The sequence below is a fragment of the Oncorhynchus masou genome, chromosome 3 (genome assembly GCF_036934945.1).
Source record: "Oncorhynchus masou masou isolate Uvic2021 chromosome 3, UVic_Omas_1.1, whole genome shotgun sequence".
NCBI classification, from domain to species: domain Eukaryota; kingdom Metazoa; phylum Chordata; class Actinopteri; order Salmoniformes; family Salmonidae; genus Oncorhynchus; species Oncorhynchus masou.
This window is the reverse complement of record NC_088214.1, coordinates 16141611-16213699: the sequence shown is the minus strand read 5'-3', so window position 1 is coordinate 16213699 and position 72089 is coordinate 16141611. Positions and strand designations below refer to the sequence as shown.

The 72089-nt window shown below is 43.9% G+C and overlaps 2 protein-coding genes across 6 annotated transcripts; both read right to left on the bottom strand.

The window, feature by feature from the left end:
• Window positions 1-14722: 14722 nt before the first annotated feature.
• Window positions 14723-52675, bottom strand: LOC135511087 (protein SGT1 homolog). Of its 2 annotated transcripts, XM_064932609.1 has the most exons (9): window positions 52630-52675; window positions 50842-50932; window positions 50000-50069; window positions 49443-49513; window positions 47535-47551; window positions 38138-38217; window positions 16605-16768; window positions 16256-16350; window positions 14723-14950 (listed from the first exon to the last, which is right to left on the bottom strand). In XM_064932609.1, the coding sequence occupies exons 4-9, from the start codon at window positions 49473-49475 to the stop codon at window positions 14944-14946; spliced, it is 396 nt and encodes a 131-aa protein (XP_064788681.1). In that variant the 5' UTR covers window positions 49476-49513; window positions 50000-50069; window positions 50842-50932; window positions 52630-52675; the 3' UTR covers window positions 14723-14943. The 2 variants fall into 2 exon arrangements, with proteins under 2 accessions (XP_064788681.1, XP_064788687.1); XM_064932615.1 differs by having other exon boundaries at window positions 14723-16350; window positions 16632-16768.
• A 307-nt stretch (window positions 52676-52982) lies between these two features.
• Window positions 52983-67590, bottom strand: LOC135511067 (ETS-related transcription factor Elf-1-like). Of its 4 annotated transcripts, none has more exons than XM_064932570.1 (8): window positions 67494-67590; window positions 60453-61091; window positions 59792-59912; window positions 57442-57552; window positions 56778-56933; window positions 56512-56580; window positions 55524-55716; window positions 52983-55420 (listed from the first exon to the last, which is right to left on the bottom strand). In XM_064932570.1, the coding sequence occupies exons 2-8, from the start codon at window positions 60522-60524 to the stop codon at window positions 54754-54756; spliced, it is 1389 nt and encodes a 462-aa protein (XP_064788642.1). In that variant the 5' UTR covers window positions 60525-61091; window positions 67494-67590; the 3' UTR covers window positions 52983-54753. The 4 variants fall into 4 exon arrangements, with proteins under 4 accessions (XP_064788642.1, XP_064788650.1, XP_064788659.1 ...); XM_064932578.1 differs by lacking the exon at window positions 67494-67590 and adding an exon at window positions 64741-65624; XM_064932587.1 differs by lacking the exon at window positions 67494-67590 and adding an exon at window positions 61388-61487.
• Between the last annotated feature and the right edge of the window lie 4499 nt (window positions 67591-72089).

Below are 72089 nucleotides of genomic sequence, written 5' to 3'. Positions count from 1 at the left end.
AAGGCAGGGAGTCCGGCGCCTGTAGTGGATCTCGGAAGTGGTCTGGGAGGGAGTGCAGGCGCGGGGTCTGGACAACAGGCTCAAGGACCTGAATTGGTTGAGCCTTCATAAGTGTTTGCCGGTACGTTCCATCTTGTACCGGTATAGTTTGGTGCAATCCCCCACCTGTCCAAGATCCTCTTGTGGCAGGGAGGAGACTGTGCGCCATGTCTTTTGGGACTGTGCCTTTGCCGGAGTAGTATGGGCTAGGGCACGGGTGTTGTTAGGTTTGGTAAAGGGGGATTTTGTATTGACGTGGGCCAGGTTAGAGAGGGGTATAGGGAGAGCGAGAGGGACGGATAGGGACAGGTTTCTGCTCTGGCTTCTCATGAGTCTCTTTAAACGGGGGCTGTGGGAAGCAAGGCAGAACATGGTGAAGACAGGGAGAGATTGGGGGGTGGAAGGGATAGTGAGGAGAGTGGAAGGAGATTTGAGGGGGAGGATGAAGAGGGAGGAGAGGAAGTGGAGGCAGCATGCTGCTCGGGAGAGGTGGAAGGGGGGTTTAGGGCTGGGTGTCATTTAGATTTGTAAGAGGATAGGTTAGGGAAGGGGAGATAGGGAAAGGTATTTGGTAGGGTGATGGGGAGGGAAGATGCTCCCCTGAGGTTTTGTTTGGGGTTTATGTTTAGTTTAATTAGTTTAATTAAAAATACCATTATTTGAGTATGTATGTAAATTATGAGTTGTAAAGAATGAATGGTATTGAAGATAAGAAATTATTTTTTATAAAAAAAATAGGCTGTAAATAGGTTTCACGTTCCGTTTTGTTGTTTTGTATTTATTAGTTATTTCATGTATAGTTCCGTTTTTTCTTCATTAAAAAACATGAGTAACCAACACGCTGCATTTCGGTCCGACTCTCATTCAACAAACGAAGAACGCCGTTACAGTCTATTAATGTAAAAAAAATACTGTGAGTCCATTCTCAAAACACTAGCTTAGTAGGGATTGTTTCATTATGAAGTGTACTATCTTTAGCTACTGTACCAGTCCAAAGTCTGGACACACCTTCTCATTCAAAAGTTTTTCTTTATTTTTGTAACGCTCGAAGAGTGATGGGTGTGGAGTCAGGCGCAGAGAGCAGAAGATTCGAGGGGAAAACGCTTTAATGTCCAAAAACAGGAACGCGTACAATGGGTGACACCGAACACAGGCGTAAAACACAACCCAAGTATCACTGGTATAACCCGGACAGCGAAAACCCAACAATAATCAATACCCCTCTTACATATACAGCAACAAGCCCGCACAAACACAAGCGGGCTAATCGAACTTAAATAACCCCAACCCAAAAATCCCAACAAGGAACAGGTGAAGACAATTAGACAAAAAAGGGAAAAAGGGATCAGTGGCAGCTAGTAGACCGGCGACGACGACCGCCGAGCGCCACCCCAACGGGAAGGGAAAAAGGGATTGGTGGCAGCTAGTAGACCGGCGACGACGACCACCGAGCGCCACCCCAACGGGAAGGGAAAAAGGGATCGGTGGCAGCTAGTAGACCGGCGACGACGACCGCCGAGCGCCACCCCAACGGGAAGGGAAAAAGGGATCGGTGGCAGCTAGTAGACCGGCGACGACGACCGCCGAGCGCCACCCCAACGGGAAGGGAAAAATGGATCGGTGGCAGCTAGTAGACCGGCGACGACGACCGCCGAGCGCCACGCCAACGGGAAGGGAAAAAGGGATCGGTGGCAGCTAGTAGACCGGCGACGACGACCGCCGAGCGCCACCCCAACGGGAAGGGAAAAAGGGATCGGTGGCAGCTAGTAGACCGGCGACGACGACCGCCGAGCGCCACCCCAACGGGAAGGGAAAAAGGGATCGGTGGCAGCTCGTAGACCAGCGACGACGACCGCCGAGCGCCACCCCAACGGGAAGGGAAAAAGGGATCGGTGGCAGCTAGTAGACCGGCGACGACGACCGCCGAGCGCCACCCCAAACGGGAAGGGAAAAAGGGATCGGTGGCAGCTAGTAGACCGGCGACGACGACCGCCGAGCGCCACCCCAACGGGAAGGGAAAAAGGGATGGGTGGCAGCTAGTAGACCGGCGACGACGAGCGCCACCCCAACGGGAAGGCGCTCGAACACTTTCGGTGATATTAGAGACAATTTTAAACTATTTTCTACATTATAGAATAAAAAAACCCATCTCAATTGGGTTGTGGTCAGGTGATTATGGAGGCCAGGTCATCTGATGAAGCACTCGATCACTCTCTTTGGTAAAATAGCCCTTACACAGCCTGGAGGTGTTGAGTCATTGTCCTGTTGAAAAACATATGATAGTCCCACTAACCCCAAACCAGATTGGATGGCATATTGCTGCAGAATGCTGTGGTAGCCATGCTGATTAAGTGTGTCTTGAATTCTAACTAAATCACTGACAGTGTCACCAGCAATGCACCATCACACCTCCTCTTCCTCCTCCTCCAGGGAACCACACATGCGGAGATTGTCCGTTCACCTACTCTGCATCTCGCAAAGACAGTGGTTGGAACCAAAAATCTAATTTGGACTCATCAGACAGATTTCCACTGGTCTAATGGACATTGCTCGTGTTTCTTGGCCCAATCATGTCTCTTCTTCTTACTGGTGTCCTTTAGTAGTGGTTTCTTTGCAGCAATTCAACCACGAAGGCCTGATACCCATAGTCTCCTCTGAACAGTTAATGTTGAGATGTGTCTTTTACTTGAACTTTGTGAAGCATTTATTTGGGCTGCAATTTCTGAGGCTGGTAATTCTAATGAACTTATCCTCTGCAGCAGAGGTAACTCTGGGTCTTCCTCTCCTGTGGCGGTCCTCATGAGAGCCAATATCATTATAGCATTTTATGTTTTTCTGCAACTACACTTGAAGACACTTTAAAAGCTCTTGAAATTTTCCTGATTGACTGACCTTCATGTCTTAAAGTAATGATGGACTGTCATTTGTCTTTGTTTATTTGAGCTGTTCTTGCCATAATATGGACTTGGTCTTTTACCAAATAGGGCTATCTTCTGTATACCACCCCTACCTTGTCACATCACAACTGATTGGCTCAAACACATTAAGAACGAAAGAAATTCAACAAATTAACTTTTAACAAGGCACACCTGTTAATTGAAATGCATTCCAGATGGCTAACTCATGAAGCTGGTTGAGAGAATGCCAAGAGTGTACAAAGTTGTCGTCAAGGCAAATGTTGGCTACTTTGAAGAACCTCAAATATATATATTTTTTGATTTGTCCATATGTGTTCCATATGTTATTTCAAAGTTTTGATGTCTTCACTATTATTCTACAATGTAGAAAATAGTAAAAGTTAAAGAAAAACCCTGAAATGAGTAGGTGTGTCCAAACTGTAGACTGGTACTGTATAATACCATCTATAGTGTCTTTAGCTGCGATTTAGGTGCTATTTATAATCTTTTTATAAAAATGACACATCAAATAGCCTAACAATGAGGAAAAAAGTAGTTGCCTTGAGGATAAATTCAGCTACTATTTATTGTCTCACTAATAGCCTACACAAATGGACTGCAATATTTAAGGAAAATGAAATGAGGCCTAAAACAAATGAAATCCAACTTGAGACTCCCTTGGTCTTCTGAAGTACTGTTTTCCCCACGGCCTGTAGGCCCAGGTTGCAGGCCCGACTGTTTTCTATACTGGGTATTGCCAACCTAGACAGTCTTTCCTGAGACATTGTGAATTATATGTCTATTGCGCTGCACACAATTTAAATTTATTTTTGAATGATGCATGCCAAGATATACCAGAGATAAGGGACTGTTGATATTCCTCAATCTCAATCGTCAATTCACCAGTAAGAACGAAAATCAAACCACTTTTTTTGTTCAAGGCCTCAAGAACTGTTGTCTGCAAAATATGACAACTTGTTTGTATCTGCTGATTTATTGTCTGTCCAATATCCAGACGACCTGTCCCCAGAGCTTCCTATTCAGTTAATCTTGTTCCGTGACGTGTTGAGGCCGGCAATTAAGGAGAATGAGAAACGCAATTAAAGATATTGCAAAACTGCTTTAATATTAGCACTCCTCCCTTCTGCCCAGTTTCCCTGAGGTTGCTACATCAATCAAGCTGTTTTACCATCCCTGTAACTGTGGTTTCTGCAAAGAGCTCGTTCTCTAAACTAAAACTCATAAAGAACTACATAAGAAGCATTAGGCTCTCCGTCTGATATGAACTTTAGAACACCTGATTAAGCTCCATTCATTGCACTGTCACCATCGTAGCCTTGACCACGACATTTGTTCATGGATATCCCCCTTATACTTTCAATCAGTTTAAATGTTTCTTTTTCAAGGCCTGAGGAACTTTTTTCAGTCACATTCCTGAAGCCCAAGAAACAAACACTTATGTTCCTGGTACATATGGAAATCAAAAAAGGTATATGAATAAATGTATTTTTAGAAGGTTACTGTTAAAATGATTTATTACATGAAAAAAGTAAATAGACATTGATGACAGGCACATGGGCCCGCAGATCTCATGGGCCCCTCAGCCTTGTTGGGGCTGTGGGTGTGTCCTGTACGCCAGTGCCTCTGTCTCTCTCTCTTTCCGTCTCTCTCTTCATCCTTCTCTTTCTCTCACTCTAACACTTGCGTGCTACTTCACTCATCCCCTTCCTCTGTGTGTCTCTGTCTGTCTAAAGGTGAAGGTATCAGGTCAGAGAAATTCTGGGTTACCTATCTGACCACGACACACACCTATCAACTGTCAGACATGGTTAACATTGGCTGAGGGTTGGGGTGCGGGGTAGGTATAGGGACTGAGGTAATTTAAGCGATTACAGGACAGATCTAAGATGAACTGAGTGGTTGACTCTGGCTGGGTTAGCTGTGTGTGGATGTGTCTGCCGTGGCATGTGTGTGTGTGGTTAGTTGGCCTGGATGTGTTTAGCCTGAGGGCTTGTAAAGGGAAAGGAAGAGATTGGAGTAGATTGGCATCCAGACCCAAACATGAGCTCTCTCTGGCCTGGGGGGGCTCCTCTGCCACAAACTATATCCAAACCAGACCTGTGATCTGGCCTCACCTGACACAAGGGACTCCCCACCCCCTATGCCCCAAGTCATGTGTTATAGCCCTGACTGTCATGTTGTCCATTTCTCTCAGAGTGAAGCCAGTGTAGGAGTATTTGATGGTGAACATATATTCATGTTCCTCTACTGTATACTGGTGTTGTTTTTTCCCTTAATGTAGCAACTGAATGAACAGCCAGAGAAGGTCATGAGCCAGTAACCCTGCAGTCAGGAGAAGCAAAGTTCCAGCTCACATACAAGGAGGCTGATATACAAGGAGGCTTTAAAGTCCTGTTAGCAGCTGTCAGATTATCAGAGAGCTAGTGGCAGAATGGGGAGGTGGACTGTGAGCTGTGGAGCCTCACACACTAGTGCTGAAAGATTGGTGCTTTTTGAGGTCTGTTCAGTTTTGGTTTGATTATTTTAAAAATAATCAGTTTTCAATTGATTTCGATGATTTTTTTAAAACCACTTAATGTACTAGTCATTATTTGGGTTAAATGCTGTAACACAGAATAAAACCATTAGTGAATGTCCCATGTGTCACGGCAGATTTCCTCCTCTGAAGAGGTGAAACAAGGATCGGACCAATACGCAGCGTGGTAGGTGTACATGGTTTTTAATAAGAAAAACTAAACATGAACACAGATACAAAATAATAAAGTGAACTGGCAACAAAACAGTCCCGTGTGGAACAAACACTGATACAGGAAACTATCACCCACAAAATACCCAAAGAACATGGCTGCCTAAATATGGTTCCCAATCAGAGACAACGATAGACACTTGCATCTGATAGGGAACCAATCCAGGCAACCATAGACTTATATAAAACACCTAGAATGAACACAACCCCATAAAAACCCCTAGACAGTACAAACACCCTAGATGAGACAAACCATACATCACCCATGTCACACCCTGGCCTAACCAAACTAATAAAGAAAACAAAGATAACTAAGGCCAGGGTGTGACACACGGCTGTCGTGGGAAGAAGGTGAGGACCAAGGTGCAGCATAGTAAGCGTACATTTTCTTTTGATTAAAAATGACGCCAACAAAAAAACAAAACAAACCAAACCGTGACGCTATGTGCCCTGAACAAAGTCAAAGTTAACTTCCCACAAAACAGGTGGGGGAAAAGGGTACCTAAGTATGGTTCTCAATCAGAGACAACGATAGACGCTGTCCCTGATTGAGAACCATACCAGGCCAAGACATAGAAATACAAAACATAGAAAAAAGGACATAGAATGCCCACCCTAGTCACACCCTGGCCTAACCAAAATTGAGAATAAAAAGCCTCTCTATGGCCAGGGTGTGACACCATGATGGTAGTGACTGCACATTAATGCTTATCTCTTATTAGCCATAATTTATTCACATTACTTTAATAAAATAGTTCTGTTGTTGTGTATTTTACTTTTGTTTTATTTGATTACTTTATTATTTAATTCCACGTCATCTTCTCATCTCTCTGTCTGACAAAATCACTATTTAGGTAGATCTTCAAAGTAAATAAGGCATACCTTTATGACTGCTGAATATAACTATCGATCACTTAGATCATGTATTTTCAGGTAGAAATACCTCGCAAAGCAACTGCTCTCTATCCCTCTCCGATCCTGCAGTCTCTTTTACATAGCAGGTGGAAAAGAAACATAGACCGGACAAGTAGGCGCACAATGGATTATGGTCATTGTAGTTAATTACCATGTTTTCTGCACTAAAATATGTAGAATATTGTCCTGTTGGAAACTACAACACCCTACTACTTCGCACAGTTCGGGCTTGAACGTATTTATCTCTAGAGAAACGGCTGCAATGTGCGTAATGAGATCATGGAAAAAAACTGAATTCAAATAATTTAACCTAAGTCATTAGTTGTTTAAAAAGTGGAAAATATACATATCGGTGAATCGCTCAGCACTATACACACATGTGTACGCACACACACTAGCACATGGCTCTCAGAGAGAAGGATTGCTTTTACTTGTGAGACATGTTTTCACACTCTCACTCTCTGGCCAAACTGGAACGAGGTGGGTTGGATCAACACACTGATCTTAACAACATCTGAACAAGCCTGTCAAGCTGTCACAGTGCTGCAAGTTGTGTTTGTGTGTGTTTCTCTCTGTGTGTGTGTGTAAGCTGTCCCTGTGCCGAAATGAGGCCGTCTGATTATTTAAATCAGTTAGCGCTGCATATGCACCGTGTACACATCATTAAACATCATGCAGAGCTGTTCTCTCACACACACACACACAGTACCTTACTCTCTGCCTTGTAAACAGCCATTTATTTATTCTGCTGTGTGCCAAACTGTGTGTGTGTGTGTTCGGCTCAGATAGGGAGATGTGGTTATAATAGTAGCTGCAGGCTGGTCATCTGCTGTAATTTAGAGTGATGGGAAATATGGGTCAGATAAACTCTTATCAGTCTCGCAGGGGTGACACACACACACACACTGGGTCAGATAAACTCTTATCAATCTCGCAGGGGTGACACACACACACACACACACACTGGGTCAGATAAACTCTTATCGGTCCTGCAGTGGAGGACCCTTGCTGTTGTTTGTCCCCCAAGCTAATAATTTAAAATGAAAAAGTAATCTGTTGGGTTAGATGATAACATTCCCCTATCTATTACCTGTTTAGTAACTAGCAACACATGTTTATTACTTTAATAATACAATGTTATTACCATGTTATTAGTGTTAGCTGTGTGTCTGTCTGTGCGTGTGTGTTTTTGATCTAAAAATCAGATGATATACTTTTTAATATGTAGGTCATGTTTTTCTGTCAGCTTGTAGACAGAATGTGAATGAAATCATTAATCCTGTTATGGTCAACCCTGTTACTTTATTTGCCACATATTTTTTACATCATGAAATTGGAAAATGTGCTGTTTATTAAGTTGAAGATGTGCTCTTTATGACAGAATGTTAAAATGAGGTGAAATCAAAAATAAATTGAACAAAAGTTACCTTTCTCAAAAGGCACCGAATTGGTGGAACAACTGTGTTTTCTACTCAGTTCTACCTCAGGGCTTTAAAAAAAAAGGAAAATATTTTGTACGTTTATTTAACCAGGCAAGTCAGTTAAGAACAAATTCTTATTTTCAATGACGGCCTGGGAACAGTGGGTTAACTGCCTGTTCAGGAGCAGAACGACAGATTTTGTACCTTGTCAGCTCAGGGGTTTGAACTCTCAACCTTCTGGTTACTAGTCCAACGCTCTAACCACTAGGCTACACTGCTTAATAAAGTACCTAATGCAGACCATCCAATACATCTAACGAACACTAGGTCAGAAACTATATATTTACAAAAAGCATGAGGGATTTCCCTGTTTTAATATGTACTTTGTTATTGGTTTCATTTAGAAAACATACAAAAGATTTAAACAGAAAAGGGGGAACGAGAAAGAGCAAACCATATCAAAACAGACAAGGGGTCAAGAGTCAGAAAATTGCCATTAAACAGGAAAATAATTACTGTCCGTCAAACATAGTGTAAGCCCAGGGGCTTTCCTTAAGAGCCCATGTCTGTCTGTCAACTTTGTATAGTCGAGAGCTACTTACAGTGGGGCAAAAAAGTATTTAGTCAGCCACCAATTGTGCAAGTTCTCCCACTTAAAAAGATGATCATAGGCACACTTCAACTATGACAGACAAAATGAGAAAAATAAATCCAGAAAGTATTTAGTAGTATTTTTTATGAATATATTTGCAAATTATTGTGGAAAATAAGTATTTGGTCATTAACAAAACTTTATCTCAATACTTTGTTATATACCCTTTGTTGGCAATGACAGAGGTCAAACGTTTTCTGTAAGCCTTCACAAGGTTTTCACACACTGTTGCTGGTATTTTGGCCCATTCCTCCATGCAGATCTCCTCTAGAGCAGTGATGTTTTGGGGCTGTTGCTGGGCAACACGGACTTTCAACTCCCTCCAAAGATTTTCTATGGGGTTGAGATCTGGAGACTGGCTAGGCCACTCCAGGACCTTGAAATGCTTCTTACGAAGCCACTCCTTCGTTGCCCGGGCAGTGTGTTTGGGATCATTGTCATGCTGAAAGACCCAGCCACGTTTCATCTTCAATGCCCTTGCTGATGTTAGGCTTTGTTACTTTGGTCCCAGCTCTCGCAGGTCATTCACTAGGTCCCCCCGTGTGGTTCTGGGATTTTTGCTCACTTGTGATCATTTTGACCCCACAGGGTGAGATCATGCATGGAGCCCCAGATCGAGGGAGATTATCAGTGGTCTTGTATGTCTTCCATTTCCTAATAATTGCTCCCACAGTTGATTTCTTCAAACCAAGCTGCTTACCTATTGCAGATTCACTCTTCCCAGCCTGGTGCAGGTCTACAATTTTGTTTCTAGTGTCCTTTGACAGCTCTTTGGTCTTGGACATAGTGGAGTTTGGAGTGTGACTGTTTGAGGTTGTGGACAGGTGTCTTTTATATTGATAACAAGTTCAAACAGGTGCCATTAATTTAGGTAACGAGTGGAGGACAGAGGAGCCTCTCAAAGAAGAAGTTACAGGTCTGTGAGAGCCAGAAATTTTGCTTGTTTGTAGGTGACTAAATACTTATTTTCCACCATAATTTGCAAATAAATTCATTAAAAATCCTGCAATGTGATTTTCTGGAATGTTTTTTTTCTCATTTTGTCTGTCATAGTTGAAGTGTAGGAGGAGGAAGTGGACCCGGAAGCAGAATTTAACCCCGAGAACCCCTATCACGCGAGTCCCCCCTACCAATCAGTCAGTATGCTGTGTTACTCGAGATTCCCACAGCAGAGCACTAATATTTGGCCTTCATGACAGTGTTTGCTGTGTCACCACTGGCCTATTCGAACAGCCAGACCACATCCTCTCTCAGATATATAATGTTATGTTCACAGTTGAGTGTCTGGCAAATGGTTTCTGTCCTGGTCCCGTCTCTCTCCCAGCATGCACAGCTGTGTGAGCAGGAGCAGATGTTGGGGTCACAATGTCAGTGTGTGATTATGTGAGTGCGCCTGTCACTCAGAGCGTGTGTGTGTGTTTGCCTGTCACGCCGAGTCTTGTCTGCGCCTCATGAACCCCTTTAGAATACCAAACTAAAGTCCCATTGAGCCTTTCAGGAGTGTAAATTGCTCCCCTCCTGCCACTCTGTCCATGTGTAGACCCCCAGACTTCCCCTAATCCTCACCGCTCCTCCTTCTTCTCCTTCCCCTGAGAGAAACAGACATCCCACAGACACGGAACCATACTCTGTTTGCATTTGAGATAAATCATTGAATGAGAAATATAATTCTACACAGAAACACATTATACATTAATACAGACATAAATGGGTTTAGAGAGGAGTTGAAAAATGTGGCTATTATCAGTATTTCACTCTCTCTCACTCCCTTTGTCTCCCTCTATCTGCCTTTCCTCCCCTTCTGTCCCTCAACATAAAGTGTGGCCTGGATGGTGATGAGGGCACAATGACCTTTGACCCCTGTGCTGTAAGGAGTGCCGGAGGAGCCAAACCCCATGCCAGAGGATCTGTGAGCCCCTGGACGGGTTCCAACCCTGGCCCTACCACTACCACGGGTGCAGGGTAGCCTGCAGAGTCATCATGCCCTGCTGTTGGTGGGTGGGACGCATCCTGGGCATCCTCTAAACACCCCTCAACCAGCCCTGGACTGGTAGAGTCCAGAGAGAAGGAGAGGCGGGTAGAGAGAGAAGAGGGTAGGTGGATTTGGGCAAGGGAGAGGAAAAAAAATAATCTTTCAAGGATATTCAGTTTTTTATCATAAGATATGCTATAACACAGATTACAATACCATATGACATACTTTAGAAAAGAGTACTCTTTCATACCACATACCCGTGATAACAAAATCATCCTGTCTGATCTCGTCACCTTAAACGAAACATAAAAAAGTAACATCAGTACAGCTTTTACATCAATTATATATAATATGATCTGTGATAGTTATGATTTTGGAAACTTGTATGAAAAGAGCTAACACCTTTCCTTTTAGCTTTCTGATGTAAATAAATGTAAGAATTATTCTGTAGGCTGAAATATGAGTTGGAGGACTAGACTGTATGTAGACTGTGCATGCCTTTAGGTATTCATCATGCTCGTGAGAAATGTTTCTGTCCTAACTATTTCCTAACCATTTCTCCAGAAGTAGGGCCTACTAACAACATGTGATGTTTGCTTTGTAGTTCTCCTCAAAAGTAACTATATTTCCTATCAGCATGAAATAACTATTTCAAAGTGCAATTTGAATGAATAAACCTTTTTTTAAGTAAACATATATAATTCATTTTTGCCATTCTTATTGCATAGCAACACATTACTTCAGTAATGTACTGTGCTCAATACATAAGCGGCCCTTCAAACTGTATGTTGCAAATTAGTCTGTACTGTATGTGTCAAGAGCAGAGATGAATGCTGCCGTACACACAGCATGCATGTAGCCAAACACACTGGAGTGAATATGGAAAATACACTAGTTGATCCATAAGGTGAAAAACTTTGAGAGCAGCAGTGAGTTTCAGAGATCTCGAAAGCTTTAATGTCAGAGTTCCAGTTCTAGAAGTGTTTAATGAGACTAAAGACTGCAGCCGTCATGCTGAGATCTTACCCACGATGCAAAGTGCTTAACTCCTTTTGATGTTAGTAGAGCAGCTTCAGGCAGGGGGCTGTGTGGGTGCGTGAGATGCAGTTGGAACTGCCGATCTGCGGCCAACAAGGCAGAGTTCATCTCAGCCTATGCCTCCCTCCAGTCCCTCGACTTCCTGGCACTGACGGAAACATGGATCACCACAGATAACACTGCTACTCCTACTGCTCTCTCTTCGTCCACCCACGTGTTCTCGCACACCCCGAGAGCTTCTGGTCAGCGGGGTGGTGGCACCGGGATCCTCATCTCTCCCAAGTGGTCATTCTCTCTCTCTCCCCTTACCCATCTATCTATCGCCTCCTTTGAATTCCATGCTGTCACAGTTACCAGCCCTTTCAAGCTTAACATTCTTATCATTTATCGCCCTCCAGGTTCCTCGGAGAGTTCATCAATGAGCTTGATGCCTTGATAAGCTCCTTTCCTGAGGACGGCTCACCTCTCACAGTCCTGGGCGACTTTAACCTCCCCACGTCTACCTTTGACTCATTCCTCTCTGCCTCCTTCTTTCCATTCCTCTCCTCTTTTGACCTCACCCTCTCACCTTCCCCCTACTCACAAGGCAGGCAATACGCTCGACCTCATCTTTACTAGATGCTGTTCTTCCACTAACCTCACTGCAACTCCCCTCCAAGTCTCCGACCACTACCTTGTATCCTTTTCCCTCTCGCTCTCATCCAACACTTCCCACACTGCCCCTACTCGGATGGTATCGCGCCGTCCCAACCTTCGCTCTCTCTCCCCGCTACTCTTTCCTCTTCCATCCTTTCATCTCTTCCCTCTGCTCATACCTTCTCCAACCTTTCTCCTGACTCTGCCTCCTCAACCCTCCTCTCTTCCCTTTCTGCATCCTTTGACTCTCTATGTCCCCTATCCTCCAGGCCGGCTCGGTCCTCCCCTCCCGCTCCGTGGCTCGATGACTCATTGCGAGCTCACAGAACAGAGCTCCGGGCAGCCGAGCGGAAATGGAGGAAAACCCGCCTCCCTGCGGACCTGGCATCCTTTCACTCCCTCCTCTCTACATTTTCCTCCTCTGTCTCTGCTGCTAAAGCCACTTTCTACCACTCTAAATTCCAAGCATCTGCCTCTAACCCTAGGAAGCTCTTTGCCACCTTCTCCTCCCTTCTGAATCCTCCTCCCCCCCCCCTCCTCCCTCTCTGCAGATGACTTCGTCAACCATTTTGAAAAGAAGGTCGACGACATCCGATCCTCGTTTGCTAAGTCAAACGACACCGCTGGTTCTGCTCACACTGCCCCACCCTGTGCTCTGACCTCTTTCTCCCCTCTCTCTCCAGATGAAATCTCGCTTCTTGTGACGGCCGGCCGCCCAACAACCTGCCCGCTCGACCCTATCCCCTCCTCTCTCCTCCAGACCATTTCCGGGGACCTTCTCCCTTACCTCACCTCGCTCATCAACTCATCCCTGACCGCTGGCTACGTCCCTTCCGTCTTCAAGAGAGCGAGAGTTGCACCCCTTCTGAAGAAACCTACACTCGATCCCTCCGATGTCAACAACTACAGACCAGTATCCCTTCTTTCTTTTCTCTCCAAAACTCTTGAACGTGCCGTCCTTGGCCAGCTCTCCCTCTATCTCTCTCAGAATGACCTTCTTGATCCAAATCAGTCAGGTTTCAAGACTAGTCATTCAACTGAGACTGCTCTTCTCTGCATCACGGAGGCGCTCCGCACTGCTAAAGCTAACTCTCTCTCCTCTGCTCTCATCCTTCTAGACCTATCGGCTGCCTTCGATACTGTGAACCATCAGATCCTCCTCTCCACCCTCTCCGAGTTGGGCATCTCCGGCGCGGCCCACGCTTGGATTGCGTCCTACCTGACAGGTCGCTCCTACCAGGTGGCGTGGCGAGAATCTGTCTCCTCGCCACGCGCTCTCACCACTGGTGTCCCCCAGGGCTCTGTTCTAGGCCCTCTCCTATTCTCGCTATACACCAAGTCACTTGGCTCTGTCATAACCTCACATGGTCTCTCCTATCATTGCTATGCAGACGACACACAATTAATCTTCTCCTTTCCCCCTTCTGATGACCAGGTGGCGAATCGCATCTCTGCATGTCTGGCAGACATATCAGTGTGGATGACGGATCACCACCTCAAGCTGAACCTCGGCAAGACGGAGCTGCTCTTCCTCCCGGGGAAGGACTGCCCGTTCCATGATCTCGCCATCACGGTTGACAACTCCATTGTGTCCTCCTCCCAGAGCGCTAAGAACCTTGGCGTGATCCTGGACAACACCCTGTCGTTCTCAACCAACATCATGGCGGTGGCCCGTTCCTGTAGGTTCATGCTCTACAACATCCGCAGAGTACGACCCTGCCTCACCCAGGAAGCGGCGCAGGTCCTAATCCAGGCACTTGTCATCTCCCGTCTGGATTACTGCAACTCGCTGTTGGCTGGGCTCCCTGCCTGTGCCATTAAACCCCTACAACTCATCCAGAACGCCGCAGCCCGTCTGGTGTTCAACCTTCCCAAGTTCTCTCACGTCACCCCGCTCCTCCGCTCTCTCCACTGGCTTCCAGTTGAAGCTCGCATCCGCTACAAGACCATGGTGCTTGCCTACGGAGCTGTGAGGGGAACGGCACCGCAGTACCTCCAGGCTCTGATCAGGCCCTACACCCAAGCAAGGGCACTGCGTTCATCCTCCTCTGGCCTGCTCGCCTCCCTACCATTGAGGAAGTACAGTTCCCGCTCAGCCCAGTCAAAACTGTTCGCTGCTCTGGCCCCCCAATGGTGGAACAAACTCCCTCACGACGCCAGGACAGCGGAGTCAATCACCACCTTCCGGAGACACCTGAAACCCCACCTCTTCAAGGAATACCTAGGATAGGATAAGTAATCCTTCTCACCCCCCCCTTAATGACTTAGATGCACTATTGTAAAGTGGCTGTTCCACTGGATGTCAGAAGGTGAATTCACCAATTTGTAAGTCGCTCTGGATAAGAGCGTCTGCTAAATGACTTAAATGTAAATGTAATGCAGTTAAGAGTTTTAACCGAAGCCATTTGATCGCCACGGCACCTGAAACAATGTGCAATGAATTTAACACTTAACTCAGTGAGGAAGGGAAGGGGTGTGTGTATTTTTCACTTAACTCAGTGTGAGGGCTGATGATGCAGTTAGATCCATATTAATGCTCCTGCACTTAACGCAACGCCCACTCAAAGCAGAGAGCAGCAGAATGTAGTGTGTGAGGATGAGGTCTACTCCCTGTAATATAGTAAAGTAGATTAGTACAGGATTGGGTGTGTTTGGTATTGGTAATTGACGATGCTAGCTTTCTTTTGGGCCACCTTCAGTAGCCAAATGTTGCAGATACAATGCCACGAATAGTGCAGGTTTGATTCCTTTGATGTACATAACACATGTTTATCAGAACGTTTAAAAATTGTTGTCCTTCTGAACACGCCCGAGGTCACTTAAACGACATTACACACAGTGAAACAAACAATTGTGATCAATAAACAAAATAATTTACTTACATTTAAGTTTGAATCACATTGAGGAAAAGGAAATTAAAATTTGACTTCCATTGCATGACTGTATTGCTGCTGATGTGGAAAAAGATTCTAGAATTCTTATAAAAGTACAAAAAAACTAAAACAATTTCACATATTTTGTATTCTGTCCAAGTGGTGAATGGGACAACATAAACGTCCCTCACCTCCCACCCACCCCGGATAAAGAAAGGCTCTAAACACAAGAACAGCCACAAGAGGTGAAAGGGGTTTCCTAACCTGTCAGTCCAGGAATCAGGTTCAACCCTACACTCACTACCTTCAACCAAATTGGCCATTCAGATGATTCCCAGTTTTTATATTATATATAGGATAGACAGATGTATCGATGAACCTCTTTATAGTGTTTGTGAGGTTAAACGCTAGAGTTACTAGTGGTTCCTGGACTGTGGCGAAAAGCACCAAAGCTCTAAAACCAATATTGACAGACGGACTGGAAGGAAGGGTGGGTTTGGGGGAATAAAGTGGACATGTCCATTGGAGGCAAGGAGGAGAAAGCAATATCACTGAAGCTGGAGACTCATCTCCCTCACTAACTTTAAGCACCAGCTGTCAGAGCAGCTCACAGATCACTGCACCTGTACATAGCCCACCCTACTACCTCATCCCCCATACTGTTTTTTATTTGATTTATTTTGCGCCTTTGCACCCCAGTATCTCTACTTGCACACCTATCATTCCAGTGTTCAATTGCTGTATTGTAATTATTTCACCACTATGACCTATTTATTGCCTTACCTCATTTGCACACACTGTATATAGACCGTTTCTCTATTGTGTTATTGACTGTATATTTATTTATTCCATGTGTAACTGTGTTATTTGTGTCGCACTGCTTTGCTTTATCTTGGCCAGGTCGCAGTTGTAAATGAGAACTTGTTCTCAACTAGCCTACCTGGTTAAATAAAGGTGAAATTAAAAAAATAATATATTAACAGTCATGGCCTGGGGGAGGGGGGGGGCGATATGGGCAGTGAGCGAGAGTGTTCTTCAGTACTTCTTAAGCTCCATGTCATCAGGAGGGCTCATCTCTATCGTTCTCTTCCCGACGTCTGTCCAGTTGGTGCTCAGAACTGTACCACCCGACTCTACCTACAGGGGGAGGAGAAGAGAGTCAGTGATACTGTGTACTGCTAAAACAAAAACACCTTTCTCCATTCCTCTCGTGGTGTGTGTTCCTCTCGTGGTGTGTGTTCCTCTCGTGGTGTGTGTTCCTCTCGTGGTGTGTGTTCCTCTCGTGGTGTGTGTACCTCTCGTGGTGTGTGTACCTCTCGTGGTGTGTGTTCCTCTCGTGGTGTGTGTTCCTTTCGTGGTGTGTGTTCCTCTCGTGGTGTGTGTATACCCACAAAGGATTTGTTCATGGCCCATTTGACCTTGTCAGTGCCGTCACAGTAGATTTGTTGAAAGAGTTTGTTGAGCGCTGCGTGTCCCTCCAGCTTCTCCTCCTCACTGATGTCCCCCACCACCTTGTCCCACTTACGGCTGGAGGCAGATGATGACGGGTACTGGTCTACACAGGAATACACACACATTAAAAAGGTTTCAGTACCAGAAACCAGTTCTGAATTTGTTATATGTTAGTGTAAGAGAGAGAGCGCAAAGGTGGAGAGAGCACGCGTGTGTGTGACGGAGAGGAACTGACTGGGGATGAAGTGTTTGACATTGGGCTCCTGTCCTTTCCCTCCAGCTTCTCCCACCTGATGCCCTCTGTCTTCTGCATCTTGACCTCTACCTAAGAGAGCGGGGAGGAGGACAGAAAGAGAGCACGAGCGAGGACAGAAAGAGAGCACGAGCGAGGACAGAAAGAGAGCACGAGCGAGGAGAGAAAGAGAGCGTGAGGACAGAAAGAGCACGAGCGAGGAGAGAAAGAGAGCGTGAGGAGAGAAAGAGAGCACGAGCGAGGACAGAAAGAGAGCGTGAGGAGAGAAAGAGAGCGCAAGCGAGGAGAGAAAGAGAGCGTGGAGAGAAAGAGAGCGCAAGCGAGGAGAGAAAGAGAGCGTGAGGAGAGAAAGAGAGCGCGAGGAGAGAAAGAGAGCGCAAGCGAGGAGAGAAAGAGAGCGAAAGAAAAAAGAGAAAGTGAGAGGACAAAGAGAAGGAACGCCAGTAAAAGAGCGGGGAGCGGAGGAAGAGAAGAGTAGTTGGTAGTCTAAATAGGGCTCAACACAGAAGTTCAGAAGATGGGAGCTCAGACAGAGCCCACCAGTCTCTTAGTGGTGTGAACAGCTCACCACAGACACACAGGGATATGCGGGGGCACAGCCCACACCCAGATCATCCAGACAGAGCGCTAACGAGACGTCTGTCAGATTGAGGGGCCGGAGTGTGTGTGATCAACACAGCTCAATATACTGGTGTGTGTGGGTGAGAACTATCATTCTGTGGATCACAGCGGCAGGAGCACACATTTTGGGACAGATCATTACATCGGAGAAGAAAGGAGACAAGAAGATGAGAGGAGAGCCACCACCATCCACACCCACTGAGCTGCAGCGACAGGCCCCATACCAGTGGGACATGCAATCTGCTGAGTTCTCCAGTACCCCCATCATCTTAGGTTTGTTTGTGTGTAAGTAACTGTGTGTGTGTTCAGAGACGGCCTGATAGAGTAGGGGATGCGTTGGCATGTCGACGCAATTAAAGGACATTTCTGCTCGGCAGGGAGATGAGATTGTTCATTCATGAAGGTGTCAGGAGTAGATGCCAGAGCATCAGAGGACACACATTCAGACAAGAGCACCGATTGCAGCTGACAGAGGAGCTCAACACTAACCCAATACGACTCTACTAGGACAGAATGGTACACTATATACACACACAGGTATGTGGACAAATTAGTGCATTCGGCTATTTCAGCTCCATCTTTTGCTGACAGGTGTATAAAATTGAGCACACAGCCATGCAATCTCGATAGAGAAACATTGGCAGTAGAATGGCTCGTACTGAAGAGCTGGGTGACTTTCAAGGTGGCACCGTCATGATGCCCCCTTTGCATCAAGTCAGTTTGTCAACTTTCTGCTCTGCTAGAGCTTCCATGATCAACTGTAAGTGCTGTTATCGTGAAGTGGAAACATCTAGATGCAACAATGGTTCAGCCGCGAAGTGGTAGGCCACAGAAGCTTACAGAACGGGACCGCCAAGTGCTGAAGCTCGTAGCACATAAACGTGGTCTGTCCACTCACTACCGAGTTCCAAACTGCCTCTGGAAGCAACGTCAACACAATAACTGTTTGTTGGGAGCTTCATGAAATGGGTTTCCATTGCTGAGCAGCTGCACACAAGCCTAAGTTCACCATCCGCAATGCCAAACATTGGCTGGAGTGGTGTAATGCTCACCACCATTGGACTTCAGAATACTGATGAGCCACGCTTCACCATCTGGCAGTACGACGGACAAATCTGGGTTTGGCTTACGCTACCAGTCTCAATGCATAGTGCCAACTGTAAAGTTTGGTGGGGGGAAGAATAATGGTTTTTCATGATTCGGGCTAGTGAAGGGAAATCTTAAAAGCTACAGCATACGACATTATAGACAATTCTGTCCTTCCAAATTTGTGGCAACAATTTAGGGAAGGCCCTTTCCTGTTTCAGCATTACAATGCCACTGTGCACAAAGCGAGGTCCATACAGAAATGGTTTGTCGCGATCGGTGTGGAAGCTGCACAGAGCCCTGACCTTAACCCCTTCAAACACCTTTTGGATGAATTGGAACGCTGAATGCGAGCCAGGCCTAATCGCACAACATCAGTGCCCGAACTCACTAATGCTCGTGGCTGAATGGAAGCAAGTCCCCGAAGTAATGTTCCAACATCTAGTGGAATGCCGTCCCAGAAGAGTGGAGGCTGTTATAGCAGCAAAAAAAAAGGGGGGGGGGCACTCCATATTAATGCCCATGATTTGGAATGTCCACATACACCACATGACCAAAAGTATCTCAAATATTGGGAGACTATGGACAGCAGTTGAACATGGGTCAGTCAATTGCAACCTCCATGGCCACCATGGATATTATTTGACCCTGCTGGTCATCTATGAACATTTGAAAACATCTTGAAAAACGATCTGTCTTTATGGCCACACATGTACTCTAAAAATATCCACCCAGCACAGCCAGAAGAGGACTGGCCACCCCTAGGAACCTAGTTCCTCTCCAAGTTTCTTCCTAGGTTCCTGCCTTAATGGGGAGTTTTTCCTGGCCACTGTGCTTCTGCATTGCTGGCTCTTTGGGGTTTTAGGCTGGGTCTCTCCTATATAAAATATATTGATTAATTGATTGATTGATTGATGGAACCCTCCACTTTGACTTTCAATGTTCTTCATAGTACAGTACATTTGGAAATGATTCAGATCCCTTGACCTTTTCCACATGGTTACGTTACGGGCCTTATTCTAAAATGTATTAAATAGTTTTTGCTTTTCTCAATCTACACACAATACCCCATAATAACGAAGCAAAAAACAGATATTTTTTTGCTAAAAAAATAAAAACCTGAAATATGACATTTACATAAGTACTCAGACCCTTTATTCAGTACTTTCTCGAAGAACCTTTGGCAGCAATTACAGCCTGGATTCTTCTTTGGTATGACTCTACAAGTTTGGCAGACCTGTGTTTGCGGAGGCTCTCCCATTCAGCTCTGCAGATCCTTGCAAGCTCTGTCAGGTTGGATTGTGAGCATTGCTGCACAGCTATTTTCAGGTCTCTCCAGAGATGTTTGATTGGGTTCTGGCTGGGCCACTCAAGGACATTCAGAGACTTGTCCCAAAGCGACTCCTGCATTGTCTTGGCTGTGTGCTTAGGGTTGTTGTCCTGTTGGAAGGTGAACCTTTGCCCCAGTCTGAGGTCCTGAGAGCTGTGAAGCAGGTTTTCATCAAGGATCTCTCTGTACTTTGCTCTGGTTATCTTTCCCTCAATCCTGACTAGTCTTCCAGTCCTTCTTGCTGCAAAACATCCACACAGCATGCTGCCACCACCATGCTTCACCGTAGGTATGGTGCCAGGTTTCCTCCAGATGTGATGCTTGGCATTCAGGCCAAAGAGTTCAAGCTTAGTTTCATCAGACCAGAAAATCCTGTTTTTCATGGTCTGAGAGTCTTTATGTGCCTTTTGGCAAACTCCAAGTGGGTGGTCATGTGCCTTTTACTAAAGAGTGGCTTCCATCTGGCCACTCTACCATAAAGGCCGGATTGGTGGAGTGCTGCAGAGTTGGTTGTCCTTCTGGAAGGTTCTCCCATCTACACAGAGGAACTCTGGAGCTCTATCAGACTGACCATCAGGTTCTTGGTCACCTCCCTGACCGAGTCCCTTATCCCCAGGCGGCCAGCTCTAGGAAAAATCCAAACTTCTTCCATTTAATAATGGAGGCCACTGTGTTCTTGGGGACCTTCAATGCTGTTTTTGCTGACATGCACCATATACTCTGGGACCTTAAACAGATGTGTACCTTTCCAAATCATGTCTAATCAATTCAATTTACCACAGGTGGGTTCCAATCAAGTTGTAGAAACGTCAAGGATGATCAATGCAAACAGGATGCACCTGGGCCCAATTTCGAGTTTCATAACAAAGGGTCTGAATAATTATGTAAAGTTTTTTTTTTTTTTTTTTTTTTTTACATTTGCAAAAATACTTAAACACCTATTTTCGCTTTGTCATTATGGCGTATTGTGTGGCAATTTGGGAGCAATTTCCAAACATCTGAAGGTTCCACGTTCATCTGTAAAAACAATAGTACGCAAGTATAAGCACCATGGAACTACGCAGCCGTCATACCACTCAGGAAGGAGACACATTCTGTCTCCGAGAGATGAACATACTTTCGTGCGAAAAGTGCAAATAAATCCCAGAACAACAGCAAAGGACCCAGAAGATGCTGGAGGAAACAATTACAAAAGTATCTATATCCATAGTAAAATGAGTCCTATATCGACATAACCTGAAAGGCCGCTCAGCAAGGAAGAAGCCACTGTCCAAAACCGCCATAAAAAAGACCGACTACGGTTTGCAACTGCACATAGGGACAAAGATCATACTTTTTGGAGAAATGTCCTCTGGTCTGATGAAACAAAAATAGAACTGTTTGGCCATAGTGACCATCGTTATAGTTGGAGGAAACAGGGCTTGCAAGCCGATGAACACCATCCCAACCGTGAAGCACGGGGGTGGCAGCATCATCTTGTGGGGGTGCTTTGCTGCAGGAGGGACTGGTGCACTTCACAAAATAGATGGCATCATGAAGACAGAAAAATACGTGTATATATATTGAAGCAACATCTCAAGACATCAGTCAGGAAGTTAAAGCTTGTTCGCAAAAGGGTCTTCCAAATGGACAATGACTCCAAGCATACTTCCAAAGTTGTGGCAAAATGGCTTAAGGACAACAAAGTCAAGGTATTAGAGTGGCCATCACAAAGCCCGGACCTCAAGCCAATAGAACATTTGTGGGCAGAACTGAAAATTATTGTGCGAGGAAGGAGACTAACAAACCTGACTCAGTTACACCAGCTCTATCAGGAGGAATGGGCCAAAATTCACCCAACTTATTGTGGGAAGCGTGTGGAAGGCTACCCGAAATGTTTGACCCAAGTTAAACAATTTAAAGGCGATGCTACCAAATTTTAATTGAGCGTATGCAAACTTCTGACCCACTGGGAATGTGATGAAAGAAATAAAAGCTGAAATAAATCACTACTATTATTCTGACATTTCACATTATTAAAATAAAGTGGTGATCCTAACTGACCTAAGACAGGGAATTTTTATTAGGATTAAATATCAGGAATTGTGGAAAACATTTAAATGCATTTGGCTAAGGTGTACGTAAACTTCCGACATTAATTGTAGGTATTACAGACTGGGTCAGGGAGAGGTTGAACATGTCAGTTAAGACATTTGCCAGCTGGTCATCGCATGTTCTGAGTACACATCCTGGTAATCCATCTGGCAATGTGGCCTTGTGAACATTAACCTGTTTAATTAAAAGGTCTTACTCACATAGGCTACGGAGAGCGTGATCACACAATCCCTAACAGCTGGTGCTCTCATACATAGTTTAGTGTTGCTAGCCTCGAAGCTTGCATAGAAGGTACGTAGGTTGTCTGGTAGGCCTCTGTAATCCATTATAGTTTTGCAAGCCATGCCACATCCGACAAGCACGAGAGGGACAGTTCAACCAAATTACATATTGGTTTCCTTACCCTGTATGCAGTCTTATGGACAAGGTATGACAACAATCCATGCTTTGATTTTGTTTTCCACTGTTTCAAATGCCAACATTTTAGCATTTGTAGCACAAATCCAATGAGAGTTAATGGTACCTACAGTGGGGCAAAAAAGTATTTAGTCAGCCACCAATTGTGCAAGGTCTCCCACTTAAAAATATGAGAGGCCTGTACACTTCAACTATGACAGACAAAATGAGAAAAATAATCCAGAAAATCACATTGTAGGATTTTAATGAATTTATTTGCAAATTATGTTGGAAAATAAGTATTTGGTCAATAACAAAAGTTTCTCAATACTTTGTTATATTTTTTGGCAATGACAGAAGTCAAACGTTTTCTGTAAGTCTTCACAAGGTTTTCACACACTGTTGCTGGTATTTTGGCCCATTCCTCCATGCAGATCTCCTCTAGAGCAGTGATGTTTTGGGGCTGTTGCTGGGAAACACGGACTTTCAACTCCCTCCAAATATTTTCTATGGGGTTGAGATCTGGAGACTGGCTAGGCCACTCCAGGACCTTGAAATGCTTCTTACGAAGCCACTCTTTCGTTGCCCGGGCGGTGTGTTTGGGATCATTGTCATGCTGAAAGACCCAGCCACGTTTCATCTTCAATGCCTTTGCTGATGAAAGGAGGTTTTCACTCAAAATCTCACGATACATGGCCCCATTCATTCTTTCCTTTACACGGATCAGTCGTCCTGGTCCCTTTGCAGAAAAACAGCCCCAAAGCATGATGTTTCCACCCCTATGTTTCACAGTAGGTATGGTGTTCTTTGGATGCAACTCAGCATTCTTTATCCTCCAAAACACAAAGAGTTGAGTTTTTACCAAAAAGTTATATTTTGGTTTCATCTGACCAAATGCCATTCTCACAATCTTTTTCTGGATCATCCAAATGCTCTCTAGCAAACTTCAGATGGGCCTGGACATGTACTGGCTTAAGCAGGGGGACACATCTGGCACTGCAGGATTTGAGTCCCTGGCGGCGTAGTGTGTTACTGATGGTAGGCTTTGTTACTTTGGTCCCAGCTCTCTGCAGGTCATTCACGAGGTCCCCTTGTGTGGTTCTGCGATTTTTGCTCACCGTTCTTGTGATCATTTTGACACCACGGGGTGAGATCTTGCGTGGAGCCCCAGATCTAGGGAGATTATCAGTGGTCTTGTATGTCTTCTTCCATTTCCTAATAATTGCTCCCACGGTTGATTTCTTCAAACCAAGCTGCTTACCTATTGCAGATTCAGTCTTCCCAGCCTGGTGCAGGTCTACCATTTTGTTTCTGGTGTCCTTTGACAGCTCTTTGGTCTTGGCCATAGTGGAGTTTGGAGTGTGACTGTTTGAGGTTGTGGACAGGTGTCTTTTATACTGATAAGTTCAAACAGGTGCCATTAATACAAGTAACGAGTGGAGGACAGAGGAACCTCTTAAAGAAGAAGTTACAGGTCTGTGAGAGCCAGAAATCTTGCTTGTTTGTAGGTGACCAAATACTTATTTTCCACCATAATTTGCAAATAAATTCATTAAAAATCCTACAATGTGATTTTCTGGATTTTTTTTCTCATTTTGTCTGTCATAGTTGAAGTGTACCTATGATGACAATTACAGGCCTCTCATCTTAAGTGGGAGAACTTGCACAATTGGTGGCTGACTAAATACTTTTTTGCAACACTGTAAATTAGCATTTTCATGCTTCATGTCTGAATCACAAGGTATAAAAAAATGTATTGAATAACTCAATGATGGTTTGCATATGAAGCGTAGAAATGCTAATATAGGTACTGTTGTCTTGTGCCACACATTGGATTTATGCCACAAATGCTAAAAAGATAGCATTTGAAACAGTGGCAAGGTAAACAATACCAAAATCATGGGTTGCTGTCATACCTTGTCCAATTTTGTAATTTGGTTGAACTATCCCTTTAACATTGATGGGGTGGGGGGGGGGGGGTAAAAAAAAGTTGTGTATATTAATTGCACTTTTTTAATTTGATTTATATTATTTATAGCCAAGTCGTCATCTCTATAGAGCTGCTGCCTATGCTGTCTGACAAATGCACTATTTAATCGTTTTTCAAAGTAAATAAGGCATACATTTATGTAGTGATGGGTGAAAAACAAAATCGATAGTTACATACCGTATGGCTTTAAAAACAAATTCTCAATATTATTTTTGCGCTAGTTGGCTGTACCTACACCAAAGCGGAAGTATTTTTCCTCCATTTTTCCTTTTTTAATAATAAAAAGGAATAAAATGTGTTTTCAGCACTTTTACTGCCATGACTGATCAAAACGTGTTTTCTCATGGCTCTCTCATCCCTCTACAGCCGACATATGGTAAGCAATATGTTTGGAACGTCGAATCACAATATTTTTAGAATCGTGAGAATCATAATGCATATCGTATCGGCAATAAGAATCGTGATAATGATCGTGAGGTCCCTGCCAATTCCCAGCCCTACTTTTATGACTGCTGAATATCAACTATCAATCACTTAGAGCAGGGGTGTCAAAGTCAAATGGACGGAGGGCCAAATAAAAAATTTAGCTACAAGCCGAGGGCCGGACTGTTCGAATGTTCATTGAAAAATTTTTAAATGACGCATATAGTCTAGTGAACCTAATTGAACCTACTGAAAACCTAACAAATATATTCCAATATGATCAGATAAATAAAGCAATATTTTCTTATGGCTCTGTCAGTAATCTTTAATTTTCAACAGACACAAAAGACAAATTTCCTTTATATAAAAATCCCCATAACATGAACATTAAATGAAAGAAACCGGTATTCAAGGCACCATCAGTAGCCTATATTTTCTATTTTAGCAAAAGTGGGCTAAATTTACTTCAAAGAAAAAAACAATAATAGCAATTTTCTATCATCCACTCAACTGAAATATTTTTAAAATATAATTGGATTGAAATACAATAAAATAAAGTGCAAAAATCTATTAATCAAAAACAACACTTTGTTCCTCATCGAAACATCTTTGAAGCACCTTTCCCTGGCTTAGCCATCGCACCTCTGTGTGATAAGGCAAATCACCATGCTCCGTTTCTAACTCCGTCAGAAATGCCTTGAACTGGCGGTGATTCAAACCTTTGGCTCTGATAAAGTTAACTGTGCGCGTGATGATGCTCATTACATGCTCCATTTTCAAGGCTTTACCGCACAACGCTTCCTGGTGTATGATACAATGATAAGCTGTCAGCTCACCTGTCGCGTTTTCCTCTTGCAATATCTTCGCCACCAGTCCGCTCCTGTGTCCACACATCGCAGGTGCTCCGTCGGTTGTCAAACCCACGAGTTTTTCCCAAGGCAGCTCCATCTCATTTACACATCTTGACACCTCTTCATACAAATCATGCCCCGTAGTTGTGCCATGCATAGGACGTAAAGCCAAAAACTCCTCTGTCACGCTTAGGCTGGAGTCCACTCCGCGGATGAAAATTGACAACTGGGCAATGTCAGAAATGTCGGTGCTCTCATCCACAGCCAAGGAATATGCAATGAAATCTTTTCCCTTTTTCACAAGCTGCTCTTTTAGATTGATGGACAACTGGTCTACTCTCTCGGCAATGGTGTTTCTGCTCAGACTCACATTTAAAAAGAGTTGCCTTTTTTCTGGGCAAACTTCGTCACAAACTTTAATCATGCAGTTTTTGATGAAATCCCCCTCCGTAAATGGCCGGGCTGATTTAGCGATCTCTTCTGCCAAAATAAAACTGGCCTTGACAGCAGCCTGGCCTTGTGATTTGGCTTTTTTGAACAGAGCCTGTCGAGATTTGAAGTTTTAATTCCTCTGCCTTTTGTAGCCTTTGTTCCATGTCCATATTCTTGTTTTTGTCCGCGTGTTTCGTTTCATAATGTCGTCTCAGATTATACTTTTCAGTACCGCCACACTTTCTCCACACAGAAGACACACAGGTTTTCCAGCTACCTCCGTGAACATATACTCCGATCACCTTGTTTGAAACCCCGGTTCTCAGTGTCCACCTTCCGTTTTGCCATTTTTGATGGGTATCTGAAAGTTAATTTTACTGTGATGCTGACGACTGCTGTGCCAATAAATATTGAAATGAAGCAGCCTACTGCTCGGTGCGTCACCGTTGCATTGTGGGAAATGTAGTATTGGTGCGTGTAAAAGATCTGCGGGCTGCCGGCTTGCTGCGGTCTGCGGGCCGGTTCTAATAATAAATCAAGATCATCCCAGGGGCCGTAAAAAACCTTCTCGCGGGCCGGATGTGGCCCGCGGGCCTTGACTCTGACATATGTGACTTAGAGGATGTCTCTTTGGGTAGAGATGCCTCGAAGCAACTGCTCTCTATCCCTCTCGATTGTGTATTTCTCTCTTCTCTCCCTCCGTGTCTGCCCCACACTAACCTAATGTAGCAGGTGTAATGGATTATGGTCATTGTCGATAGCTTAGGGCAGAAAAAGTGGTAACTCTGTATAATATTGGCTTGTTGGAAACTACAACTCCTACTACATAGCACAGTTTGGGCTTGATTTGTCATGTTTGACATTTCAAATGGTACAGCAAAGATGGTCAGAGGGGTTCACACATTTTTCAAAATGATTTTCTCATTAAAGTCTTTAAAAATTGACATTCGACAGTGGGTGGACTCGCAGCCATCTTTGTGGAAGTGATTAGAAGTTAAAATGTAAATTACATTTAAATGTCAATGGTGTACCAGCTAAAGTGCAGTGGTCCGAAAGAGATGGTCTGAAGAGAAATAGTTTTCATTGAATGGACCTATGATGGAAATGACACCCACCCTGTATTCATGAGCATGTTGTGTCTTAACCAAGGGCAGCACAACACAAAAACCTCAGATCATATAAAGTAGGGACTTAGCTACAACACAGGCTAATATGAAGATGTTTTTTTTTTAAATGTTCTTCAATAAAATGACTTCGACAACCCTGTTTGTAAGCTTTTAAATGACACCTAACTCAACCGTTAATATTTTCTATTGAAGACCTGGATTGTCTCATGGTATGGTGGGGTATGCAAAATGGACCAACTTTGAGCACCTCCACATCCTAAAGGTTTTTTTGCCTGATGACTCCAACAATTCTTCTGCTATTCTGTTTGCTACATACTTCAGTCTGAGACTGCCATTATTGAAGTAGTTTGTGGTGACATCAAAATGAGGGGTGTTGTACAAAACAAAGTATTCAGTGATTGGATCATTTCTAACCAATCAGAGTATCAAAGGCAATGACACATTGTCAAAATGGCGCTTTATCCACATGTGTTTGTTCGGGCTCTGGCCCAACCCATTGGTTTCTGGGATGAATCACAATGGTTAGAATGTGTTTGCGTTCTAGAAATAGTTGGGGAGGTGCTCAGATCCAGACTCATTGCAGAGAATAAAGTAACATCCGTGGCATAGTGTTTGGCCGGAGCAAGGAGTTTGGGTAGCCAGCAAAAAGGTTTTAGCATTCAGGTTAAAAAAGCCCCTTTCTGACCACTTCTTCCATGGCCAGATATGTATGGAACCATGTATGGTCATTATTTGGTTCTCGCAAAATAAGAGGGGCACACCGCCACCTTGTCGACTTGGCTGCCACACTATTTAAAGATTTCAGGGCAAATTAAACAGATATTCAGATATGATAAAGTTACTATCTTTGATTGACAATGACATTGTCGAATCATAGAAACTTTGTAATGGCAGTCAAACAAACGTCAACTGACCAAAGTTGCTAAGCTTGCTTGATAACCTTCAAATGAATTACAGAATATCTCCTATATTTATACAGATATCAGATCAACTCATGAATACCGGGGAGATGACGAGTGGAAATAGTTCAAGGTATCTTAACGGGGACCAACTGTTTTAAAAATAGCCATACCTACTCTCGTACCGTTTGTTGCTCACACCTACTGAAGCTCTGATATGGGCATCAAGTACGAGACAGCACAGAGAAGGGGGAAACGTTAGAGCGGTAATTTAGGGGTTGGGTTAAATGCGGAAGACACATTTCAGTTGGAAGTATTCAGTTGTACAACTGACTAGGTTTCCCCCTTCCCCTTTTACACAAGCGAGCGACGTGCTTTGATTACACAACCTATAGATTACAGAATAAAGTTAGGAATTTTTAGGTGAGACACGAGTCAGAATTTGGGGTTTCAGTGGGATTGGAACTGGAAATGAAAATGGACATGTGAAGATAGGGAACATTTCCCTCATGCCTCTCTGAATTGTTAACAGCATACATGTCTGACAGAGATGATGCCCATATATTGAATTGTGCATAGGCCTATGAAATTTGTGACTGTCTGAAGAGTCACAATAACAGCTCAAAAAGGCACACGTTATTTTATAAGCTATACCAGTGATTCCCAACCAGGGCTACTACTTGGCCTATCCACAGGGGTTCTTGAGAAGATTCATGAGACCATATATCTATAGGTAAAATGCACGAGGGGGGTACTTCTGGGGTATCCAGGCAGAGCAAAATTCAGTTGGTGGAACAGTAACCAATAAAGGTTGGTAACCACTGGCTATTTATTTATTTATTTATTTTACCTTTATTTAACCAGGTAGGCAAGTTGAGAACAAGTTCTCATTTACAATTGTGACCTGGCCAAGATAAAGCAAAGCAGTTCGACACATACAACGACACAGAGTTACACATGGAGTAAAACAAACATACAGTCAATAATACAGTAGAAACAAGTCTATATACAATGTGAGCATATGAGGTGAGATAAGGGAGGTAAAGGCAAAAAAGGCCATGGTGGCAAAGTAAATACAATATAGCAAGTAAAACACTGGAATGGTAGATTTGCAATGGAAGAATGTGCAAAGTAGAAATAAAAATAATGGGGTGCAAAGGAGCAAAATAAATAAATAAATTAAATACAGTAGGGAAAGAGGTAGATGTTTGGGCTAAAATATAGGTGGGCTATGTACAGGTGCAGTAATCTGTGAACTGCTCTGACAGTTGGTGCTTAAAGCAGGTGAGGGAGGTAAGTGTTTCCAGTTTCAGAGATTTTTGTAGTTATACTATACTGTAGGGGCTTTCCTTTAGGGTTTGTTAACTGCATTCGGGTCGCATGGCAGCCCCTACTTTAGATTACAGCAGAGAAGAATTTAAAAAGCAACTTATCAAATAAAAACACAGTCTGGTTAGGGGGCTGACAGGCATGGAAATTACAGGGAGGGAGGTTGTATGTGATCTATTCACAAAGACGAGATGAGTTTGGAGTGTGTGTGTTTACCCTTCCATTCTGATCAAACACTCTGGTGTGTAACTGGCTGTGCTGTCGTGACAACCCCGGCGTTAGAATGTCTGTCATAGCCGATGAGGGAGGAGGTCAGAACTGACAGATGTGAGACACTCATAACGCACACATTTACAGGACGACTTCGGGAAGATTCTGTGAAGACAGCTCAATAGTGTTAAGTGTAATTTCTGAGCATGTGTGTGTCTATCTTCCATTCTAAGCCCTAGTTCAAACAGCGCCCTATCACAGCACAGAACTACGGCACTTTCTTTTTGAAAGAGTGGTTAGAGTTCACAGAGTGTGTCTCGGGCCCCGACCTCTGACTTCCTAGGTTTTGGCCTTTCTAGGGAGTTTTTCCTAGCCACTGTGCTTCTACACCTGCATTGCTTGCTGTTTGGGGTTTTAGGCTGGGTTTCTGTAGAGCATTTTGAGATATCAGCTGATGTACGAAGGGCTAAATAAATACATTTGATTTGGATAGATTGCCGTCTGAAACAATATAGTACCCTTCGCCTGTCATTTGACGATAGTTCGGCAGCCTCTGATGCTCTTTCGGAGTGGTGCTGTTGAAGCCTTCATTTTATTTTACATTTTTTTACCCCCTTTTCGTGGTATCCAATTGGTAGACAGTCTTGTCTCATCACTGCAACTCCCATATGGACTCGGGAGAGGCGAAGGTTGGGAGCCGTGCGTCCTCCGAAACACAACCCAACCAAGCTGCACAGCTTCTTGACACAATGCCCACTTAACCCGGAAGCCAAACACACGGTCGGAGGAAACACCGTACACCTGGCGATCGTGTCAGTGTGCACTGCGCCCGGCCTGCCACAGGAGTCGCTAGTTTGTGATGGGACAAGGAAATCCCTACCGACCAAACCCTCCCCTAACCCAGACGACGCTGGGCCAATTGCGCACTGCCCCATGGGTCTCCCGGTCGGGGCCAGCTGAGACAGAGCCTGGACTCGAACCCAGAATCTCTAGTGGAACAGCTAGGAATGCGATGCAGTGCCCTAGACCACTGTGCCGCTTGCCTTCTTTCATGCAGCGATCCATAGCAGTTCTTCCACTGTCGGAAGAAATGGTAATGCATGTTAATTTCATGCAAAAAAAGGTTGCCTCTCGACCACAACGGAAGCACAATCATGGCTCCAGATGGCAGGTGGAGGACATCTCTGAGAGGTTGCTGTTACGCCCGAATTCGACCCAAAACCAACCAAGGAAGTCTGCTGCAGTGTTGAGAGTGACTGTATGAAACCAATTGGTACATCAATCATGCCAGCCCGTTCTTCATTTCTATTCAGTTCGACTCGTTATTAATTCAGTGTCTGAACTGTGCGTCGGGGAAAGTAAACAAACATTTGGAGTGAAAGGAACCCAATGCACCCTGATAAACAGTGAGCACTGCAGCTAGTCGGACTTCTGCACAGCCATGGGACTGAAGAGAAGTTAGTTGGAGGCAGGTTAGGGATAAAAGGGAGGCCTGTTTTTCTGTACTTCTTCCATCTCATACCAGAATACTGATCTACTAAAATTAAGTCAGACAAGCATCAAATAATCTCAGCACACACTCTCTAGCTCTCTTTTTCACACAACGTACACAATTCACCTGTTCAGAAATCTGCCCGTCTCTAAGTGTGCCTAGCGGAAAGGAATACACCCATCAACTGATGTGTGTCTCCCTGTGTTGTGTGTGTGTGTCCCTGTGTGCGCGTCTCTCCCTGTGTGCGCGTGTCTCCCTGTGTGCGCGTGTCTCCCTGTGTGCGCGTGTCTCCCTGTGTGCGCGTGTCTCCCTGTGTGCGCGTGTCTCCCTGTGTGCGCGTGTCTCCCTGTGTGCGTGTGTGTCCTTGTGTGTCTGTGTCCCCGTGTGTGTCCCTGTGTGTCTGTGTCCCCGTGTGTGTCCCTGTGTGTGTGTCTGTGTGTCTGTGTCCCCGTGTGTGTCCCTGTGTGCATGTGTGTCCCTGTGTCCATGTCTCTCCCTGCGTCCCTCACCCTGTGGGTGTGTGTGTGAGTGTCCCTGTGTGTGTGTGTCCCTGTGTGCGTGTGTCCCTGTGTGCGTGTCTGTGTGTGTGTCCCTGTGTGCGTCTCTCCCTGTGTCCATGTCTCTCCCTGCGTCCCTGTGTGTGTGTCCCCGTGTGTGTCCCCGTGTGTGTGTGTCTCCGTCTACCTGTGTGTGTCTGTCTCCCTGTGTGTGTGTGTGTCCATATGTATGTCTCTCCGTCTACCTGTGCGCGTGTCCGTGTGTGTCTCAGTCTCCCTGTGTGTGTGTGTGTGTGTGTGTGATCCTGTGTGATGTGTGTGTGTGTGTGTGTCCCTGTGTGTGTCCCTGTGTGTGTGTGTGTGTTTGTGTGTGTCCCTGTATGTGTGTGTTCCTGTGTGCGCGTGTCTCCCTGTGTGTCTCCGTGTCCATGTGTGTCTGTGTCTCTCTGTGTGTGTGTGTGTCCATTTGTGTGTGTCCCTGTGTGTGTGTGTGTGTCCGTCTCCCTGTGTGTGTGTCTCTGTGTGTGTGTATGTGTGTCTCTCCCTGTGTGTGTGTGTCTCCGTCTACCTGTGTGTGTGTGTGTGTCTGTCTCTCCGTCTACCTGTGTGTGTGTGTCCGTTTGTGTGTATGTGTGTGTCCCTGTGTGTGTGTGTGTCTCCCTGTGTGTGTGTGTGTGTTCCTGTGTGTGTGTATGTCCCTGTGTGTGTGTTCCTGTGTGTGTGTGTGTTCCTGTGTGTTTGTGTGTGTCCCTGTATGTGTGTCCCTGTGTGCGCTTGTCTCCCTGTGTCTCCGTGTCCGTGTGTGTGTCTCCGTCTACCTGTGTGCGTGTGTCTGTGTCTCCCTGTGTGTGTGTCCATGTGTGTGTGTGTGTCCCTGTGTGTGTGTGTGTCCGTCTCCCTGTGTGTGTGTGGATGTGTGTGTGTGTCTCCGTCTACCTGTGTGTGTGTGTGTGTGTGTGTGTGTGTCTCTCCGTCTGTGTGTGTGTGTGTGTGTGTGTCCCTGTGTGTGTGTGTGTTCCTGTGTGTGTGTGTGTTCCTGTGTGTTTGTGTGTGTCCCTGTATGTGTGTCCCTGTGTGCGCTTGTCTCCCTGTGCGTGTCTCCGTCTCCCTGTGTGTGTGTCCCTGTGTGTGCGTGTCTCCCTCTGTGTGTGGGTGTGTGTGCGTCTGCCTGTGTGTGTGTCTCCGTCTACCTGGATGTGTGTGTGTCTCCGTCTACCTGTGTGTGTGTGTGTCCGTGTGTCTCCATCTCCCTCTGCGTGTGTGTGTGTGTGTGTGTCACTGTGTGTGTCCCTGTGTGTGTGTGTCCCTGTGTGTGTGTGTCTCCCTGTGTGTCTCCCTGTGTTGTGTGAGTCTCCCTGTGTGTGTGTGTGTGTGTGTGTGTCTCCGGGTGTGTGTGTCTCCCTGTGTGTCTCCCTGTGTTGTGTGTGTGTCACCCGGTGTTGTGTGTGTGTGTCTCCCTGTGTGTGTGTCTCCCTGTGTGCGTGTGTGTCCCTGTGTGCGTGTGTCTCCCTGTGTGCGTGTGTCTCCCTGTGTGCGTGTGTGTCCCAGTGTGCGTGTGTGTCCCAGTGTGTCTCTCCCTGTGTGTGCGGTCTCCCTGTGTGTGTGTCCCTGTGCGTGTGTGTGTCCCTGTGCGTGTGTGTGTCCCTGTGTGTGTGTCCCTGTGTGTGTCTGTGTGTCCCTGTGTGTGTGTGTGTGTGTGTGTGTGTGTGTACCTGTGTGTCCCTGTGTGTGTCTGTATGTGTGTCTCCGTCTCCCTGTGTGTCTCCGTCTCCCTGTGTGTGTGGGTGTGTGTGTCTCTCCCTGTGTGTGTGTGTCTATCCCTGTGTGTGTATCTCCCTGTGTGTGTGTCTCTCCGTCTACCTGTGCACCTCTGTGTCTGCTGTCGAAATGGTGCCATCTCATCCCGTCAGTAGAGGATGCCTGGATTTTTTTTTTTAAATTCCTTCCTAACCATCTTAAATAAACATGCCCCATTCAGGGGCCTCCTGGGTGGCGCAGTGGCTAAGGGCGCTGTACTGCAGCGCCAGCTGTGCCATCAGAGACTCTGGGTTCGCGCCCAGACTCTGTCGTAACCGGCCGCGACCGGGAGGTCCGTGGGGCGCCGCACAATTGGCCTAGCGTCGTCCGGGTTAGGGAGGGCTTGGTCGGTAGGGATGTCCTTGTCTCATCGCGCACCAGCAACTCCTGTGGCGGGATGGGCGCAGTGCGCGCTAACAATGTTGCCAGGTACCCGGTGTTTCCTCCTGCACATTGGTGCTGCTGGTTTGGATGTGCTCTGTGTTAAGAAGCAGTGCGGCTGGTTGGGTTGTGTATCGTAGGACGCATGACTTTCAACATTCGTCTCTCCCGAGCCCGTATGGGAGTTGTAGCGATGAGACAAGATAGTAGCTACTACAACAATTGGATACCATGAAATTGGGGAGAAAAAGGGGTAAAAATTCAACAACAAAAAAATTTAGAACCAGGAACAGATATCTCCCTTGGTTCTCCCCAGACCTGACTGCCCTTAACCAACACAAAAACATCCTATGGCGTTCTGCATTAGCATCGAACAGCCCCCATAATATGCAGCTGTTCAGGGAAGCTAGAAACCATTATACACAGGCAGTTAGAAAAGCCAAGGCTAGCTTTTTCAAGCAGAAATTTGCTTCCTGCAACACTAACTCAAAAAAGTTCTGGGACACTGTAAAGTCCATGGAGAATAAGAACACCTCCTCCCAGCTGCCCACTGCACTGAAGATAGGAAACACGGTCACCACTGATAAATCCACCATAATTGAGAATTTCAATAAGCATTTTTCTATGGCTGGCCATGCTTTCCACCTGGCTACTCCTACCCCGGTCAACAGCACTGCACCCCCCACAGCAACTCGCCCAAGCCTTCCCCATTGCTCCTTCTCCTAAATCGTTCAGCTGATGTTCTGAAAGAGCTGCAAAATCTGGACCCCTACAAATCAGCCGGGCTAGACAATCTGGACCCTTTCTTTCGAAAATTATCTGCCGAAATTGTTGCCACCCCTATTACTAGCCTGTTCAACCTCTCTTTCATATCATCTGAGATTCCCAAAGATTAGAAAGCTCGAAAGCCAAGTCAACAAACAGATTACCAACCATTTAGAATCATACCCCCTATGCAATCTGGTTTCAAATGGGTGGGGGATGATATCTTAACATCGATAAGAAACATTACTGTGACCCAAATTTACATTTGCTACAGACCTATTTCTGAATCCTGACCCAGTGCCACCAATAGTTCTAAGGTATTCTTAAAGCCAAGTCAACAAACAGATTACCAACCATTTAGAATCTCACCATACCTTCTCTGCTATGCAATCTGGTTTCAGAGCTGGTCATGGAAGGTGCACCTCAGCCACGCTCAAGGTCCTAAATGATATCTTAACCGCCATCGATAAGAAACATTACTGTGCAGCCGTATTCATTGATCTGGCCAAGGCTTAGCAGTGCGGAGCGCCTCCAGTGATACAGAGAAGAGCAGAGAAGGGCAGTTGAATGACTAGTCTTGAAACTCTTTCACTCTGTCAATCTCCACACTCTGTCAATCTCCACATCGGCAGACTCGACAGCCTTGTTTTCTCAAATGATTGCCTCGCCTGGTTCACCAACTACTTCTCTGATAGAGTTCAGTGTGTCAAATCGGAGGATCTGCTGTCCGGACCTCTGGCAGTCTCTATGGGAGTGCCACAGGGTTCAATTCTTGGACCGACTCTCTTCTCTGTATACATCAATGAGGTCGCTCTTGCTGCTGATGAGTGTTTGATCCACCTCTACGCAGACGACACCATTCTGTATACTTCTGGCCCTTCTTTGGACACTGTGTTAACAACCCTCCAGGCAAGCTTCAATGCCATACAACTCTCCTTCCGTGGCCTCCAATTGCTCTTAAATACAAGTAAAACTAAATGCATGCTCTTCAACCGATCGCTACCTGCACCCTCGCTTCATACCCACTGGCTCCATGTCATCTACAAGGCCCTGCTAGGTAAAGTCCCCCCTTATCTCAGCTCGCTGGTCACCATAGCATCTCCCACCTGTAGCACACGCTCCAGCAGGTATATCTCTCTAGTCACCCCCAAAACCAATTATTTCTTTGGCCGCCTCTCCTTCCAGTTCTCTGCTGCCAATGACTGGAACGAACTACAAAAATCTCTGAAACTGGAAATACTCATCTCCCTCACTAGCTTTAAGCACCAATGTCAGAGCAGCTCACAGATTACTGCACCTGTACATAGCCCATCTATAATTTAGCGCAAACAACTACCTCTTTCCCTACTGTATTTAATTTATTTATTTATTTTGCTCCTTTGCACCCCATTATTTTTATTTCTACTTTGCACATTCTTCCACTGCAAATCTACCATTCCAGTGTTTTACTTGCTATATTGTATTTACTTTGCCACCATGGCCTTTTTTTGCCTTTACCTCCCTTATCTCACCTCATTTGCTCACATCGTATATAGACCTGTTTATACTGTATTATTGACTGTATGTTTGTTTTACTCCATGTGTAACTCTGTGTTGTTGTATGTGTCGAACTGCTTTGCTTTATCTTGGCCAGGTTGCAATTGTAAATGAGAACGTCTCAACTTGCCTACCTGGTTAAATAAAGGTGAAATAAAATAAATAAATAAAAATAAAATGGTGAACTGTGAGTGAGTGTTTGTGGGGAGGAAAGAGCTGCTACATCCTCTCTCTAGGGGGGAAACTAGCTTTGGCATCAGCTGGCAGGAACTCAGGAATAACTTGACACTTCTCTACCTCACTTTCTCATCCATTTCTTCTTTCTTTCTGTCCCTCCATCTTTTCGACCTCTCTGCTGAGCTCTGTCCTCCAAATCATCTCCCCCTTCACTCTCTGTCATCCTCCCCCCTGTTGTGCCGTGTGTGTGGCATGTCCCACTATCTCGTTAGCAGACTGAGCACCATCTCATGCCCTGAGCGAGCCCCTACAGCCTACACCTATCCACAGATTCCCAAAGCACACTCGATGGGTTGGCTCTCTCCCTCCCTCTCACCCAAACCCTTTTAGACATGTACACGCACAAACACAGGATGAAATTCTCACAAACTCATTGAAACCTTTTCAAGCTAGTCATACACTCATTGAAACCTTTTCAAGCTTGTCATACACTCATTGAAACCTTTTCAAGCTTGTCATACACTCATTGAAACCTTTTCAAGCTAGTCATACACTCATTGAAACCTTTTCAAGTGTGCCATTTGTCGTCGATACAATATATCTATATTCCATTTTGCCATTCAGAAGGACAGTTCAACAGAATACAGCAGAAACACCAGAGAGCCATGGAGAGATGCCTACACCCTCATTAGCCTACAACAGGGCTCTCCAACCCTGTTCCTGGAGAGCTTCCCTCCTGTAGGTTTTCGCTCCAACCCCAGTTGGAACTAACCTGGTTCAGCTTATCAACCAGATAATTATTAGAATTGGGTGCGCTAGATTATGGTTGGAGAAAAACCTACAGGGCGGTACTAGGAACAGGGTTTGGCAGCAGTAAGTCTAGCATTAAGAGCTGACTAAGTGAAAAATCTGTCAATGTGCCCTTGAGCAAAAGCACTTAACACTAATTGCTCCTGTAAATTGCTGTGGATAAGAGTTTCTGCCAAATTACTCAAATGTAAAAATGTGAGACCCCTGGTCTACACTATATACACACATATTAGTGTACACTAACAAGTGTCCTTCCCAGTCATTAATGTCCATAATTACCAACAACTTCAGAGCTTGTTAATCCTCACAGGGAAGCTCTCTGGTGTTTGTTGACACAGTCAGGTCTGTACGAAAGAGGACTCTCTGTTCTACTAATGGTTAATTACCACATTTCAGTGTGGTTATTCTCTGGTAACCTGCTGTGTGTTAAATCACATCACTATGGGTCCCTTATAAAGACTGAGCGCTGCAATGTTATGCCCTTTTTGAGGCAAATGGTAGTTCTGATAGGCTGAGTGGTTTGACGTGTGTGTTACCTTTGTGGAGAGGACCTTGAAGGTGCTGTCTGATAGGCTGAGTGGTTTGACGTGTGTGTGGAGAGGACCTTTGTTTGACGTGTGTGTTACCTTTGTGGAGAGGACCTTGAAGGTGCTGTCTGATAGGCTGAGTGGTTTGACGTGTGTGTTACCTTTGTGGAGAGGACCTTGAAGGTGCTGTCTGATAGGCTGAGTGGTTTGACGTGTGTGTTACCTTTGTGGAGAGGACCTTGAAGGTGCTGTCTGATAGGCTGAGTGGTTTGACGTGTGTGTTACCTTTGTGGAGAGGACCTTGAAGGTGCTGTCTGATAGGCTGAGTGGTTTGAGTGGTTACCTTTGTGGAGAGGACCTTGAAGGTGCTGTCTGATTACCTTTGTTACCTTTGGAGAGGACCTTGAAGGTGCTGTCTGATAGGCTGAGTGGTTTGACGTGTGTGTTACCTTTGTGGAGAGGACCTTGAAGGTGCTGTGTTGGGGGACAATGGAATGCAGCAGCTTCATGTTCAAGCTGAAGTCCTCCCCTGAAGGAAGATACACACAAGTATGAATCACACACCTCTTTTTATAGTGGGGTGGGGTGGGGGGGATGGGGGTCGAGGACCGTTTCGTCAAATTCACCCTGAGGGGGTTAGTGCTGGTCTGAAATCAGTTGGGCTTTCTTTCTTGGATTGGGGGTTTAGACTTAGATCTAGGAACAGTTTACCCTCCCTGAGTTTACAGGCACCCCTGAGGGCCTAGCTGTGGGAGTGAGTGAGCGTGTATGTATGAAGGCACATGTGCCCATAGCAGTGCCTCTGGAGGAAAAGCCCCTAGCCATCTTATTTCCCATAATAAACACCTCCCCTACTGTTCTCACAACCACAGAAAGAGAGAGTGGGCAAGGGCAGAGAGAAGGGAGGGGTGCGAGATGTGGAATTGGAATCAGGCCCCTCTCTGTGTGTTTCAGAGGGAGCACTGCTCTACTGTAACGGGACCTCAGGGGACACAACAACCCCCTATTTTACTGCTGTACAGCTGTGTACGCACACGAGCACTACTCAGCCTCTGGGCGAATGACTCCCTGAAATCTTTCATTTCAGATCCAGAACATCCATTACTCCTCATCTCCATCTCATTTAAACCCAAATCATTAATTTACAGCACAGATACAACACTATGCCCATACTTCGAATTGATTCAATGTTATCTACATCACCGCCGCAAACAGACTATTTTTAACGTCAATAAGATGAGAAATAAAGACATGCTAGGGACAGCTTCCTCCTCAACAACTATACAGGGCTGCAAATACTCTGGCAGCTTGGAACTGTACTTCTCTCCTCAAGAGCCCCTAACACTGATGTGTATGTGCGTGTATATAAACTCAAAAAAAGAAACGTCCTCCCACTGTCAACTGTGTTTATTTTCAGCAAACTTAACATGTGTAAATATTTGTATGAACATAACAAGATTCAACAACTGAGACATAAACTGACCAAGTTCCACAGACGTGACGTGCATCTCCTCCTCATGGACAGCACCAGATATGCAAGATCCTGCTGTATGTTACACCACTCTTCCACCAAGGCACCTGCAAGTTCCCAGACATTTCTGGGGGGGGGAGGCACTAGCCCTCACCCTCCAATCCAACAGGTCCAAGACGTGAGAACCAGGCTCTTCGCTGGCCATGGCAGAACACTGTCTTGCAGAAAATCACACACAGAACGAGCAGTATGGCTGGTGGCCTTGTTATGCTGGAGGGTCATATCAGGATGAGCCGGCAGGAAGGGTACCACAGGGAGGAGGATGTCTTCCCTGTAACGCACAGCGTTGAGATTGCCTGCAATGACAACAAGCTCAGTCCGATGATGCTGACACACCGTCCCAGACCATGACGGACCCTCCACCTCCAAATCGATCCCGCTCCAGAGTACAGGCCTTGGTGTAACGCTCTTTCCTTCGACAATAAACGCAAATCCGACCATCACCCCTGGGGTGAGACAAAACCGCGACTCGTCAGTAAAGATAACTTTTTACCAGTCCTGTCTGGTTCAGCGATGGTGGGTTTGTGCCCATAGGTGACGTTGTTGCTGGTGATGTAAGGCAGGTCCTCACCAGACAACAGGCCTACAAGCCCTCAGTCCAGCCTCTCTCAGCCTATTGTGGGCAGTCTGAGCACTGATGGAGGGATTGTGCGTTCCTGGTGAAACTTGGGCAGTTGTTGTCATCCTGTACCTGACCCGCAGGTGTGATGTTCGGATGTACCAGTCCTGTGCAGGTTTTGATACACGTGGTCTGCCACTGCGAGAACGATCAGCTGTCCATCCTGTCTTTCTGTAGCGCTATCTTAGGCTTCTTAGTACAGACATTGCAATTTATTGCCCTGGCCATATCTGCAGTCCTCATGCCTCCATGCAGCATATCTAAGGCACGCTCACGCAGATGAGCAGGGACCCTGGGCATCTTTCTTTTGGTTTTTCAGAGTCAGTAGAAAGCTCTCTTTAGTGTCCTAAGTTTTCATAACTCTGACCTTAATTTCCTATCGTCTGTAAGCTGTTAGTGTCTTAAGGAGAGGTATATCTGTTCGCTGCTCTGGCCCCCCAATGGTGGAACAAACTCCCTCACGACGCCAGGACAGCGGAGTCAATCACCACCTTCCGGAGACACCTGAAACCCCACCTCTTCAAGGAATACCTAGGATAGGATAAAGTAATTCTCCCCCCCCTTAAATGATTTAGATGCACTATTGTAAAGTGGCTGTTCCACTGGATGTCAGAAGGTGAATTCACCAATTTGTAAGTCGCTCTGGATAAGAGCGTCTGCTAAATGACTTAAATGTAAATGTATATCTATAATTCCATGTGTATAACTTGTATTTTCATCTACATTTATGATGAGCATTTCTGTTGAATCGATGTGGCTATGCAAAATCACTGGATATTTTTGGAACTTGTGAACGTAACGCGCCAATGTAAACTCAGATTTTTTTATATAAATATGAACTTTATCAAACAAAACATACATGTATTGTGTAACATGAAGTCCTATGAGTTTCATCTGATGAAGATCATCAAAGGTTAGTGATGAATTTCTCTCTCTATTTGTGCTTTTTGTGACTCCTCTCTTTGGCTGGAAAAATGGCTGTGTTTTTCTGTGGCTTGGTGGTGACCTAACATGATAGTTTGCGGTGCTTTCGCTGTAGAGCCTATTTGCAATCGGACACTGGTGGGATTAACAACAAGATTACCTTTAAAACGGTATAAGATACATGTATGTTTGAGGAATTTTAATTATGATATTTCTGTTGTTTTGAATTTGGCGCCGTGCACTTTCACTGGCTGTTGTCATATCGATCCCGTTAATGGGATTGCAGTCATAAGAAGTTTTAATCTGTCTAGGAACGTTCCGCTTGCGGAACCCCTCGCCAACAGCCAATGAAATTGCAGGGCGCCAAATCCAATCAACAGAAATCTCATAATTCAAAATTCTCAAACATACAAGTATTAGACACCATTTTAAAGATAAAATTCTCGTTAATCCAACCAGTGTCCGATTTCAAAAAAAGCTTTTCGGCGAAAGCAGAACATATCATTATGTTAGGTCAGCAACTAGTCACAGAAAGCATACAGCCATTTTCCAACCAAAGAGAGGAGTCACAAAAAGCAGAAATAGAGATAAAATTAATCACTAACCTTTGATATTCTTCATCAGATGACACTCCCGGGACAACATGTTACACAATACTTGTATGTTTTGTTCGGTTAAGTTCATATTTATATCCAAAAACCTCAGTTTACATTTGGCTTTGCCTCCAAAACATCACCTGAATTTGCACAGAGCGACATCAATTTACAGAAATGCTCATAATAAACATTGATAAAAGATACAAGTGTTATTCACAGAATTAAAGATATACTTCTCCTTAATGCAACTGCTGTGTCAGATTTCAAAAAAGCAAACCATGCAAAAATCTGAGTACGGCGCTCAGAGACCAACACAACACAACCTGTTGGAGTCAACAGAAGTCAGAAATAGCATTATAAATATTCACTTACCTTTGATGATCTTCATCAGAATGCACTCCCAGGAATCCCAGTTCCACAATAAATGTTTGATTGATCCATAATTTATATCCAAATAACTCCTTTTGGTTTGCACGTTCAGTACACAATCTAAACTCAAGATGCGCGGGCAGGTCCAGGCAAAAGTTCAGACAAAAAGTCATGTGAAATGCGCATGACCAGGAAATGGCTTTCTGCCAGTAACCCGACTCCTTCAGCTCTTATTCAGCCCCACAACACAGTAGAAGCCTCATTCAAGTTTCTAAAGACGGTTGACATCTACTGGAAGCCCAACTTCAAACATATCCCACTGTGAATTCAATAGGGGCAGGGTTGAAAATTGACCAACCTCAGATTTCTCACTTCCTGTTTGGATTTCTTCTCAGGTTTTTGCCTGCCATATGAGTTCTGTTATACTCACAGACATTATTCAAACAGTTTTAGAAACTTCAGAGTGTTTTCTATCCAATACTAATAATAATATGCATATAAAGCAACTGGGACTGAGGAGCAGGCCGTTTACTCTGGGCACCTTTCATACAAGCTACTCAATACGGCCCCTGCAGCCATAAGAAGTTAACGACCATTCCACAGGTGCATGTTCATTAATTGTTTATGGGTCATTGAACAAGCATGGGAAACAGAGTTTTAACCCTTTACAAAGAAGATCTGAAGTTTGGGATTTTTACGAATTTTCTTTGAAAGACAGGGTCCTGATGTTTCTCTGTTTGCTGAGTTTATCTGACACAATTCTGTGTGTGTCCCGTGCTTGTTTATATTTGTGTGTGACTATGTGTGTGTGTACCTGTCTGTTGTCGAAATTGACATTTTTCACCATGATGGTGACGATGACCTGGCAGTCTGTCTGGTACCAGTCGTGTCTGAGGAAGTACACACACACACTTAGTACAGGTTGGCCCTGAAGTGTAAGATCAAGTTATCCTACCTTCCTGCATATATAATAAGTCCCAAATGGCCCCTATTCCCTATGTAGTGCACTACTTTTGACCAGGCACCATAGGGCTCTGGCCAAAACTACAATCACGTATATCCTACCAACGGGACATTAAAAACTGTAATATCTTTTGTTTCACTGAGTCATGGCTGAACGTCGACATGAATAACATACAGCTGGCGGATTATACACTGTATTGGCAGGATAGAACAGCAGCCTCTGGTAAGACAAGGGGTGGCGAGCTATGTATATTTGTAAACAACAGCTGGTCCACGATATCTAAGGAAGTCTCGAGGTTTTGCTCACCTGAGGTAAAGTATCTCATGATAAGCTGTAGAATACACTATCTACCTAGAGAGTTATCCACCACAAACCGATGTGGTGTACCACCATAAACCATTGCTGGCACTAAGACCGCACTCAATGAGCTGTAGTTGGCCATAAGCAAACAGGAAAACACTTATCCAGAGGTGGCGCTCCTAGTGGCCGGGACTTTATTGCAGGCAAACTTAAATCAGTTTTACCTCATTTCTACCAGCATGTTGAATGTGCAACCAGGGGGAAAGACACCCCCACCTTAACTCCACACACACAGATGTGTACAAAGCTCTCCCTCGCCCTCCATTTTGCAAATCTGACCATAATGATATCCTCCTGACTCCTGCTTACAAGCAAAAATTAAAGCAGGAAGCACCAGTGACTCAGTCAATAAAAAAAAGTGGTCAGATGAAGCAGATGCTAAACTACAGGACTGTTTTGCTAGCACAGACTGGAATATGTTCTGGGATTCTTCGGATGGCATGGAGGAGTACACCACATCAGTCCCTGGCTTCCTTCCTTCCGCGTACAAACCCCAACCAGAAGCCATGGATTACAGGCAGCATCCACACTGAGCTAGTTTATGCGTCGGAGGGCTAGGGTCAGCCTGTTATATCTGGAGTATTTCTCCTGTCTTATCCGGTGTCCTGTGTGAATTTAAGTATGCTCTCTCTAATTCACTCTCTCTTCCGTTCTTTCTCTCTCGGAGGACCTGAGCCCTAGGACCATGCCTCAGGACTACTTGGCCTGATGACTCCTTGCTGTCCCCAGTCCACCTGGCCGTGCTGCTGCTCCAGTTTCAACTGTTCCGCCTGCGGCTATGGAACCCTTACCTGTTCACCGGACGTGCTACCTTGTCCCAGACCTGCTATTTTCAACTCTCTAGAGACAGCAGGAGCGGTAGAGATACTCTGAATGATCGGCTATAAAAAGCCAACTGACATTTACTCCTGAGGTGCTGACCTGTTGCACCCTCGACATCCAGTGTGATCATTATTATTTGACCCTGCTGGTCATCTATGAACATCTTGGCCATGTTCTGTTATAATCTCCACCCGGCACAGCCAGAAAAGGACTGGTCACCCTCATAGCCTGGTTCCTCTCTAGGTTTCTTCCTAGGTTCTGGTCTTTATAAGGAGTTTTTCCTAGCCACTGTGCTTCTACACCTGCATTGCTTGCTGTTTGGAGTTTTATGCTGGGTTTCTGTACAGCACTTTGAGATATATGCCAATGTAAGAAGGGCTTTATAAATACATTTGATTTGAGCTAAAGGGTAGAGCTGCCGCTTTCAAGGAGTGGGACTCTAACCCGGAAGCTTATAAGAAATCCCACTATGCCCTCCGACAAACAATCAAACAGGCAAAGCGTCCAACATGTTTTAAGAAGACCACCATAGTGTTCTTGGGCACAGGGACTAAGGTAACCTGCCTAAATGACTACCGACCAGTAGCACTCACATCTGTAGCCATGAAGTGCTTTGAATGGCTGGTCATATCTCACATCAACACCATAATCCCAGAAATCCTACACCCACTTGAATTTGCATACCGACCCAACAGATCCACAGATGATGCAATCTCTATTGCACTCCACACTGACCTTTCACAACTATTCATTGAAAGCTATTAATTGACTACAGCTCAGCATTTAACAACATAGTGCCCTCAAATCTCATCACTAAGCCAAGGACTCTGGGATCAAACACCTCTCTCTGCAACTTGATCCATGACATCCTTCCTGACAGGCCGCCCCCAGGTGGTGAGAGTAGGTAACAACACATCTGCCACACTGACCCTCAACACAGAGGCCCTTCAGGGGTGCGTGCTCTACCCTGTACTCCCTCCTGTACTCCCTGTTCACTCATGACTGCACAGCCAGGCACATCCCCAACACCATCATTCAAGTTTGCTGATGATCACAACAATTTATTTTACCTTTATTTAACTAGGCAAGTCAGTTAAGAACAAATTCTTATTTTCAATGACGGCCTAGGAACAGTGGGTTAACTGCCTGTTCAGGGGCAGAACGACAGATTTGTACCTTGTCAGCTCGGGGATTTGAACTTGCAACCTTCCAGTTACTAGTCAAACGCTCTAACCACTAGGCTACCCTGCCGCCCCAACAATGAGACAGCCTATAGCAGAGGTGGGCATCTCCAGTCCTTGAGGGCCTGATTGGTGTCACACTTTCTCCATTCCTAGAAAACACAGTTGATTAATCAAATTGCATTCTAAATTGAAGATCATGATTAGGTGATTATTGGAGTCAGGCGTGTTAACTGAGGCTGGGGCAAAACTGTGACACCAATCAGGCCCTTGAGGACTGGAATGACTGAAGAGATTTGGCATGGGTCCTCAGATCCTCAAAAGGTTCTACAGCTGCACCATCGAGAGCATCCTGGTGGGCTGCATCCCTGCCTGGTATGGCAACTGCTCGGTCTCCGACCACAAGGCACTATAGAGGGCAGTACGTACGGCCCAGTACATCACTGGGGCCAAGTTTCCTGCCATCCAGGACCTCTGTAGCAGGCGGTGTCAGAAGAAGGCCCTAAAAATGGTCAAAGCCTCCAGCCACCATAGACTGTTCCCTCTGCTACCACACGGAAAGCTGTACCGGAGTGCCAAGTCTAGGTCGACGAGGCTTCTAAACAGCTTCTACCACCAAGCCATAAGGCTCCTGAACATGTAATCAAATGGCTACCCAGATTATTTGCATTGCCTGCCTGCCCCCCCCACCCCTTTTACGCCGCTGCTACTCTGTTATTATCTATGCAAAGCCACTTTAATAACTCTACCTACACGTACATATTACCTCAACTAGCCGGTACCCCCTGTATTAGGGATGCACGATATATCAGGGAAGATGTCGGAATCGGACAATATTAGCTTAAAATGCAAACATCGGTATCGATGTCTAGTTTAATGCCGATGTGCAAAATCGATGTCAAAGCTGACATGCATACCTATAACGTAGTGACGCCATGTAAAATGTTGTGCTACATAGCATTCCTAACCTAGCCCACAATGTCTGCTGTGTGGATCGAGTAGTCATCAAGTCGAGCAGTCATTTGAAGGAGTAAGAAAATATCAGTGAGACAATTCAAATGCGAAATCGATTAAAGCCAAGATAATGGAATTCATTGTCCTTGACAATCAACCGTTCGCTGTCGTGGGTGATGTTAGCTTTTGCAGACTCGTCAAGCACTGGTACACACTACCAAGTCCGCTATTTTTCCAGATGTTTCCCTAGCAGAGATACACAGTAATAGCGTCACTGCTGTTAGCTTCACAACATACATACAATGGAACACCATTTGAGTCTTTGCGTGTCAAAAACGATACAGCAGCACCGTCAAAAGAATGCCATACTTTTATTTTGAAGGCTAACCGCTATTGTGGCTAATCCTTATTGTGGCTAGCTTCACATAGATGGCTCCGGCCACCATTAATCAAATAAGAACGGTCTTCTAAATTAGGGTTATTTTAGATGACAACATCTAAAATGACACCTAGCAGATTGTCGTGTTGCTATGTTTTTGGGGAAGAACTTTGTTTACATCCATCCAGCTTTTTTATGACCAGCACTGTAGGTGCGAGACAACTTTACCAGCATCATAGCATACGTATCGATGAATCGTTGTGACGTATGAAATTCTAGTGCTAGTGTAATCAATGTGTAATAACTACCTAAAAAATGTATGAATGTGTTAAATTATTGTGTGACGTGCAGTCATATTCAGGTCCTGATTGGTCAACAAGCTAATTTGACACATCAAAGTGTTATTTGATGCATATCTTTTTTGACATGCAAAGACCCAAACGGCGTTCCATAGAAATCCTGGATGAGAATGAAACGACTGAACAACAAAACAGCACAGCAAGGAAGTGAAAGAAATAGGTTATTATTATGTTTTACTGGTAAATTGGGACATGCATAAATGCCAAGAAAATAACTTTTTGGTCAATGTGGTGTGTGTGTGTGTGCGTGCAACTTTTATTTAACTAGGCAAGTCAGTTACGAACAAATTCTTATTTACAATGACGGCCTACCCCAGACGATGCTGGGCCAATTGTGGGCCGGCCGATGGGACTCAGCCTGGATTCGAACCAGGGACTGTAGGGACGCCTCTTACACTGAGATGCAGTGCCTTCAACCGCAGCATCCATGTGCCTGTGTGTTAACTATTTAACTGTACTAGAATGCTTAAAAGGCCCCTAAAATATAAAATATCAGTATTGGGTTTTTCTGGCAAGGAAAATATTGCATATCGGCCAAAAATGTCACATCGGTGCATCACTACCCTATATAGCTTCGCTATTGTTATTTTACTGCTGCTCTTTAATTATTTGTTATATATTTTTTGGGTGGTATATTTCTTAAAAACTGTATTGTTGGTTAAGGGCTTCTAAGTAAGCATTTCACTAAGGTTGTATTTGGCGCATGTGAGAAATACAATTTTATTAGAAAATTAGTGCACTATAGAGAATAGGGGGATATTTGGAATACAACCATGAAGTATACTTACTTGATGTGTGGTGTCTGCTGTGGTATCCAGGCATCCCAGGAAAAGAGAGGAAGTTTAAACAAACAAAAAAGGGGAGAAAGAGACAGGGCTTACTGGATGTGCTCGCTCAAGCAATTAGAACAGAATAAGTAAGGTTTGGAAAGCTGGGAGCAACAGTGCCCCCATGAGGCGGAGAGTGGAACTGAATGTCAGAAAAAAACTTGCGTATCGGTGAATTGTTACATACCGAGTTACTATACATTTCTAACACCAACAATATCTTACGGTTTTAGATCTACAGTACCAGTCAAAAGTTTGGACACACCTACTCATTCAAGAGTTTGATTTTTTTAAACTATTTTCTACATTGTAGAATAATAGTGAAGACAAAAAAAATGAAATAACACATATGGAATCATGTAGTAAGCAAAAAAAGTGTTAAACAAAACAAAATATATTTTAGATTTTAGATTCTTCAAAGTAGCCACCCTTTGTCTTGACATCTTTGCATTCTCTCAACCAGCTTCATTAGTAATGCTTTTGCAACAGTCTTGAAGAAGTTCCCACATATGCTGAGCACTTGTTGGCTGCTTTTCCTTCACTCTGCAGTCCAGCTCATCCCAAACCATCTCAACTGGGTTTAGGTCGGGTGATTGTGGAGGCCAGGTCATCTGATGCAGCACTCCATCACCCTCCTTTGGTAAAATAACCCTTACACAGCTTGGAGGTGTGTTATGGTTCATTGTCCTGTTAAAAAACAAAATGATACTCCCACTAATCGCAAAACAGATGGGATGGCATATCACTGCAGAATTCTGGGTTAAAATTGCTGGTTAAGTGTGGCTTGAATTCTAAGTAAATCACAGTCACCAGCAAAGCACCACCACACATCCTTCTCCATGCTTCACAGTGGGAACCACACATGCAGAGATCATCCGTTCACCTACTCTGCATCTCACGAAGACACGGCGGTTGGGACCAGAAATGTCAAATTTGGACTAATTTCATTAGACAGATTTCCACCGGTCTAATGTCCATTGCTAGTGTTTCTTGGACCAAGCAAGTCTCTTCTTACTGGTGTCCTTTAGTAGTCGTTTCTTTGCAGCAATTGGACCATGAAGGCCTGATTCGAGCAGTCTTCTCTGAACAGTTGATGTTGAGATGTGTCTGTTACTTGAACTCTGTGAAGCATTTATTTGGGCTGCAAAAACTGGTAACTCTAATGAACTTATCCTCTGCAGCAGAGGTAACTCTGGGTCTTCCTTTCCTGTGGCGGTCCTCATGAGAGCCAATTTCATAGCGCTTGATGTTTTTAGGCAACTGCACTTGAAGAAACTTTCAAAGTTCTTGAAATTTTCCGTATTGACTGACCATGTCTTAAAGTAATGATGGACTGTAATTTCTCTTTGCTTATTTGAACTGTTCTTGCCATAATATGGACTTGGACTTTTACAAAATAGGGCTATCTTCTGTGTACCACCCCTATCTTGACACAAATTAACAAGGCACACTTGTTAATTGGAATGCATTCCATGTGACCACCTCATGAAGCTGGTTGATAGAATGCCAAGAGTGTGAAAAGCTGTCATCAAGACAAAGGGTGGCTACATTGAAGAATCTCAAATATAAAATAAATGTTGATTTGTTGAACACTTTTTTGGTTACTACAAAATTCCATGTGTGTTATTTCATAGTTTTGATGTATTCACTATTATTATACAATATAGAAAATAGTAGAAATAAAGAAAAACCCTTGAATGAATAGGTGTGTCCAAACGTTTGACTGGTACTGTACATGACGTGTCTAAGGATAGGGGTAAGGGGCGATTTGAGATTTAGGGATTAGGGGAAGGTGTTAGTGGAAGGGTGTAGGTGCTGAAATGGAACCAGGCCCCTGTGCCCTCCACTTGTCCCCTCAGCAGGCCTCACCATCCAGGCTGTGTCCCTTTGTGAAGGCAGCATGTGACACCTCAAAGTGGTTCAGGTGGTACTCTGCCATTCTGAAGGGAGGGAGACAGGGGCAGGCTTGTTATCAGTAACAGATAGAAACTCAGGGAAAAACTGACACCAATTTAAGTTTGACATATATAATGATTTAAGGGGGTGTGGAGTGGCAGGGTTCATGCACATTTTAACAGATGGAATATCATGCCTACTCCATGAATTAACCAAATGTCCATGACCAACAATTGGTGGCGTCTATGTACGTATAAAAAAAAGTAAGCAGAACGTGGCATTGACACAGAGGTTACTCTCTAATCCCATGTACTATCTCCTGATGTTGTACAAGGCACTTAACCCCCCCACAGTCACAAAAATAAAGTCAGACAGGCATTCCTGCCAGAAAATACACAAGCTGCAAAAGTAAATGCATGTCAACTCAGCTATCATGGGCTAGGGCCAAATTGCACACATACCCTGTTCTCATGAAGGAAATGGAATGCCTTCATCATCACATACACAGTAGGTATTGGGGTAAGTCTTACCCCATTCTCATGAAGGCAAGAAGAAGGCTGTGGTTGAGCTGCTGGGATTTCTTGGTATTGTTGACAGCTCCTGTAGAGACAGACAGACACACACACATACACGAGAAACATAGCTTAAGTTTCTGAAGCAAAGACAAAAATATTGTCATGTTCTGACCTTTATTTCCTTTGTTTTGTATTTATTTAGTATGGTCAGGGCGTGAGTTGGGTGGGCAGTCTGTTTGATTTTCTATGATTTGGGATTTCTATGTTTCGGCCTTGTATGGTTCTCAATCAGAGGCAGGTGTCATTAGTTGTCTCTGATTGAGAATCATACTTAGGTAGTCTGGGTTGCACTGTTTGTTTGTGGGTGATTGTCTATGTTAGTGGCTTGTGTCAGCACAGGTCTCATTTGTAGCTTCACGGTTGTATTTGGTTGATTGTTTTTTGTTACTCTTTCGTATAGTGTTCAGTGTTCTCTTTATTAAAATTCAATATGAACACATACCACGCCGCATATTGGTCCTCTGATCCTTCTTGCCTCTCCTCTTCAGATGAAGAGGAGGAAGACCGTGACAAATATAGAACTAACATAAGACAACCACTTTAATTAAATTATTCAAAGTTCAGAAAATCAGTAAAGAAAGGTTGGATTTTATCAAAAGCTAGAGCATTAGTTTGTCGACCAAAACAAATTGTATTTGTCACATGCGCCGAATACAACAGTGAAATGCTTATTAACAAGCCCATAATCAACAATACTTTAAGAAGATACAAGGAGGATTGGGGTTAGGGTCTGACTGATAGCAGTACTTTAGGGTTAAGTTTGGGTAAGATGTTGGGGATTAGGATAAGAGACTTACAGCTGTAGTTTTTCAGTTAAAGGTGGGCGTAGGCTCGTTGGCAGAACCATTCTGCATTATCAGAGTGTCCTTCCAAGGCTTCATTCAGTTCCTGTGGGAAATTTTCAGTGTCATCAAATAGGCAAGTTTGGGGTCAATTTAATTAAATTCCCAAAATACATATGTTTATGAGCACTAGCAAAGGTTGACTGTTGTTTGGATACATTTTCATGTTCCCAACAACTTAACCTGGCTTTCTGCACAAAATCTACACTTACATTAGCTAGCTAGCTATAATAAAGTGTGACGACAGGTGGTTAGCCACTTAGCTAGCTATGCTGGTTAGATTTCTTGGTTTCTTGTCCAAGCTGTTAGCTAACTGCTGTAAACAAGTTACATATCACTACTGGAGTTGAGCAACAACTATTTTCAGACAAAAATAATTTGGTAGTGTGGCTAGCTAACTGTAGTTAACTTAGTTTCTAAATGTAACGTTAGCACAACATTAGCGAGAGTCACTAATACGTTGCCTAGCTATACACTTTTCACCTGTATTTAACCAGGTAGGCCAGTTGAGAACAAGTTCTCATTTACAACTGCGACCTGGCCAAGATAAAGCAAAGCAGTGCGACAAAAACAACACAGAGTTACATATAAACAAACGTACAGTCAGTAACACAATAGAAAAATATATGTAGGGTGTGTGCAAATGTAGAAGAGTAGGGGGGTAAGGCAATAAATAGGCCATAGAGGCAAAATAATTACAATTTAGCATTAACACTGGAGTGATAGATGTGCAGATGATGATGTGCAAGTAGAGATACTGGGGTGAAAAAGAGCAAGAGGATAATTAACAATATGGTGTTGAGGTTATTGAAAACATTTAAAATCCCCAGACTATTTAGTTATCAAGAATAATGCATTTTACTTTCAGTTAAACTAGCTCATTCTAGTTTGACAGATAGTTGGCTAGAAAGTTAGTCAGTTAGGTAACATTGGCTATCCAGCTAACGTAAACTCACCCCAATCCGTACAAATGTGTGCAACTGCAACATTCAAACGAGGCTACAGAGAAAACTAATGGGACTGTAGCGACTGTGTTGACGTCAAAATCGGGGGTGTGAACTACGTTTAATTTCAAGCGTTGATCGACATAGTACTCTATAGTATTGGAGAAAAGTTGGAAAAAACTGACTGTCCCTTACATCTTGACGTGTCATGTCGTAACATACAGCATGCATAAAGCAACTATTTCTGTCTTACAATCTCTCTCCACCCGGTGTAGCACTTCTATCATCCTTTAAAAACAAGAACTGGACAGTGACGGGGGGATACCTAGTCATTTTTTGTGTCATCATTCTCAAAGCCGCTGTTTACTTCTAAAATCACTTTAGCACCGCCCTAAAAACCAGATTAAAATTCGACCCAAACCTTCAAATAGGTATGTAATTACACATTATATAAACTCTTTATAGTGTTTTATTTTCATTTTAGAGGCAATACGGTGATAAGTTGGACAGATCGAGTGAAAAAAAGCCCATTTTCCCACACAACATCTCTCCTCACCATCACGCATTAGTTTCGCTTCCCCATCAGCCATTTTTAAAAAGACCCGACGGGGCTAATTGCCTGCTTGAATCATGCAGCGTTTAGGTCATGTAATTGATTCTGTTGGAAAGGGGAGAAATTGTGCTTCACAATGGTATTGACATTACAGTTGATCTGGAAGTAATTACGTTTTCGGGGCGCTAAAATAGGGGCAATTGTACGGACCAAGGCGATGTACGAGTTTACGTTAACCGTTTTTACCTCGAGCGTTCTGTGGGTCCTCGTCTGACTCCATCGGGGAAACTGCTAAAACGACAAAACAGAACTAACGTTAGCCTCTTGAACAACGACACATTTAAAATAAAATACTCAAATGTAATATACTTGCCGTTCGGTTGTCATGGCGCTAGAAGTGTTGTCAGAGGGAGATAGCCGTGGCTAGCTAGCTGGAAAGTCCTCGGTAGGAATCAGAAAACAGTAGAGTCGTGTGTACGGTGCGGGCCCTGTCAGCTGAATAGGCTGGGTAGGCACTTCTCACTACCGAACCCTAACCGCGTGGACGAGTAGATGCGGGCAAGAAACATTTTCACACGGTTTGAAAAAAAAAGTCAGGATTCATTCAAAATTAAAGCTTTTATTTCTTGAAAACAAGTTTAATAATTCCTATTTTATCAACTCCTTCTGTATATATTTTCACAATTAGTTCCTCACACAATAGCAGTAACAAATATATCAGAGACTTCCAGCAAAAGCAAAGAAGCATAAGGCAATATTATCAAAGGAAAAGATTGCAGAAAATGTGCTTTTTATTAGGATATATATAAGCCATCCTTGTAGGATCAGCAAAACTAACCATAGATCAGAGTCTAGGCCTGAGGAGCAACATCATCATACTTTGCATAGATGAGTACATTTGGGAATTGGGATGGTATATACTGTGTTTGTGCAGCAAATAAACACAGATGCACCTGAGAAACAACTGACAGAAAAAGTATTAAGTCACATGTTCACAAACATATATATGAAGGCATATATGGTCCAGGAAAGCACATGTATAACTATTACAGCATATCAGGAATGCTAACAAGATTGCTGGCAGAAGGGCTCCAGGTAGGAGTTGCCCATAGGGGCAGATCTAGGATCAGCTTACTGTCCCCAAATGATGACCAGGGAAAACCTTAGATCAGGGTCATTGGGCAACTACCAACTCTGGCAGAAGTACGTTTACTCTCTTAAAAGCAAAAGCGTGAGAGAAGTTTTATCATTCAGTTATCATCATTGATAGTCATCAGCCACCCCGTTAACATTGAGATTAAGATGCAGTAAAGCCAACAGTACCGCTGCAAAAATGAAACAGAAAATCCCTTTTGATTTGTATTTATTTTATATTCTCTACTTAAGTATGAATGTAACCAAAAGCCTGTAAAGTTAAGGGCTCAGACACACCAGTAGTGTTTGCTGGCCGAGAGTACTTAGCATCTCCGAACATAATTTCCGATTTTACATGTAGAATCCTGTGGAAAATGTAGGCAGTCAGATGTCTACAGCGGGTGGTCCCTACAACACAGCACGTTGAATGATCTGCTGACAAACACTAGAACCCCAATCCGTGCGATGTGCCATCTCTATGGAATATACTCCCTGAACACATCAACCAGGACACATTTAGCTCAAGCACTGATGGTGGGTCTTCTACTGGTGTGGGTGACTATGAGAGTGTGTTTACGTTGAAGATCAACAAGTGACACACATAAATAAGAATGTTAAGGAGCAATATGTGGTAGCTAGCATGCTACAGATTTAAGACTGTCTTTGGTGAAAGCTGGAAAATGATTATTTGAGGCACTTTGGTAGGTGAGAGAGTGGTGACAAAGAAATGGTACATGTTAATAGTGCAAAGCACTGGTCATGGCGGAGAAAAGAACATTGAGAGAACAAGAACAGTGCACGAGCTCCCATGCATTCAGTGGAGCTGAATTGCGAACAGAGATAGAGCAGAGCAGAATGCTCTGCAGCGAGGCTGTAGATTCCAGTGCATGTCTTTGGTCGGCAATTAGAATGTCTGTCATGTTGGTATCAAGAGTTCTAAGACAATTACATTCTTGTTAGAATGCCGATTAGGAATGTTATCGACATGGAGTGTTTGGTGCCAACATGGAAGACAGTTTGGTTAACTCTCTGTAAGAATGGCTCTGGTGCATAAGGGAATGTAAGAGTGAGAGAAAGACCATCCAGGTCTGTCACATCTGTAAAATAAATCACATTTACATCACAACTGTCCAACATCTTTCTCTAAAGTCTCCCTTTGAAAATCATTGTCTTCTGCAGTCATCTTGGCTATGGGGCAAGGACAGTGGCTGATACTGATCAGATGTCTCGGGCATCCTACTCCACAATCAGTCCTGAGTCTGGGTCCTCCTCAGTCCTAACCTCTAGCTCCTCCTGCTTGACAGGGCAGGTCAAGGGCTGTAACTGCAGAGTCACTATCTGACTGGTGGTCTGTTCTGCACTAGCAGCCTGTCTCTCACACAGACTCCCCAGCAGCTGAGCAGTTCTGAAGACTGACCCATGCTGACCAGGCTGCAAAGACTGCACGTTCTGCAGGGTCCGCAGCATCTCAGCTGAGACTATAGGCAGATGCTGCTGCTGGATCAGACTGCTCCCTGGTGGCCGGAGGACTGTCCTGCGATGGGCTAAGGACGAGGCTGGGGGTTGGGTCTTGGGTTTTGGGCCGGGTTGGCGCCGCTGGGCTGCTGCTGGACCTGTGTTGGTCTGTCTGGGCCTATGGTAGCCTCTGGTAGCCTGGGGAGGGGGAAGGAAAGAATGCTCGTAGGACCCTAAATCGTCCAGGGATTGGTCACTGTAGGGCAGACTGTCCTCTGGGTCATCTGGGACGCTATCATCGCCATCGTCCTCTTCTTCCTCATGATTGTCTTGGTCCTCCTGGTCTTCATCGTCGCTGATGAAGACCATGTCTTTGGGCAGAGAGGCAAACTGGTAGACCAGCCTCTGACCCTCCACCTTGTTCAGAATCCCACGCTGGTAGTAGTACCTGTCAGGGACAGAGAGAGGACAGCTTTGATACACACACACCTGCAGGGACACAGACTGTAACTTATTATTATTGTAATGTAATTAATGTAACTACAGCGTACCGGAGTGCTCGGCCCATGGTCTCATAGTTCATGTCTGGTTTGTTCTTGTGTTTGCCCCAGAGTCTGGCCACAGCCTTGGAGTTGACCAGCTTAAAGATCCCTGCATGCCGATTGGTCCATTTGATGTAACGTGGGCAGGCCTGTCTGTCCTGGAGAAGCTCAATCAGGAACTGCCACAAGAACATAGTGTTACCTGAAACAGGTGAGGGAGAGGTGAGATGGAGTGTGTGTCTGTTTGTGTGTATGTACCAGAGGAGAACGGCAGGTAGCCTAGTGGTTAGCGCGTTGGGCCAGTAACTGAAAGGTTGCTAGATCGAATCCCCGAGCTGACAAGGTAAAAAAAAAAAAATCTGTCATTCTGCCCCTGAACACTGTTCCTAGGCCGTCATTGTAATTAAGAATTTGTTCTTAACTGACTTGCCTAGATAAATTTAAAGAACGACCGCCTCTTTTCATTGAAGCCACAAAGTTCAAGGCCGACCGTGGTACTGCATGCATTGTTTGCAGAAAACAGAATCCCCATTATAGTGAATGGGAAAATAGGTATCTACATGGTCATTCTTTGTGTAAATAGATATATTTTTAAGAAATCTTGGAACCAATAATTGCTTCTACAAGACCAGATTATTTTAAAATCACATAAAGTATAAGGGTAATTTAGTTGCTAATGAAATCCTGCAGTACCCCAGTCAGTCTTGAGATACTCAATAAGAACGTATGTTATGCATCAGTTAGTGCTATCCGGGGTCCTTGGGACCTCCCTATCCTAAACCCTAACCCCTACCCCTACCTAACCATAAACCTTACCATTTTAAAATGTCAACTTCAATGTGGTAGGGACGTCCCAAGGATACCAAATAGCAATAACCGTTATGTAGCCATAAGACACCATCTTAACCGACTTCCTTGGCTTCAAATGCACTATTGAGTCTTCACATAGAAATTAATGGTGTCACGTGATTGATCATATACAGCCATTGGTGTGTACCTTTGCTGTATTTGCCCCTCTTGAATGTGATGTCCGGTGTGGGGGATTCAGGCCTTTTGGATTTCTTAGCTAAAATGCATAACAGAGTAGTTATGTCACAATGGCATTTTGACTTTGTCAAAATGACAGTAGTCCATAAATGGCCAGGTGAGAAAGAAAAAGTAGTTGTATTGTCAAAAATGATGAGCAGGCATACGAGCTAAGGTTGTTCTGGTTATGATTACAATTTATAGTTTGAAAGCATGGCCAGATAATGACAATCTAACCTCTCTTCTTCTTTGGTTGCTCAGCAACAGTCTCCCTCTGCAGTGTGACCCACTGGGGCTGGCCCAGAGCTCCCACAAGGCCTTCCGCTGACACCGTCAACTGGTGGGTAACGGGTGACGTGATGACATCACCCAGGGCAGGGACGTACAGCTGGGCTAGAGGGGAGGAGACAAACACACTGTTAGGGGTTACAGTGTAATAAATGAGTCTACAAGGAGACAATTTGATTATATGTGAGAACAGGATGAATACATCTGCTCCAAGCAGAGCAGAAATATAGATGCTTGTTTGCACTAGGGAGTGATACAAAGAAACCTGGGGTGCGTTCAGCAGGATGCAATGTTTTGGAACATTCCCGATAGAAATAGGCTATGTAGAATAACATGCCCCGCTGACATGTATAATAAGGGATCATATCAGCTCTGATCTGCAACGTTCAACAATGTTTGGCAACTGAACGTGGCCATTGTGATGGTAGACAAGCTCCAAACCCGGTTAGATTTGTTTACGCAAAGACTGAGTTCGAGTCAAGACAAGTTACTCCCTGAGCTACTAACTTAAATTAGCTGTGTGTGTGTGTGTGTGTGTGTGTGTGTGTGTGTGTGTGTGTGTGTGTGTGTGTGTGTGTGTGTGTGTGTGTGTGTGTGTGTGTGCGCGTCTCACTGTAGTGCTGTTGGTCCAGAGAGAGGGAGTCAGGGGAGTCCATGTTGAGGAGAGTCTCAGCTGCCACCAGTGTTTCCATGGTTTCCTCATCTCCACTCTCACTGTCCTCCACTGGAGACGGAGAGATATGAGAGAGATTGGGATAAAAGGAAGATATGTAGAGAGAGAGGCGGGGTAATGTGTCAGCATGACATCATGGCTCTGTCTGTGGGCATATCCCTAGTGATGGGACAGTGGGAGTAAACAAGAGGGCTATCTAGCTTCTACACTGTTAGCTAGCATAGCTGGAGCGGAATGGTATCAAATACACCAAACACATGGATGGTTTCTATGTGTATGATGCCATTCTATTTGCGCAGTTTGAGCCATTATGAGCCTTCCTCCCCTTAGCAGCCTCCACTGCTTTCTATCACAACAAAAGTCTAACTGTATATTCGCTAGCTAGCAAAATCAAGCTTAAACTGAGATGGCCATAATAATGTTGTAACAGGCCATGGCTGAACGATTGAACTAAAGTTAGCTAACATGCTAGAAAGTAGACAAGTGAAGCTACAAAACCTATTGGCTACACATTTACTTGCATTAACAGCCTCACTACTAAATCATTAGTTTCACAAACTGTTTACTCCAGAGAGCTAGCAACATGATAAGCAACTTTGTCAAAGCTGCAGTAGCCACAAGACTTGTATTTTGTTTCACTTCCTGGATTTGCCAACTTCTCTGATTGGTTCAAGTGTGAAGGCCACAGTAGCATGTGCTCAGCCAGCTTTATGATCTTTGTTTCCAGCCCCCTCACCAAAATGAGTAGAGATATCTGGGCCATTCCTACCTTGACGTGCCTTTTGGACCTCATAACTTTTTGGGGGAAAAGTTTAAATATAAAAGAAAAAATGTATTCTATCAGAAAAAGGACATTTGACTTTCAGGCACTTTGTGTGCATTTTCCAAACTGTTAGGTGTATAATCATAACAGGGTGGAAATTTGGAGCCTAAATTAGCCATAGCTCTGTGAGTGAGCAAGATTGAGCTAGCATAATGGTGAACACTTGAACAGGACTTTAACTTCTCTATCAAACATATTTTAACATTTTGAAAAGTGGTTAATTTTCTCTATAGTTTAGCCTAACAGGGTGGACATGAATGGGCCATAAAGACTAACAACATGAAACATGGAAAGATGGACAGTGGTGGAAAAAGTACTCAATTGTTATACTTGAGTAAAAGTAAAGACAGCCAAATAGAAAATGGTGCAACTAAAAGTAAAAGTTACCTAGTAAAATACTACTGAGTAAAGTTTAAAAGTATCTGGTTTTAAAAATGTATTTAAGTAGAGTGGTGAAAAAAGTACTTAATTGTCATACTTGAGTAAAAGTAAAATTCCTTATTTTAAGCAAACCAGAAAGGCACACGCCAACACTCAGGCATCATTTAGAAACACAGTTTTGTGTTTAGTGAGTCCGCCGGATCAGAGGTAGTTGGAATGACTATGTGTTATATTGATAGGTGAATGAATTGGACAATAATTCGGTCCTGTCTGAGCATTCTAACTGTAACGAGTACTTTTTGGTGTCAGGGAAAATGTATGGGTGTAAAAAGTACATATTTTAATTAGGAATGTAGTGGAGTAAAAAGTAAAAGTTGTCAAAAATATAAATAGTAAAGTTAAGTACAGATGACACCACATTGAGAAAGTGTGGTGTGTTGTAGCAAAGGGGTTGGTTTCTTAAATGGAGAATTGCAACAAACTAACAGGGTGGAAAGTGATATCAGGGTCACAGAAGTGATATTTCCTGTGAACAGAAAAGACACTGCATTATAGGAATGACCCAGCTAGGGTATTCTTTCTAAATGCCTCATTATGTAGACGCTGAGTTAGCCACAGTACTAAACTACAGTATTTTAGACTGAAACTGCTCAGTTGTTATACTCCAGTAAGGATATGTGCTATAAACACAGCAGATAGCATCTTAGTCAAAGTAGTTAGTGTGCCAGCTAACCTTTCTACCATAGCAAGCTAACTGGCTAACCACCTGAATGTACTGACTGACTGCACAAAGTCTGTATCATGAATTGTTTTGCCCAGCACAGTTTAGGATGTGCATATCACCCTCCTGTTATACACTGATATTTTCTCTCAGGAGCTGAATGAAGCCATGGAGCCTACACCCCCCAGCTATACAGAACACCCATACCTGTTAGTCAGACCTTTACCCTAACACCCAAACGTAACCCTCCTAATCTACTACGTCAATGTGTCTGTTTCTGTCTACAGGTGCTGTTGACAATGCCAAGAAGTCCAAGCTGCTCAACCCCAGATTGCCTTCATTAGACCGTGCGTGTTTGTTGTTACCTGTTGTTAACAGGTGGTCTTCTGTGTATGTCTGCTCACAGGCCAGGCCTGTGTAGGAGAGCAGGTGGGATTGTGGGATCTGCTCCACTATCACTGCAGGATAGGCCAAGTGCTCATCCAGCTGCAACACAGGGACAAATAATCTGTCACTCACTTCAATTTAATTATTTAACATTTGAGCCAATGCTTTATTTAATCATTTCCAATATCTAATGTTTGATATTGTAAGATAACAGCCAAGGTAAGGCTTGAACCAGCAACTCTGCAGTTAAATTGGAAGGGTACTAACATCTGTGCCATGAGGTTCCGAAATCTTGGCAGAGGTTGTACACTGACATACAGTGAGGCTAGACTTTAGGGTTTTAACTTAAGAGCTGTGTGAGTGAGAGGACTACTTTCACTGTTCCTATTTGAAATAGGTCAGTATGTTCCCAATGTAAATTGGTGCTGATCTTTCAATAACTATGTCTGACGTTATCCTCATGTTATCCTTGGCTACTCTACATGTAGGTTCTATCGCTGATTCAATACAGCTTGTCTGCACTTTGATATTTCATTTCCCAAGTGGTTCTACACTGACGTGTGATTTTAAAAGAGGCTTGATGTTTTATCTGTTGGTGTGCAAACACACACACACACACACACACACGGTCGTTCCCACCTGTAGTCCATTGTTCACGTGGTCGCTGGCAAACTCAAAGATGAGTTCCGTCTGCTGCAGCATGGAAGACATCCCAGAATAATCCAATAACAGGTCTACGATGTCATCATCCCAGCATTCCACATCAGATGTCCAACAGTTTCACACAACACGTTCTAAGTTCCAGAGCACCAAATCGAAGTTACAGGTGTCAAATCACAGGTTCTGTGTTCCAGAAGTTCCTGAGCAGAGAGAGTCGTATCAAAAGCTTCCCCCTGTCTGTTTCTCACAGGTCCTCCTGAGGATGAGTCACTCTTAACTACATGCCTGAACAGCACAGTGACTAAACTGTCTAAATGAAAGAAACTTCAGATAAATAGCTGTCTAGTAACTCGTTCCTCACTCCAGCACAGTGGCTTGACCTCTCAGAAGAGTGAGTGTTGGCTTGGCTAGTTGGTTAAATTGTTGAGGTAAAATCCTGCAGGAGTCCTCAGTAGATGTTCCATAGATGAGATGTTGAACAGGAGCAGAGACAGAGAAGTTGCAGGGAGAATCAATTACTTGTTTCCTTCTCTCTTTCTAAGTTTCTACCCTCGATGAAGAAGTGGAGGCCGCCAACGGTCCTGTGGTCTCAACCTGAGAAAAGGGAACAGAGAGAGACTGGTGGTGGGAGGGAGGGAGAAGAGAAAGAGATTACATTAGAGAAGTCTCTTCAAGCCATGATAACTCTACGTGTAGACTACATAAGCCACACTCTTTCTGATCAAAGTGCAGACAGTGAACAGAATCACATGATCAGGGCTCTATAAACTCCGCTGGCAGAACAACAGTCTGTGGGTTCAGTCTGTTAGTGAGGGGCAAAAACACTGTCCTCTGTCAAACTGAGCCAAGGCCTCTTATAACAAGCAACTGTTTATATTCATATCCCTCTTATCACACTATTATGCCACACAGACCTTCTGCTCTCTTTCTCTCAGCTCTCACACGCACTGCTTTCTTATCTCCCTTTCTAAAGAGACCAAACCAGCAACAGGAAAGAAACTTCCGGACTGCGTCATGAGTGTGTTTGTGTGTGAGTATGGGGGAGGGGTGGGAGGAGGCAAAAAGAGCAACTGCGCCTGCTCAGAGAACCTAATGCTCAGGTCGGACAATGGACTTCTGCATTAGGGTGTGTATCATACATATACTGTGCCAGGTCATCCTGACGTGTGTGTGTGTGTGTCAGTTTGAAGGGAGGGGAAACTCCTCGTTCGGAGATATGGTGCTTTCCCTCTGGTCAGGGCAGGCACGTCTGGAATGTGTTTGGAATAGTTCATATGAGTGATAAGCACAGAGCGAACAGACAGACACAGGGTTACATTACTACAGAGAGAAGGAATCACAAAAAGTGCTAGGTAATGATTGCCTGCGTTTTTGACGGCTGTTTAATCTTATTAGGATTTCTTCACACCCCGACACAGACTGTAATGTACATTTTCTAGACAAACACTCATAAGGGATTTGTTGCGTTACTAACAGGCATCACTAACAGGCATCAATAAGAAACAAGACTGAAAAACCTACATCTTCGCCCATCACTCCTACATCATTATAACAGGGTACTGTAGTTCCACCAATTGAGTACTTTTGGGTAGTGTAATTCATTTGGTGAAGAAAAAAAACACTTATTTGACCTAATTTTAACATTCTGTCCGTCATAAAAGAGCACATGTTCAACTTTTTCCCATCTTAAGAGGTAAGAGGTTAAAGATCTACAAAAATTGTATCGTTCAACAGGGGTTGATTTTATTTTGTCTAACTTTGTTTATTGCAACAAATGATGGTGGAAACTATTTTAAAAATAAATTATGATTGCCGAATACTTTCGAAAATATGCCGGGCACGTGATGTAGGCTAATCACATAACAATAAGCTCCACTCCACATTTAATGCTAAATGCCTACTGCTTGCCAAATAAAAAATGTATGTTTCCTTGCAGAACAGGGATTGTCCTGATGTGCAAGAATGCCTGAAATGCTTGGCCTTGCTTATCTGGTTGGCTTGGAAGTTTCACCATCCAATTATTTCAGATCTACAGGAATGCAAGTTTCAGCAAGGCATGGACCGTGGCGATATGTTGGTACATGATAATTATTCGAATATGGAAAATATTAGTCAATGATTGCATTTTATCCATGCTGGCTTTCGCGGGCTACATGAGACAAAAAACGGATAGGTGGGGGAGGCATAATTTTATGCCGTCGCCAATTTATTAATGCACAATTTACCTAAATGGGCAATGGAAACACTTCAACCACTACATTTTTATTCTACACTGTAGGTTTTTGCAAAAAAATACGTATTTTTTAAGGCGTGACATCATTATGTCCAGCGATTTTCATAGACACAGGATAGATCAATGGAAACTCACCCTAGCAGATAATTGTTGCATGTATTTTCTATGCAAACTTACTAAATGTCGACAAATGTCGACAACACTGGACAAGGTTGTGGAAATATAGCTATTGAGACAGACCTCCCCAACAGCTCTGACTTTGTTTACATAAGACGTCACACATTTTCTAACTTGTTAAATATGACACCAAACCTCTTAGTAAAATTGAGCAACTAAAACATTAAAATGACAGATGTCTTGAGTTATTTTAGATTCATTCTGGGAGTTTTGAGGATGTGAAATAGGCTTCCATGTCTAGTGTCTCATGTGGGACAAACATCATTAACCACATGCAGAATCGGTCAAGAAACACACTTCCAAGTCTGAAATCTTGTTTTTCTAATGATCAACAGAAAAACATGTGTCAATCGGCGTGTTCAGTGGCTCTTTAAATCAGCCATAAATCCCCCTGTGACAGAGGAAATGGAAGCTTGTTGTGTGCAACAGGGTGGGGCAATTGAATGCAAGCTTTATTTAATTTATTTTTTAACACAAAAAAACTACACGGTTGGCTTGTTACAGTGTGATCGACTTGCTCGCTTTTCCACCACAAAACCTGCTTTTCCACTATGATTTGACAATTAGATGTTCCATGTTTCTTTAGATTAAAAAAATAAATGAGTCACCATAGCAGGTTTGACATTAAAATGAGGAACAGACTAACATTGAGTGGCTGCTGCCAACACACTGACTCAACTCCAGCCACTTCAATAATGGAAATTGATGGGAAAGGATGTAAAATATATCACTAGCCACTTTAAACAATGCTACCTAATATAATGTTTACATACCCTACATTATTCATCTCATATGTATACGTATATACTGTACTCTATCATCTACTGCATCCTTATGTAATACATGTATCACTAGCCACTTTAACTATGCCACTTTGTTTACATACTCATCTCATATGTATATACTGTACTCGATACCATCTACTGTATCTTGCCTATGCTGCTCTGCACCATCACTCATTCATATATCTTTATGTACATATTCTTTATCCCCTTACACTGTGTATAAGAAATTAGTTTTGGAATTGTTAGTTAGATTACTTGTTGGTTATTACTGCATTGTCGGAACTGGAAGCACAAGCATTTCGCTACACTCGCATTAACATCTGCTAACCATGTGTATGTGACAAATAAAATTTGATTCGATTTGAAATAGATCACACTAATCACACGAAATAAAAACATTTCTTAACACTTTGTCAAAGCAACAAAATAACTAGAGCTTTACAATGGTGGTGAAAACGAGGACACATTTTGAGGTTTAAATGGATTTAAATCTTCCTAGAAGTCACAGAGGGACGCTTTAACAAGTCTTTATTCATATAAAAAAACAGATGTATTGAATTTTCCATGTGGTTTATTTCAATGGGCACTTCATTGAATAAGCTTTTAAAATGCAATATTGGTGCACAACTTCTAAGATATCAAAGGGACACAAAAAGGACTCTTTACGTCGATTGACCCAACACCAACATCACGTGACTGAAACAATCAACCCCCAACAGCAACCCAGCCCTGTCCTCTCTGTGTTTAAGGCCTTGTCCTTGTTGTCACGTTATATAGACTATATATAGACTTTTCTATTGTGTTGTTGACTGTACGTTTGTTTATTCCATGTGTAACTGTGTTGTTGTTTGTGTCGCACTGCTTTGCTTTATCTTGGCCAGATCGCAGTTGTAAATGAGAACTTGTTCTCAACTGGCCTACCTGGTTAAATAAAGGTTAAATATAAAAAATTAAACGTTAGATAGGATAACATACACACACGCTCCTTTACTTTCTAGGTTTTCCCTTCTCTCCTCCACCTCTCTATTTGTTCACTCAGTCACTCACATTTTCTCTCCACTCTTCTACTCACCTGTCCTCCACTCTTCAGGCAGTTACTGACTGTTGTTAGCAGCAGAAAATCCTGTTTTGCTGTTTCTGGCCTACCATGACCTCTCTTTCTCACACACAGTAGGTAAACAACCACGTACAGGTAACATGCACCATGACGACAGTTGTTGTGCTACACGCCTCTGTTTACCTGAGCTCCTCCCACTCTATCCTTAAACCCCTTAGAGAGAGACTTCCCATGAGACAGCCTGAGAGCTGCTCACAGGTCAGACATCATGCATGCTATATTCACGCCGATGCATTTTGAATGCCAGTATTTTCTGTTTTGCCTGTTCAGTAGATATGTTGCTCTTTGTGTTGTTTCTTCCATAGTGTGTGTGTGTGTGTGTGTGTGTGTGTGTGTGTGTGTGTGTGTGTGTGTGTGTGTGTGTGTGTGTGTGTGTGTGTGTGTGTGTGTGTGTGTGTGTGTGCGTGTGCATGTGACGGCTGAGAGAGCAAGATGCGACTGAGGCTGTTATCGCACAGGAAGCACAACCCATTCTGTGGGCTCCACTTCCTCCTGAGAGAGCGGGAGGGAGCCAAACAACGCTGGAACAGCTGTCACCACGGAGAGAAATGTTCCATTGTACGTCTGCCAGGCTGCCATCTTGTATTGTGGTTGTTTTGAATGTTGGGTTATCGCTAACGCTTCCCCATGATCTCTGTGTCCTGTATATTTCCCAATATTGTAAATGACTCCTTGTTTCCATGGACAATGGTGACGAGAGGAGGTTTTTAAGAATATTTGGCACAGTCCATCTAGAAGGTTCATCCATCACATGCGTTGGTGTCTGTGGCTTCAGTCATGTGATCTGATCCTGTGAAGTTGCTGCCAGACCCAGTGATAAGCTCCATAACACACTCGCTGTCCTTGTGTGTGTGTGTGTGTGTGTGTGTGTGTGTGTGTGTGTGTGTGTGTGTGTGTGTGTGTGTGTGTGTGTGTGTGTGTGTGTGTGTGTGTGTGTACACAAAGAGCATTGTGAATTAGGCCACGCTGGTAGGGGAATAGGGTGAGGAGCTGATAAGCTTCCCCTGTTGCCCGGGGTGACTGGGCCTGGCCAATCTAACATGGAGGAATTATGAGGCGATTCTGAATAACACAGCTGTGTGTTTTTGTGAGCTTAAAATCTCACCCCCCTTTCTGTGTATGACTTGTGTGTACATATGTGTGGCCCTGTGTGAGTGTGTTTGCTCGCTCGCATATACACTGAACAAAAATGTAAACGCAACATTTAAAGTGTTGGTTCCATGTTTCATGAGCTGAAAGTAAAGGATATGCACAAAAACCTTATTTCTCTTAAATGTTGTGCACAAATTTGTTTACATCCATGTTTACCAAGATAATCCATACACCTGACAGGTGTGGCATATCAAGAAGCTAATTAAACAGCATAATCATTACACAGGTGCACCTTGTGCTGGGGACAATAAAAGGCCACTTTAAAATGTGCCGTTTTGTTACACAACACAATGCCACAGATGTCAATTTGAGGGAGAGTACAATTGGAATGCTGACTGCAGGAATGTCCACCAGAGCTGTTGCCAGAGAATTGAATGTTCATTTCTCTACCATTAGCCACCTCCAAGTCATTTTAGAGAATTTGGCAGTACGTCCAACCGGCCTCATAACCACAGACCTTGTGTATGGCATCGTGTGGGAGAGCGGTTTGTTGATGTCAATGTTGCAAACAGAGGTGGCATTGGCCCCATGGTGGCATTGGGATTATGATATGGGCAGGCATAAGTTACAGACAACGAACACAGTTGCATTTTATCTATGGCAATTTAAATGCACAAAAATACAGTGACAAGATCTTGAGGCCCATTTTTTGTTAAGGTATCTGTGACCAACATATGCATATGTAACCAATGTGTAATGGCTAGCTAGTTAGCGGTGGTGTGCGATAATAGCGTTTCAATCGGTGACGTCACTCGCTCTGAGACCTTGAAGTAGTTGTTCCCCTTGCTCTGCAAGGGCTGATGCTTTTGTGGCACGATGGGTAACGATGCTTTGTGGGTGTCAGTTGTTGATGTGTGCAGAGGATCCCTGGTTCGAGGTGAGGAGAGGGACGGAAGCTATACTGTTACACATATCTGTATTCCCAGTCATGTGAAATCCATATATTAGGGCATAATGAATTTGTCAATTGACTGATTTCCTCATAACTGTAACTCAGTAAAATGAATGAAATTGTTGCATGTTGCATTTATATTTTTGTTCAACATATATGTGTATACTGCAAAGTCACAGGTGCCTGGATACTTTATGTAAGCACTCTAAAGCTAAACAAACAGATACAAGAAAAGATATGTATGTATTCTCAATAACACATGCCAAACGCACAACCTCAGTTTTGGGGTTTCTGCAATGCCAGTTTTGGGGTTTCTGCAATGCTCAACTGTAGCGCACTAAACACTTTCACTTTCACTTCAGTCTCAATCTACTACACCACATGTGTCAAACTCACTCCACCGAGCGCCGAATGTCTGCGGGTTCCGCTCCACCCTTGTACTTGATTGATTAAGGTCACTAATTAGTAAGGAACTCCCCTCACCTGGTTGTCTACGTCTTAACTGAAAGGAAAAACCAAAAACCCGCTGGCACTCGGCAGTCCGTGGAATGAGTTTGACACCCCTGTACGACACAGACCCACCTCCTATTAATAACATAATAGCAATATCTTTGTAAATTCGTCTTTTATCGCTTCTGCTCTGCGATAGGAGCAGTGCGCTTACCTTGTGCTGTGTCTGTGTGTAGCAGCTGGCTGGTACAATACGGACAAAGCTGAGAACAGGAAACTGTTTTTTACCCCTCCTGTGACAAAAAACAAACTCCGGTAAGAGAATGCATTTTCGCACAGATATAGGTTCAGCTTAAAGTCCTCAAAGGCTCACAGTAACCACTAGGGGGGAAATACAAAGCTGACCTCAGATCAGTATCCAGAGGTTGACTTCATCCTTCTCCGCAAACAACAGCGCTGCTTCCTCTTTCCCCTAAGGGCCCCTCCCACAGTGAATTCTTATTGGCCACCTGTCCTGAAGTAGAGGTAACCGCTGGCGACCATTGTCAGCAATGATCTAAGGCAGCGTTTCCCAAAATCGGTCCTCGGGACCCCAAGAGGTGCACGTTTTTTTTTTTTTTTGCGCAAACACTACACAGCTGATTCAGATGTTCAAAGCTTGATGATTATTTGGGGGGGGTTGGGAAACCCTGATCTAAGGTAAACACAGGTATACGACGGTCTTTGCAAATATCCAGAGGGCAGAGCAACAATACCATGTAGTACACACTCCGTCACACTCACATGCATGCACGCGCACACACACACCGCTCAGGGCCAGGTATGTATGCGAGATAAACAACAGCGTTTCTCAATTACATAGTCACAAGCGCTCCCTATTGGCCGTTTTATTTACATTTGACATTTTATTAATTTAGCTGACGGTCTTATCCAGTGGTGAGTGCATACATTTCTTTCTTTTCGTACTGGAGTGTAGAACTGCTAATACATTCATGCATAATTCAATATAGGCCTATCCTTCCTTCTTCCCGTCTATAATGTAATCACTGATCTGACATGACTGGAACTTGGTTAACTGCTATGTACAGAAACCTGGTTTGTACTTATCCAACGCGCTAATATCCGGCTTCAAGCAGGTCCCTAATCGCTCAAAATGGAATGTTAACACATGCTAAAACAACTATTCCCTGTGGCCTGTCGGGGGCATTCTTCTCTCCTGAGAAGCATGAACTATTCCTGGGGTCAACAAAAAACACAAAACACTGATACACTAATAGACAAGGACAGTCATACAAATGTCAAATACAATTGCAGTATATACAAACAATACAACAACAAAAATATGTGTGTTACAGTGTGTCTCTTTGTGTGTGTGCCCACATCAGAGTATGTTAGTGGAGTTGAGTGGTTGGAAATCCTGCTCATGAAGCAGTGGTCGCGCTCCGCTCCCCACGTCCTTTCCAACAGCTCCACTGAAAACCGCTCCCTGCTCACAGGAAAAAACTGCTGCTCCATTCATTCAAATGATAATTTAATCAACAGCCATTTATTTCTGTGACTACTTGGACAACTGCGCTGCTCTCATTTGGTTTTGAGGTATTGGAACCAAACCACATGATTTGAATGAAAAGTATTTGAATAAATTTGAATGTTGATGAATGTAAGAAGCACATATCATTTCAAGTAGGCTACTTGTCATATTAAACAGCATAAATAGGTCAAGAACCAGACAGGGAGCCTAAGAAGGTGCAGAAATGTATTATTTAGGCTATAAATTAATGAATTGTGAAGCATTTGCGAGTGCAACACAACAGGCTGGAAGGGACATAAAGTGCTCAGCATTTAAACATTTCATTGTATCTCATCATTGTAGTCTATATAAATTGTGCATATAGGCTGTGAATTACTTCAAATTAAATGAAAAATGTGTTATTAGTGCATTTTCATTCATTTTTAGAATCATGAGTTTGGCCAGTCTGTGGCTTCAGGCTCATGCGATGGTGCCTGGAGAGCCAGTCAGCAGCAGAGAACATCCTCTCCACACTTGCAGGGCCACTGGGGATGATAAACACCCTTTTAGCCAGGCTGGGCAGAGATGCAGAGTTGTTTAAAAAAAAATACATCTATAGGTTGTCCTAAAGGTTTTTAGGCAAAATGACCCAATTTAAACAGAAAGCTCCTTGAATGTGGGATTTTTCACAACTGGGCCAAAATCTATTATGGCCTATTATATAGATAATAGAACAAAAATGAATAAAACGTTTCAGAGATTAGATTTTTTGTTCATAAATTTGCTACAATGACAACCTTAGTTATCTACCCACCTCGTTCCTTTCTTTTAGCATGTGCACGTAGTAAGTGCATCATCATGCTTTCGGGATACATGTTTTTTCAGATTCCACATTGATTCCTTAGTTGTGGACACTTCAGTTGTGGAAACTACAAATTAGGCGCACTCTGCCCCTCGCTCCGCTCCAGCTCCACTCACAACTCTGGTCCACGTAGTCCCCACCATTCCATGAGATGTTTTTTAAATGTAATTTTGCTGTTTTATTGAGTAATAGGAAATGGAAGAGAGTTTCATGCGATCATGGCTCTGTACAATACTGTGCATTGCCGTGAATTGGTTTTGGACTTTGGGACTGTAAGGATAACCCTGGTGGCAAGGTCTTGTGGAGAATGTATGGGTGTCTGAGCTGAATTGAAAATGATTATGCAGACAATCTGAAATTGTCATCACAGTAATATTTCTCATGAAAACTAGAAGAAAAGCAGTTCATCTCTCATCAACCTGGAAAGACTGGCCTGCATGTCGTTGATGTTAGTTCTGTATGTGCAGTTAAGGGCAAGGCGTGCTGCTCTGTTCTGGGCCAGCTGCAGTTTTGATAGGTCTTTCTTTGCAGCACTTGACCATATTACAGACAGTAATCAAAATGGGACAAGACCAGAGCCTTAACTAGTACAGTTGATTTTTGTCTCATAAACGATGAGCATCTTTTTATAACAGACATACGCCTCCAATCTTCATAACAACTTTGTCAATATGATTTGAACATGATAATTGACCATCCAATGTTATACTTAGGAGTTTAGCTTCCTCAACTTCATCAATGGTCACACCCTATATACACAACTCCAGTTGAGGTTTAGGTCTTAGAGAATGTTTTGAACCATATACAATGCTTTTAGTTGTAGATGTATTTAAGACCAGTTTATTATTATTAATCACCCTTTGTGATACTGACTGTATATCCTTATTTAGAGTTTCAGTGGCAATTCATTTTTTTTTTTTTAAGTAATCACCCAAGGCAACTGTCATGACGGACACCATACTGTATACAGTGGGGCAAAAAAAAAATTCTCAGCCACCAATTGTGCAAGTTCTCCCACTTAAAAAGATGTGAGAGACCTGTAATTTTCATCATAGGTACACTTCAACTATGACAGACAAAATGAGGAAAAAAATCCAGAAAATCACATTGTAGGATTTTTAATGAATTTATTTGCAAATTATGGTGGAAAATAAGTATTTGGTCACCTACAAACAAGCAAGATTTCTGGCTCTCACAGACCTGTAACTTCTTCTTTAAGAGGCTCCTCTGTCCTCTACTCGTTACCTGTATTAATGGCACCTGTTTGAACTTGTTATCAGTAGAAAGGACACCTGTCCACAACCTCAAACAGTCACACTCCAAACTCCACTATGGCCAAGACCAAAGAGCTGTCAAAGGACACCAGAAACAAAATTGTAGACCTGCACCAGGCTGGGAAGACTGAATGTGCAATAGGTAAGCAGCTTGGTTTGAAGAAATCAACTGTGGGAGCAATTATTAGGAAATGGAAGACGTACAAGACCACTGATAATCTCCGTCGATCTGGGGCTCCACGCAAGATCTCACCCCGTGGGGTCAAAATGATCACAAGAACGGTGAGCAAAAATCTCAGAACCACACGGGGGGACCTCGTGAATGACCTGCAGAGAGCTGGGACCAAAGTAACAAAGCCTACCATCAGTAACACACTACGCCGCCAGGGACTCAAATCCTGCAGTGCCAGACATGTTTCCCTGCTTAAGCCAGTACATGTCCAGGCCCGTCTGAAGTTTGCTAGAGAGCATTTGGATGATCCAGAAGAAGATTGGGAGAATGTCATATGGTCAGATGAAACCAAAATATAACTTTTTGGTAAAAACTCAACTCGTCGTGTTTGGAGGATTAAGAATGCTGAGTTGCATCCAAAGAACACCATACCTACTGTGAAGCATGGGGGTGGAAACATCATGCTTTGGGGCTGTTTTTCTGCAACGGGACCAGGACGACTGATCCGTGTAAAGGAAAGAATGAATGGGGCCATGTATCGTGAGATTTTGAGTGAAAACCTCCTTCCATCAGCAAGGGCATTGAAGATGAAACGTGGCCGGGTCTTTCAGCATGACAATGATCCCAAACACACTGCCCGGGCAACGAAGGAGTAGCTTCGTAAGAAGCATTTCAAGGTCCTGGAGTGGCCTAGCCAGTCTCCAGATCTCAACCCCATAGAAACTCTTTGGAAGGATTTGAAAGTCCGTGTTGCCCAGCAACAGCTCCGAAACATCACAGCTCTAGAGGAGATCTGCATGGAGGAATGGGCCAAAATACCAGCAACAGTGTGTGAAAACCTTGTGAAGACTTACAGAAAACGTTTGACCTCTGTCATTGCCAACAAAGGGTATATAACAAAGTATTGAGATAAACTTTTGTTATTGACCAAATACTTATTTTCCACCATAATTTGCAAATAAATTCATAAAAAATCCTACAATGTGATTTTC

Coding starts and splice junctions, on each gene's coding strand:
- LOC135511087 (XM_064932609.1), bottom strand. CDS start 49,475: ATGCTGCCTTCACAAAGGGACACAGCCTGGATG. Junction 16,769..38,137: donor TCAAGGTCCTCTCCACAAAG/GTAACACACACG, acceptor ATTCCTGTGTAG/ACCAGTACCCGTCATCATCT. Junction 16,351..16,604: donor GGGCCATGAACAAATCCTTT/GTGGGTATACAC, acceptor CTCCCCCTGTAG/GTAGAGTCGGGTGGTACAGT.
- LOC135511067 (XM_064932570.1), bottom strand. CDS start 60,524: ATGTCTTCCATGCTGCAGCAGACGGAACTCATCTTTGAGTTTGCCAGC. Junction 57,553..59,791: donor AGACCACCTGTTAACAACAG/GTAACAACAAAC, acceptor CTCCGTCTCCAG/TGGAGGACAGTGAGAGTGGA. Junction 56,934..57,441: donor TCTGGACCAACAGCACTACA/GTGAGACGCGCA, acceptor CCTCCCCTCTAG/CCCAGCTGTACGTCCCTGCC.